This window comes from Procambarus clarkii, chromosome 67 (assembly GCF_040958095.1).
Source record: "Procambarus clarkii isolate CNS0578487 chromosome 67, FALCON_Pclarkii_2.0, whole genome shotgun sequence".
Classification (NCBI taxonomy): Eukaryota; Metazoa; Arthropoda; class Malacostraca; order Decapoda; family Cambaridae; genus Procambarus; species Procambarus clarkii.
In genome coordinates this window covers 7,821,573-7,891,572 of record NC_091216.1, presented here as the reverse complement: position 1 = coordinate 7,891,572, position 70,000 = coordinate 7,821,573, and the positions used below count along the sequence as shown (strand labels likewise).

The 70,000-nt window shown below is 42.1% G+C and overlaps 1 non-coding gene across 1 annotated transcript; it reads left to right on the top strand.

Moving 5' to 3' along the window:
* Positions 1 to 25,226: 25,226 nt before the first annotated feature.
* On the top strand, positions 25,227 to 25,298 carry TRNAT-UGU (transfer RNA threonine (anticodon UGU)). Its single transcript has one exon. It is a non-coding gene; the product is annotated as a tRNA-Thr (tRNA).
* Positions 25,299 to 70,000: the final 44,702 nt, after the last annotated feature.

Here is a 70,000-nt window from a genome sequence, read left to right as displayed (position 1 = left end):
CACATCATTATTGGAAGGTTTGCGATAACTTATTGACATTAGGGATACCTTATGTAGTTAATGACATTTCTCGATAATTATCACAAAAAATAAGTACTTGGTCACCTTTCCTAGACTACCAACTGCCGTCTTTTTTTTTTTTTTTTTTTTAAATTCACTGCATTATGCAACATGATTTAGCACATTTGCGAGTCATTTTTTTCCTTTCCCTGTTTCCTCATAATTATGCCATAAAAAAAAGAGTAGCGGTGGCTAGACTTGCCAAACCAAACAAAAAAAAGAAACCAGCACATATGTAGCGATCTTTGACACTTATTTTGGGGTGGGAAAGGACGAGCAATATATAGCCTAGGATCTAGCCTCTATTCGCCAGTGTCGCTCCAGTACGCAATGGAACCTTCCCGTACTAAAACGTTTTACTCCAGGGACAGTCTTAAATGTGCCCAAATGCGTTTAGACACCTTTATAAATTGGCCTGTCGAGTGGCTAAACCCCCAAGACCTGGTGAATGAGGGATTCTATTATCTGAGAGTTGCGGATCATTGTTCCTGCGCCTTTTGTTTTAAAGTTGTGCATGCTTGGATTGAGGGCGATACGCCCCGTAATAGGCATGCGAAAGTGTCGCCATATTGTTCCTTCATAAGAGGCGAAAAGGACAATAACGTTCCTTTGGAAATCACCAAACTGGCATTCGAATATGGGCTGGATTTCTTTTCACCCCTATTCGAACCAAAGAATATAGCAACATCTGATCGTGAGTATATTGTATAAATATAATTTACTAGTTTATCTGTGAATAATTAGTATTGGCGATGTGGAGGGAGGACAAAAATAAGTATAAACGCAGGAAGTCTTTTCAAATAATTTTTCTTTATTTTTTTTGTTTTTGAAAGAATTGACTTAGAACCTGTGTCTTAAGCATATATGTGATGGAGCATCTTTGTTTTTTTTAGACACCCCACCCCGCGAGGAAGAAACTAAAATGACTGGAGATGATTTGCAGGTTCTGGGGGTAATTCCATACGCTAAACCTAGATATCCAGGCTTGGGAACATACAAACAGCGTTTGGAAACATTCGACCTCAGCTGGACTGGTTGTGTCAAGCAAACATCTCACGAATTGGCAGAATAAGGATTTTTCTTCTGTGGTAAACAAATATTGTTGGAGTTTTGTTATTTTTAGTGTGTGTATCCTCCTGGCCAGGGAGGATTTACTGGGCGCAAATCCTTAACTGTAGCCTCTGTTTAACTCAACAGTAAAATGGGTACTTGGTTGTAAAAACGATTCTTCGAGGTGGGGATCGTATTCCAGGGACCTGCCCGAAATGCTAGGCCGTACAAGAATGTAACAACTCTTGTATATATCTAAAAAAAAAAGTGTGTTTACTCCCCTAATTGTGCTTGCAGGGGTAGAGCTCTGGCTCTTTGGTCCCGGGAAGTGTGTGTGTGTGTGTTTGTGTGTGTGTGTGTGTGTGTGTGTGTACTCACCTAGTTGTGCTTGCGGGGGATGAGCTCTGGCTCTTTGGTCCCGCCTCTCACCGGCAATCAACACGTGTACAGGTTCCTGAGCCTATTGGACTCTATCATATCTACACTTGAAACTGTGTATGGAGTCAGCCTCCACCACATTGCTTCCTAATGCATTCCATTTGTCAACCACTCTGACACTAAAAAAGTTCTTTCTAATATCTCTGTGGCTCATTTGGGCACTCAGTTTCCACCTGTGTCCCCTAGTGCGTGTGCCCCTTGTGTTAAATAGCCTATCTTTATCAACCCTGTCGATTCCCTTGAGAATCTTGAATGTGGTGATCATGTCCCCCCTAACTCTTCTGTCTTCCAACGAAGTGAGGTTCAATTCCCGTAGTCTCTCCTCGACGCTCATACCTCTCAGCTCGGGTACTAGTCTGGTGGCAAACCTTTGGACTTTTTCCAGTTTAGTCTTATGCTTGACTAGATATGGACTCCATGCTGGAGCTGCATACTCCAGGATTGGTCTGACATATGTGGTATATAATGTTCTGAAAGATTCCTTACACAAGTTTCTAAAGGCCGTTCTTATGTTAGCCAACCTGGCATATGCTGCTGATGTTATCCTCTTGATATGAGCTTCAGGGGACAGGTCTGGCGTGATATCAACCCCCAGGTCTTTCTCTCTCTCTGACTCTTGAAGTATTTCATCTCCCAAGTGATACCATGTATCTGGTCTCCTGCTTCCTACCCCTATCTTCACCTATATCTTCACCTATATCTTCCTACACCTATATGTGTGTGTGTGTGTGTGTGTGTGTGTGTGTGTGTGTGTGTGTGTGTGTGTGTTTTGTATTACAACATTGCTGGATGTGAGCTATAATAATAATAATGAATGGGAATATTTTTTTTCTTAAATTTACAGGCCTAAGTGACCACATGCGCTGCTTTTTCTGTGGGAATGGTTTTCGTAATTGGGAACCCGCTGACGACCCTTGGACACTGCACGCGCAATGGTATCCTGAGTGCACCTTTGTCAACATTAAAAAGGATGCACAGTTCATTAAGAATGCTAGAGAATCTTCACAGCGTCGAACTATAAAACCCATAGATGAACATCTTTTAACTGGTCTGATGGAAGGTTTGGGTTTTTTCTCAGCATTAATTGAACATTTTGGATTTCCTGATGTCTGTGTGAGACCTGCCTCAAGGCTATATCTCAAAAGCACCAAAGATTTATTACCGTTTCTTACGGAGGCCAGATGTATAGAATTAATGTTATGGTATATGCAAGAGAGCACTAAAGCCGAAATGGGTTTAAAGGGAATTCATCATGAGGATGTGGAAGGTAGGGTAGAGCCTGCGAATCTGGAATGGCAATCCGCGCCCTCTGACATGGAAACAGTCGCCTCAGCTAATGAAATGGATGTCGACGTTGTTGGATCAATGAGCGGGTTCACGACCACTAATCTTGGTTTGCGGGCTTTGCTTTCTCCTGTTGAAACAGAGGCGGAAGAGACGACTATAGTCGCTAATGAAATGGATGTTGAAACTGGCGAAGAGGCCACAGACTTTGATGCGGCATCCCATGTTGAAACTGTGATGAACACATCTACGCCAACGTCTTGGGCTGTTGATATTTTGTGTAAGGTGTGCTTTAACAATGCGTTGAGTGTCGTACTGCTGCCCTGCAGACATATGGTAACATGCAGTAATTGTCTTGTATTTATGAGAAACTGCCCCATTTGCAGATGCACCATTTCACATGTCCTTCAACCGATTATTTCCTAAGAAGACAAAAAAAAAAGGCATAGAGACTAATTTATTTATGTGAATAAATATTGTACAAATGTCGAGTTGTTTTTTTAATAAATTTGTATAAATAAGCTCACATTTTCATGAACAGGACTTTTTTTTGGGGGGGGGGGGGGATTAGATTGCAATTGCTTATTTACTGCCCTAAAATCGTTGGTCCAGGGGGTTACGGCGAGATACTGCCTCATTTAGAGAAATTTGCTATGTGCAATAGCTCGGACGTTGGGGAACTGAACCGGGTCCTGCAGGAAGATTGCTCAACATTCCGCTCGAATATGGACAAAAATAGAATCTCTCTCTTTCTGAGGTAAAGAACCTTTTGAGAACTAGCACTCAAAGGTTATAAAAAAGATTAACATCTTTATAATTAGAGGGGCTGCTAAGATACTGCATCATTTAGTGAAATTTGTAATGTCCATTAGCTCGGACGTTGGGGAACTGAACCAGGGCCCGCAGGAAGGTTGCTCTGCTCCTGTGCAAATGAGGAAACATGTGGGAGAAAGAGAGGAAGCAAAATTTACTCCCTTGGAAAACCTTTAAAAAAATTGTGGCCAGAGTTTTGAAAATATTGGCAACTTTTTAATAAAGAATGAAACTCTTAAACAATAATATATATCCTGAAAAGTAAATCTTCCTCTATGAGATATATATTTATAGTTAGTTTATAAGTTTGGATTTTATCGTAATGATGATGCTTTCCAAACATGGCTCATTAAAATAATTTTTTGTTTATGAAATCGAGTAAGTATTTATGCAATATTTATTATAAAACAATCATAATATGCAGTGGCATATTATTTTTATAGAGAGGCTTTATAAGGTAAATATAATAGCAATGCGAAACTCTTTCTATCTGACGTATTATTTTAAATAAATACAGTTGGGCGAAAAACATGTTTATTGCCTGCGTGAGTGACTGGGGTGGGCTCTTCCAAGGCTTTGGGATTTGTTGGAGGGCAGTGCAGAGTTCTGGGGGGCCGTGAGATGGGGATATTAGATTGACTTAAAACTTAATGCTAGTTATTTAGTCAAGAATTGAATGGAATGGAACTATCAAGAGAAAGTGCCAAGCCATTACGACCATGTAGCACTGGGGAGGAGTCAGGATAAGGATTTGGGAATAGGATGGGAGGAAGGAATGGTGGCCCAACCACTTGGATGGTCGGGGGATTGAACGCCGACCTGCATGAAGTAAGGCCGTCGCTCTATCGTCCAGCCCAAATGGTTGCACTATTTATTCAAGAGTTGTTGTTTTTATATATATTGAAGCAGATATTTTTCTCCCTGATTCTATGTATGGTTAACGACCCAGTGCAGGTTTGTAAGGCTTTGGCAATTAAAGCACCGTAAGATTTTGAGTGTTCAAGTCTAAGGGGGGACTAAGCATTTTGTGTGAATGTGCAAAGCCCGTGTTTATTTGTGTAAGTTAAAACTTGAGTTTTTGTTTGTGTATAAGAGTTTAACAAGTGTGTTTGTTTAAGTATGTGTGAATTAGTAGCCATGGTGAGGACAGGAGGCCAGTAGCTTGTCAGAGGTCTCTCTCTCTCTATTTTTGCCCTGATGTGTTTAAGTAAGATTGTGCAACTGTTTTAAGTTTAGGGGGGACTAAGTATTTTGCGCGAATGTGAAAGCCCTGGGTTTATTTGTGTACGTTGAACCCCAAAAAAATGAGTTTGTTTTTGCGAGCGAGTTTGTTTAAGCATGTGCTATCATTAAAAACTTCCAAAGTAAATGACAGTAATGCCAAAATGAATTCATCTTTTCACTTTTTTGAAAGGTGGAGGTCTAACATTTTCTAAAACCCTTTGCGCTTGATATACCACCACTGACATAAAAAAGGTAACTGATGGATTCGACCTTTAAATTTTTAAGCATGATTGCAAAAAGTATTGCATAGCAACAGAAGTCACGATACATGAGTTATTGGGGCCCCCCACCACAATAGCTATGAGCTACTATGGTGTTAAAAAAATGCAATTTAATAAGGAATATGAACAGATTCCTAATATATATTAAATTGCTTAAACCACTCAACTACTTACCTTCATAGTATATTTACGAGTCATTTTAATGCTTAGAGTGTCAAACCCAACACAATATGGCTGAGGCCCCACTATTTAGTATTCTTTTTGTATTCTATGAAATATCGCAGCCAATGCAAATCTTTTTATTGTTTATTACAAAAGATAGACATACATTTGATGTTATTTTTCATATTAAAATCTATTTTGAGGCCCGACAAATATATCTATAAAATCTATAAACAGGTTAGAACCATACAAATGCAAGCATGCCTTTTTCACCAGTAATCAACTGAATGCCACAGAAAATGGAATCTTTACTTTGGCTACAGAAAACGGAGCAAAGCTAAGGGGGGATTACTGGAATAAACAGTTTCCAACCTGACTCTTCTCGCACATAAACATGTCTTTCTTGACCTCATTTCAAATTATATAGAGTACTGAAAGCTCATTTTCCATAGCAAATATACTAAGGAACTCATTTTACGACTAGAACGCAAACTAGGACCCCTCATTCAAATTAAAAACACGAGAATTATTGACTGGACATTTACACACTATCAAGCACACAGGACTCTTTAAAGATATCTTAACTTCTTTAAAACCCTAATATGACCCATCTCACATGCAGATCCTGTTCTATGATTCGCCCTTCATGTCAATGTACCCCACTGTATCATGCAAATTCAAGATAAGGCTTACTACGCCTAAATATTCAACTTGGTCGTTGTAAGGAATCTTGACCTCCCCTTGTATATGCTTGACCCCACTGGGGTAATCATAGGTAGGGGGGTCCCTATTGCCGACGTCATGTCACGTGACACCCCCGCAACAAATAAGGAAAATTTCACCTGATTGGCCCATGACCCGTGACGGAAAGATAATTTTTCTACTCGGCTCCTGATTGGTCAAAAAATCGCGCCCCGTTCTCACCGCTCACCTCTGACCATTACAGAAAATGGAGCTGTGCCAAGGGCTCCCTGTACTATTCAGTCATAGCCTCATTAAAGTACTCCAAAAACTTCTATATTCGCTTTCAACTGTGTTTCTTGGTTTGAATCTATTGAAAATTCACCCTCTGATCCATTCATAAGTAGGGACCCCCAAATTGATACCGTAGTACTCTGGTTACACCCCCGGCCCAAATCGTGATTTTTGCTCATGCTATTAAATACTCCAAAAACGTTTATATGCCTTTCACCAGTGTATTTTTTGGTTTTCATCTATTGAACATTCATCCTCTGTACCTTTAAAAAGTAGGGACCCCCTTCTTGATGCCTTAGACTCATCTTAAAAGCAAGCGACAAAAAGTGAAAAAGAACAGGTTAGGATAGGGCACCAGTTCCTCGGGTACACCCTGGGTGGTGGGCCCTTGGGACCCCAGGGGGCAACGGACAACCACCCCACTCCGCCACCCAGCCAGGTGCGCGCCGAGAGCGTCCTGACCTGACCACTTGAAAAGTTTTTTTATGATCTGGCCCGACGGGGTCGAGTCGGCATGGAAGTGCCCAACCATTTCTGAAAAATTTATTCCCCATGTGTCTCCTTTTACACTACTGGTGCCCAATCTAGATGAATTAATTAATGTTCATTTGAAGGTAGACGAACTTCCTTATGTTAAGTCTTTAATTCAACTGTTCAAAGACCATCCTGATATTTTCTGGGACTCTAGGGGAAATTTATTAAGCCCCGTACAGAATTTAAATATTTTGGATATAATTACAAAATTGGGGTATTTTAAGGCACTCTCCAGAAAAATTGAGTTGTCAGACATACGAATGTTATTAAAATTCGTCCGAATGGAGCCGACCTTCGTATGAAATTATCGTGCAAAGCATCAGCTGGAAAGGGGCGCTGTTGTGTACAGACCAGTCTGGGAGGCCTATTAAACGCCTATAAAAGGTATATATCAAATTAATTACTGAAGAATTATCATGGAGGAAACATCGCATTTGGCTGCTACGGAAGAAAAGACCTGATTATTATTATTGAAGAAACTCGTGACTACAGAAAGTTATCACTCTTATGTGAGTCATAAGTGTAGTGTAATTTCGGCTCTGTGGAAAGCCTATGACCGATACATGATGAATTCTCCAACAGAACGATTTTTTAATTCCTTTAACGAGGGCCATAAGTGTAGTGTAATTTCGGCTCTGTGGAAAGCCTATGACCGATACATGATGAATTCTCCAACAGAACGATTTTTTAATTCCTTTAACGAGGGCAGTCAAAAATATGCTTCTTATTCTTAAGAAGAAATTCTGGCTGAAATACGAAGAGTGGAACAATTAACCTTCAGGTGCCGTGATTTGATCACATCGTTTGAAGTGTCCCGAGGCTTATATGAAAGTTTTTCTACGCCTGTGGAGGAGGGGCCTTGAACTTAACCCCATTATCCCCCCCCCCACACACACACCATCCCCTCTTATCTCCAACTGCCACCGCCGTATACTTAAGCCCCGGCTCACGCCGTGGTATTAACACTCGAACCAGCGTGGACAGTTCTCTATATCCCCCATATATCATGTCAGTCTCTTCCGAACTGCAGTTGATTGAGGAGGACGTCCTCGACGTCGAACTCCTGCGCCGTCAAGACATCCTCGCGTACGAACTCCCAGCCACTATAGTTCGTCCGTGTGGACTCGCCTCATCACTCTGCCGTGCCTACGTTTACGCTGCAATTGAACGGACGCCTTTTTCCTATGTGAACAGGGCCGTCATATCGTCTCGTGACTCCCCCAGTGACGTTGTGATGAGACCAGCCTCACCGGTAACGAGTCATATGGACTCAGACCAGAATGAGGGTCGGTTCCCTGGTACTGCTGCGCTCATCTCGACGTTCGGTGCAGGGCCCCCGATTGAAAGTAATCTCATTGCCAGGGAACAAATGGCTCGCAGTAGTGATAGACATTACACACAGGGTCTCGCCCTAGACACTGCCCAGTATCGAAAATACTGGCTCAATGCCAGCCTAACTACTCTGGGGAGGCTGGTGGTGAATTCTGAGGACTATAATCGAATCGTCCTCCCTTACGGCATTGGTGCATCTCGTGACTCAATAGATGACTGGATGTCTACTTTCGGGGAAATGATGGTGAATTTGCAAAGGGAGCTCAATGGTCGCAACTGCGACCTCATCATCGTGCGTGCTGCAATCGCTGGGGGAAGTGGACTGGCTGTGCCTATTCCCAGCAAAGATCCTTCAAGTCCAGACAACTCTACAACCTTTTCCTTCGACGATGGAACCATCACAGGAGAAGATACATAACTGACTTCACCATTGGAAAAAGTCATACAAGGACCTTCCTCTGCCAAAAACACTAACGGGAAGCGCAAAATTCAGGAGGAGTCTTCACAGGATCCTGACCTCTTCATCTTAACTTCCTCAATTAAGAAGCGCAAAAAGTTATGTGTACTAATATAAACTATGTGTTAATAAAGACTCCGCAATACCTTAAAGTATTTATATTATGTCTCTATACACTCACTCATACACACACACACACACACACAAGAGTATATATAACAATGACATGTTATCATTGAAGTTAGTTTCATCTCCAATACAATGGCAGATGAGTACTCTATACATCTTATCAGTCTAGAAAATACTGACATTTATCACAACACAGCCCTCTGCATTTCAGAATAACATCCCACCGCTACACTTAAATGTAGTTACCATATATGAAATGGCGCTTTTCAATATGTTAGTACCGAGGAAAATTAACGCACTTATAAAAGATGATGTACACTCATCAGTTGACTTTTATGGTACTTTTACAATTGATGAATCTGAAATTGAACATATAATATACACGTTTACGCCCAAGCAAGATATTTTTTCTCGAGATGTAAGTTATATGGTATATGAACTTAACCGTCAAATGAAAACAGATATGTAGTTAGGTTTTAATGATGATATTAATCAATATTTTTCAGATCGGGATACTATCCTCTCTTATGACTCAACATTGGATAGAGTACTGTTATCCTCTATAATTAAAAATCGCGAAGGGTGAATTTTATCGTCGCTTAGAGTTCACTTTAAAGACCGAATGGCAAGAGTGCTTGGTTCTGATTCTGGCAAAAAATATACTCTTTATCAATCTCGCCTAGTAAATATTAAGATTGTATCAAACAAATTGCTTTGTATCCACAAGACACAGATGGGGGTTACGATTATTTTCTAGTGTTCTGTGATGTCATCGAACAACAAATCTTTGACAGTCAGTCTGTCAATATATTAGATGCTTTCAGCTTTCAAGATTCTTATACCAAAGGAGCTCAGCCTCTTATGTATAAATCTTTCAATACCAACATTTTAGATAAAATCAGGATTAAGATCACTGACCAATTTGGTCGGTTGGTTAGTTTTGAGGGTGGGCGCTCAGTCACAGCCATTTTACACATACATTCCAAATTATAATAAATAGACTCGCACCTGTCATAGGTTAGTTATTATATAGGCAACCTCCGCCATGAGAATAACTTTTCATCCACCGACATAGAAAGAATTTCTGGACTTATTTGGAGTCCACCCCGGGAAACGTGGAGATTTGGATGACATACGTGTATTCTAAGCACTTTACCATCATAGAGGTGGGGGATTTCTAAGTGCACTAGCTGGGATGACGCGCAGGGCAATACCATTTCTAATGCGCAGTATTGCCCCGAGCACAATTGGTTTTGGAAAAATATGTACTGGATGATTTGTCAAGTGGGAGACTAGATGCAAAGACCTCTTTTTAAGACTCACGGTGTAGATGTCCTTAAGGGGGTTGCCAAGAAGATAGTAACGGGAGGTAGGGTTAACAGTAGAAAGAGAGTCATTAAGCTACAGCATTCTAGGAAATCTTCCAATAAAAATTCCAATTACAGAGGTGCAAAACCAAAGTCGCGTATCGGCTATAAGAATGACATATTCTCTATAAGTTAGCCAGTCGTCATCTGACAGTGAGACGATCATGGAGGGTGTAGATAGTAGTGGAGCGAGAGTTCCTATAGAAAATTATACTTCCAGTATTATAGACCAAATTCCTAGATGTCACAGAGTGAGGCACGTGGAAAGCTCTATTTATTCGAGTCAACAAATTGACATCCTACCTGTTAACCTTCCTCTAAATCAGCGTTTAAAGGACAATTACTTGGAATTTCGCATCCCAAGTGCTCAATGGGCATTCATAGACTTATCGAATATTGTTTTAGATTTAGAGTATCTTTAACTAAAGAGGATGGGTCCAATAAACTAGCAGCTGAAGATAATGTGGAATTTATTAATGGGTTGTCAAGTACAGTATTTAAAAGCGTGCAAGTCTTTTTAGGTGAACAAGTGATTGAATCTAATTCTAATTTCAATTACTGAGTTTTTATAAAAGTAATTACATGCATGTCAACCTCTTAGATGGCCACGCTGGGTCGAATTGGTGCCTTTCGCAGTGATTGGAAGGGAAGTGGCATCATTAAAAAATTACTGACACCTATTTAACCAATGTGAGTGAGAAGGAGAAAGATTTTATTAATGACTGTAAAACTAATGGGCTATCAATGTGTTTCTCCTTAGCCCTGGATATTTCTACCCTGGATCAGTATGTCTTAGATAATATTGATTTACATCTAAGATTCGAACTTTCCCCCATAAACTTGGATTCTAAATTCGAGCGCTGCAGATTCCACTAAATTTAGAGTCCATTTGGATTATGCGAAATTATGGGTGACCCGTGTTTTTCCTTACCCAACTGCCTATCTTGCTTTGAATAACTCTTTGGCAGCTTCAGCAGAAAGTGCAACATATACTTACAACAAAACACTATCTAAAAACTATGTCCCAGCAGCGAATCAGACGAGTCTCTTGATTGATCAACCCTGGTCTCACGTCATACCAGATAAATTACGTATGGTTGTAGTCCCAATGCGCGCCTATGCCGGTGAATATGCTGAAAACGGTTTGTATTTCGAAAATGGTAAGGTAAGTAATATAACCATTTATGTAAATAATATCGCTGTATATCGTATTTCGAGTAAATTTCAACATCATTATTCACGACTTTATTATGAAACAATGGGGGCGATAGGACTGGAGAATGATTCCATTCATCAATACAGACCTTTTAATAGAGGAAGATCCGTATTTGTATTTAACCTAACTGCGGTAGATACAAGAGATGCTCTACCCGTAGAGAGAATCTTACACATGGAACTTCTTTTCGATGTGGGTGTTGCATATAACAAACTGATTCTACTCTTTGCAGAAACGACCAGGATTTTGTTCATCGACCACCAAAGAACTGTTTTTTGTGATGTGCGTGCTTAAAACAACAAAATAATGAATTGTCAAGAAATTAATTTAAATTTACAACATAAACTTGGAGAACAAGTGTAATATCTTGGATGTTATAGTGCCGAAGAGATTATGCAGATATATATTTTAAAACAAAGACCAATGAAACCTATTATCTTTAAACCGAAACCTATTATCTTGCCCGAAACGCTATGCGTACTAGTGGCTTAAGGTATTGTATGTACTAGCTCTATCTATAAATCCAACATTATGTTTCTAAAAGAACTACGTATGCACTCTCCTGAATAAAATTAACTTTACTTTCCTTTATAGCTAATATTTTACCTAGTGACAGCAAAATATATATGGGCCATTGGGTGTGTATGTACTTAGACATACACACTCGTCATTTATTCTTTTTTGACAGTATTGCTCTATCGCCAGATTTTTATAGTCCTTATTATATAAAATTTATTGAAAAACATAATGTTATTGAAGTGCATACATCATTGTATAGAACCAAGAGTGATTTTAGTCTCATTTGTAGATTATATTGCATCATATTTGTATATAAATTTAGCCACCTGGGATTAAATTCAACCCTGCTATTTGAAAAAAAAATCTATCATATGCAAGACATTATTTACCAGTGAAGAAACCTTGTGTGAGAACTTTTTACAGAGGCCTAGCTATTGGGTCTTATCAATGGTGACAACGATACTTGTGTGAGACATAACCACACGTTGATGCATAATTATCATTTATATGAAATAAAAAAAATTGCCTAGCATATAATAAGTACAATGGAGATGTAGAGAGTGTAAAGAGGGTGGGGGAATGGGGGTTACTTGCTCCTCCCATAATAATAAAGGGGGGGATGTGCGGGGTCTATGGCCTATAAAATCCCGAGACGAAACAAGAGCCTTCACCATACAGAATACTGCTGTTTGAGAACATAGGCAACCCACAACAGCTACGAGATGCCGGTCCAAAGGAGATCACCCTTGAGGCCCCTGGTGAGTACCTTTTTTTTAAATTGTTTGTATGAGTTATGGTCATCAACTAATTTTATAAAGGAGAGTATTGCGTTACCATCTTATATTTATAAAGTAAAATTCTCTCTTTTCAGCTAATTTTACTGGGTCTGTTCACATTTGTAGAGCTGTGATTCTACAGGGTAGATCTATGCTGGAGAAAACAAATCCACAAGGGCTGTGACGAGGATTCGAACCAGCGTCTGGGAGCATCCCAGACACTGCCTTAATCGACTGAGCTACGACAGGGTAAAAGGGTTGAAACCGAAGTTCTACTGAACTTACTGGATCCCATAGCCTCTCCGAGGCACAAACCAGGCTTTTTCACAAACCCCCCCCCTCCTGCACCCGAGCTATGTCAATAGGCCGTTCTCCCTCTTCGTCACAGCCCTTGTGGATTTGTTCATTTGATGCATCACATTAGTGTGATCTCTGTGTGTGACTATGCTGGAAAGTTTGCTGCTAAGTGGCGCAGCCAGAGTCACCTGTTGTGACCACCAGAGGTCCAACCCCGAAAAGACAGAGGTGAGTTTATACATATATATACAGTACAAAAATAATGTATACTCTGTGATGGTAATCTTTTTCAAGAGAGATTGAGCCTGCTCTTCCCTACATAAAGTTACCCATATATATACAACAATAAGATGCTACCTTCAAGATACGTATACCAGTAGCACAAAACGTTTTGACCAGGGGGTAAAACGTACCCTAAACTCGCTCCACTCCACACTCCCTCCTGCCGGCTCGCCACCATCGTCAACCTCCAAACTACCACTCCAAGCCAGCGCTCTTCCCGATTGGTGGATCGATGACTGTCCTTGACGCCAGCGCCATCTACACCCCCATATAAATAGACGTGCATGAGCTGTGGACTTTAGAATATCCTAGTGCTCTAAGAGTTGACATCTCTCTCTGGCTCTGTATACTAAGGGAGGTCTCAGCCAAAGCCAATATTCTCAGCACCATTTACTATTTTGTATAACGTAACCACTATTTTATTTTGTATTGTGTTCTTGCATTTATCTCTGTTGTTTTTATTGCACTGTACATTGCCATGGGACTTATCTTTCTTTTTATTTGTGTTTAAAGTAAATTAAAGTTTCATCTTTTATACGATTTGTTTTACGTGTTCCTCCCTCTCACTTACCACAGGAAACAAGCCAAGCAGTCAACATTTTTTTCTCTTTTTTTTTCTCTAAATGTGATTAGGCATTAACATCAGCCAAAGTGAGGACTGCATTAACATCTACACTTTCCCATCACATTTTATGGGGGCCTGTCTGGGATCGTCACTCAGGTAATGCTTCTAGATTAACATTTCAATTTGTGGTAAGTGAACTTGGCTTCGCACACTTTACTTTGTCACTAATTTTCATAACTTTAATTTTTTGGTGCTGTGTATTTGCTTCCATCGCAGGCTCTCAGCATGCCTCTGGCAATGATCTTTAATGAGTCACTAAGGTTGGGAGAATTACCCAGTTGCTGGAAGGAGGCAAATGTCGTACCGATTTTCAAGAAAGGTGATAGGGAGGAGGCACTTAACTACAGATCCGTATCACTGACAAGCATCCCCTGCAAAATACTTGAAAGAATAATTAGGCTAAGACTTGTTGAGCACCTGGAGAGCATTGGGTTTGTAAACAAGCACCAACATGGGTTCTGGACAGGGAAATCATGCATAACAAACCTTTTAGAATTCTATGACAAAGTTACAAGGATAAGGCAGGACAGAGAAGGCTGGGCAGACTGCATATTTCTTAACTGCCAAAAGGCCTTTGATACAGTACCGCACATGAGACTGCTTTACAAACTTGAGAGGCAGGCAGGAGTAAGAGGAAAGGTCCTAGCATGGGTGAGGAACTACCTAACAGGAAGGAGCCAGAGGGTAATGGTAAGGGCCGAGAAGTCGGACTGGCGAACAGTAACGAGTGGAGTACCTCAAGGATCGGTGCTGGGCCCAATCCTCTTTCCAATTTACGTAAATGATATGTTTACAGGAGTGGAATCATACATGTCAATGTTTGCGGATGACGCAATTTTAATGAGAAGAGTTGTGACAGATGAGGATTGTAGGATCCTCCAAGAGGACTTAAACCGGTTGCAGAGATGGTCAGGGAAATGGCTACTGGAATTCAACACCAGTAAATGTAAAATTATGGAAACGGGATCAGGTGATAGACAACCAAAAGGACAGTACACAATGAAGGGGAACAGCCTACCTGTAAAGATTCGAGAAAGAGACCTGGGAGTGGATGTGACACCTAATCTAACTCCTGAGGCACATATAAATAGGATAATGACAGCAGCGTACTCTACACTGGCGAAAATTAGAACTTCATTCAGAAACCTAAGTGAGGAGGCTTTTAGGGTGCTGTACACTGCCTACATGAGACCAGTCTTAGAGTATGCCGCGCTATCATGGAGCCCCACCTGAAGAAACACATAAGGAAACTAGAGAAGGTTCAAAGGTTTGCGACGAGGCTTGTCCCAGAGTTACGAGGGATGGGATATGAAGAACGTCTGAGGGAACTGAACCTTATGACGCTAGAGAAAAGAAGGGAGAGGGGAGATATTATAGGAACATATAAAATACTCAGGGGAATTGACAAAGTGGAAATTGATGAAATGTTCACACATAATAATAACAGAACGAGGGGACATGGGTGGAAACTGGAAACTCAGATGAGTCACAGAGATGTTAGGAAGTTTTCTTTTAGCATGAGAGTAGTGAAAAAATGGAATGCACTTGGGGAACAGGTTGTGGAAGGAAACTCTATTCATAATTTTAAAATTAGGTATGATAGGGAAATAGGACAGGAGTCATTGCTGTAAACAACCGATGGCTGGAAAGGCGGGATCCAAGAGCCAATGCTCGATCCTGCAAGCACAAATAGGTGAGTATACGTTTAAATATGTTTGACTATTGAGAGATGGGTCCAAAGAGCTGAAGCCCTACCCACACACAGACATAAATGTAAACCAAATACAAATACTAAATACACACATGTTCAAAACATGTTTTAAACACACACATGCACAAAATATTTTTTTCCCAGCTGAGAGGTAGGGGCCCAAGAACTTAAACTCAACCCCTCAAACACTGAGGTAAGTACAACTAGGTGAGCTCACACACACACACACACACACATAAACATTCATCCTCTGAGAGGCAGGGCCCAGGAACTGAAGCACAACCTCAATGTAAGCACAGTTAGGGTTACACCCCTTGAACACCGAGGTGAGTACAACTTGGTGGACTTACACTCACACGCACACACACACAAAAAAACATTCATCCCCTACGAGGGGCAGGGTCCATGAACTGAAGCTCAACCTCACATAAGCACACCAACTAGGTGAGCTCGCACACACGTGCACATGCGTGAATGCACACACAAAAAAGTATTCATCCGATGAGAGGCGCGGGGCCAAGATCTGCAGCTCAACCCCACGTAAACACAATTAGGGTTATACACCTCAAACACTGATGCCTAACACTGATAATCACATTTAATCAGCGATTAAGCATTGGTAATCACACTTAATGTATGCACAAGCTTTTTCCTAGATAACATATCGGATGAGAACCACTATTTCATCAGATCTTAGTGCGATAACAGGTGTCTCGCCCTGTCCTTAAGGGAACTACTGTAGTAGCATGGTTTAGTGATGTAGTGTCGTGGTATAGTGACATGGTGTAGCAGCGTATTGTAGTAGCGAAATGTAGTAGTGTTGTGCAGTGGCATGGTGTAGTAGCGTGGTGCAGTGGTGCGGTGTAGTGGCGTTGTGTAAGGAGTGGTGTAATGCATGGTGTAGTGGTGTGTTGTAAGGCATGGTGTAGTGGTGTGGTATAGTTACATGGTGTAGTGACATGGTGTAGTGGTGTGTAGTAGTGGCATGGTTTAGTGCGTGGTGAAGTAGCCTACTGTAGTACTGTGGTGTAGTGGCATGGTGTAGTAATGTGGTTTAGTGGCATGGTGTTGTAGCATGGTGTATTAGCATGGTATAGTAGTGCTGTGTAGTAGCGTGGTGTAGTGACATTGTGTAGTGGCGTGGTGTAAGGAGTGGTGTAGTCATGTCATGTAGTAGCATAGTGTAAGGCGTAGTGTAATAGCATGGTTTAGTGGAGTGGTGTAGTTACGTGGTGTAGTGGCATGGTGTAGTTACGTGGTGTAGTGACGTGGTGTAAGGCATGATGTAGTAGCGTGTAGTGGGCATGGTGTGGTTGCATGTACTGGCGTGAAGTTGTAACCGGAGCCAACCTTTAACCTCTCTAACTTGCTTAAATGATTGTCGGTATTAAGTAATCCTACAGACTAGTGTTCTGCAGTGTAACCTTCAGTTCAACTCCTCGAGACCTAAAACGTTCGATCATTTAGATATCACGCCTCAAAGATACTGTACCTTTCGAATTTACACTGCAACCTCTAAGACTCTGCCACCACCTGCTACTCCTACTCACTGGGTAATTCTCCCAATTGAAGGTGAAGCAGGATACCGTCAATTACGCATAATATAAACAATGGATCCCCAGTTATCCGAAAAGGAGGGATAAGATTTACATTAAGTTTGGATCAAATCAAAGTACAAAAGGATTATTTGCGATATTAAATAAATGCTTGCTGGCTTGCAAAGGGTGCCTTGTCCAAGGCAAGGGGGTCTTGCGACCAACAACAGAATGTATAAGAAGCGTTGGGGGGGGGGGGGGAATTCTATGGAACACCATAAATCTAGACAAGTATTATTAAACAAGATTATCAAATGAAAATAAATGAAACACACCCTATCTGAACACTTCCTAAACTGAAATACATTCTACTGAAATATTTTCTAACTAGAGGCACTGAATTAATGGATCTAAAATGAACTGTAGCAAACCCTAAAGCACTTTACCATTATCTTAAGACCAGCCTGATGTTCGCCTAGCCTTCTGGAGGTTGCCCAACCAGCTGTCCACTCCACACTGTCCTGCTCTCTAACCTGCAGACTGTGACGCTAACTAGGAATACTCTGCCAGCCTCTCTGGCTGCCAGAATTAGTATGCAAGGTTAATTGAACAAGCTAATCTTATTTATTGGCCACCCAGAAAATTGAATTCGTATTGAAATTGCCGGTAACTCTGTAAGTTCTTGGGTTCCGCTATTTCCAATTACAATATTGAATAGCACCCTGATTTTATAATTTATGAATTAACAATGAGGGAGATTGTGGTCTTTCCCGGCCGCGTGACCTCCTCAACACCGGATGGGTCCGAGAAGTCAGCAGAGGTCATGTCAAACTAGTCCTCTATTCTAAATAACGTCTCCTTGATAGCATACGAGACTTGATCTTTACTCTAATTTCATGTTAACCAACATAAGCACTTAAACCAGCTTGGATATTACTACAATTACTGTATTTATTGAATTATTCATCAATGATGAATTAAGAGAAGGGAAACGTAGCCATTTTGTCTTATATACCCACTAATCCTTTAATCTCTGGAGAGTGACCTTTTGCTTCTTACCCAGGTAAAAAGTTCCCCTTGACTGCAACTAACTTGTGTTCCCTGTAACCAATATGATCTAAGATCTATAACTTCTAAAACCAGCTTAGCATGTTACATAGTGAATTGGTGTAGTAGCATTGTGTAGTAGCTTGGTGTAGTGGCATGGTGTAGTGGCATGGTGTAATGGCTTGGTGTCATGCATGTAGTGGTGTGATTTAGTGGAGTTGTGTAGTAGCATTGCATAGTGGCATGGTGTAGAAGCGTAGTATAGTAGCGTTGTGTAGTAGCATGGTGTAATGGCATGGTGTAGTAGCATGGTGTAGTGGCATGGTGTAAGGAATGGTGTAGTGACATGGTGCAGTGGCATGGTGTAGTGGCATGGTGTAGTTATGCAATGTAGTTATGTGGTGTAATTATGTGGTGTAGTGGCATGGTGTAGTAGCGTGGTGTGGTTTAAGGCGTGATGTAGTGGCATGGTGTAGTGTAAAGCAGAGTGTAGTGGCATGGTGTAAGGCATAATGTAGTGGCGTAGTGTAAGCTGTGATGTAGTGGCGTGGTGAAGTGGTGTAGTTTAGTTACGTGGTGTAGTGGTGAAGGTGTAGTGGCGTGGTGTAGTGTAAAGTGGAGTGTAATGGCGGGGTGTAAAGTTTGTTGCAGTGACATGGTGTAAGATTGTTTCATACAACATTCATAATATATATCTGTAATGTACATGAATTTTATATCGAACATGAAACAATTATTTTTGTAACATATAAAGGAGAAACTAATGTTAGAAAAGGTAGCATTTACCAAATTACATAAGAAACGTAAGGGCACCTGACAGCTGAGTGGGGGTGCCTGACAGCTGGGTGGACAGCGCTTCGGATTCGTAGTCCTGAGGTTCCGGGCTTGCTCCACAGTGGAGGTGGAGACAAATGGGCAAAATGTTTCTTTCACCCTGATGCCCCTGTTACCTGGGAGTTAGACAGCTGCTATGGGCTGCTTCCTGTGTGTGTATAACAAAATGCATGCCTGGTCGAGAACTGGGCTGCGGGAACGCTAAGCCCCGAAATCATCTCAAGATAACCTCAAGATAGGAAATACTTTTGACAATCTTAGGTTAAAGATTGCTCATGTGCCTGTTGACCCATACTTGAAAATTTTCTTTCTCACAACCCTTTGGAAATGTTAGTGGAGGTTGCAACAACGTTTTGTGTTTGTTGGGGTGGCACTGTATCAAAAGCTTTGCTAACGTCAAGGTACACAACATTACAAACCTTACCACTATCAACTGCCTCAACTATACTGGAGTAAAACGATAGCAATTTTTTAAACATGAATGTGCCATTTGTAAGATCATGTTGTGAATCATTTATTAATTTTTGTTTTTCAAGATGAAGACGAATGGTATTTGCAATTATCGATTCAAGTGACTTTCACACAATAGACGTTAGGCTAATTGGCCAATAATTTGATGCAAGTGATCTATCTCCTTTCTTAAAAACTGGTACCACATTAGCAACCTTCCACGACTCTGGCACTTTGCCTGACTCTAATGATTTACTTAATATGGTAGACAATGGCTCAAAAAAGCTCCTCTTTGCATTCTTTAAGCACCCTGACAAACAATTTGTCTGGGCCTGGGGATTTGCTTGGATTGACTTTCACTATTTGTTTAATAACATCATCCTTGGAAACTGCTAAACTAGTCAACCTGTCCTCGTCCCTCAGCCACATAGACTTGTTCAGCTGAAGGCATAGTGTTAAGTTCCTCTTTAGTAAATCTATATAAATAAAAATGGAAATGTTCGTTTGTTCAAAATCGCTAAATTCTGAAAGTTCTTTACCGATTTCAATTAAATTTTCACACAACGTTCCATTCGCATCCGAGCAGGTTTTTATATACATACTATATAGATGTCACGTTTATGACAGTAAAAAAACATGCTTTTTTCTGAAAACCTGTGGTTTTTCATGTGAGGGAAATCTTCATAATCTCTTAACCGATTGTTTTGAAATTTTGACACAAGGTTGCATTCGAATGGGCACGTATTTTTTAATATTTACTATATACATGCCTAACCTGTGACAGATTTTTTTTTAAGGGGGGGGGGGGGGAAGAGCACCATCTGTTGGACGTAAGAGCAACACACGCTGTAATCTCCAAAAGTTCTTCACCGTTTGCTTTGAAATTTTGACACAACCTTGCATTCAAGTAGATGCATCTTTTTATATACCTACTATATTGATGGCGCACCTGTGTCAGGTAAAAGCATGCATTTTTGAGAAACAGCGCTATCTGTTGCACATAATAGCAACATACACAGTATACTAAATATGTCACAAACTCCATTTCAATGTTTCCGATTGTATTGATAAATTTTATTTTCATAGATTTCGATTAATTTTATTTTTTATTGAATTATTTTGTGTGACATTGTGTTGGAATTGAGCTGTGTTGTTTACCATACCGTTTATTTCGTATGTATAAGTATAGAAGCTAGACTTGTGACAGGTAAAACTATGCTTTTCTTGAAAACCAGCACCATCTGTTGCATGTAAGAGCAACACACACATGCATTACTAAATATGTTACAATTCCATTTTACTGTTTTTGATTGCATTGATAAATTTAATTTTCATAGATTTTGATTTATTGTCATTTTGATTAAATTATTTTGTGTGAATTGCATTGGAATTGAGCTGTGTTGTTTACCATACTGATCATTTTGTGAGTATAGATTATTTTTTTTATTTTTTCACATTTCCATTTAAATTTTTAACGGTTTTTCTTATATTTCAGTTATGGAAACTTCAGATCACTTGATATTCCCAATTTTCTGATGGGAACATCAGATCATTTTGGAATGCATTGGATGAGGGAGTGGCGAATGGTGGGGTTGACGACGGGACGGAAGTGAGAGATGGTGTGGAGGAGGAACGGACAAGGGAGGGGGGGGTAATGGCGGGGAAGGACGAGGTGACAGGGGAATTAGGGATGGTGGGGACGAGGGGATGGGGGAATGGAGAATGGTGGGGAAGACAGGGGAGTGGGGCATGGTGGGAAGGAAGTGGGGATGGTGGAGTGGGGAATGGTAGAAAGGAAGAGAGGATGGTGGAGTGGGGAATGGTGGTGAGGGGGAAATGGTGGGGTGGACTGTGGGACATGGAAGGGTGCTGAGCCCCGCAACGCATAGCCAGGTACTGCTAGTACAGAGATAAAATACATTTTAAAATTACTACTCATCTCTTCGTCATTATCCGTAATCTGACCTGTCTCAGCTTTTAATGGACCTATCCTTTCCCTAATCTTTGTTCGATATAACTGAGAAAAAAAACTTTAGGATTTGCCTTTGCTTGCCCTGCTATGCGAGCTTAATGCTTTCTCTTTGCCTCCTTATATCTTTTTAACATTTCTAACCAGTTGAACGAATTCTTGTTCTAAATTGACTTCCCTATTCTTAATCCTTTTGTACCACTCTCTCTTTCTACTTATAAGGTTCTTCAGATCTTTTGTTATCCATTTTTCATTAGTATTCGATCTATTCAATTTGTGTGGTATTCTATGTTCCTGAGCTTTGCTTAGAATATTTTTAAATGTTATATTTTGTATCCACATCGAAATCCCCTTTTACATCACCCATCGCTGGCTTCATGTCTCAATCCAAGACTGACCCACCCCCTGTGCCCAAGACTTTCCAATCTATTTGACCCAAAAAAATTCTTAGGCTATTAAAATCAGCTTTTCGTAAATCTGGCACTTAACAGAATTTTCTCCTATAGATCTATTCCATTCTATGCTAAATCTGATTTCTTTGTGATCACTGTTTCCCAGCCCCAAGATAGATGCTCCCCATCCTGAGCACACATGTCATTTCTTCCATAGAAGTGTTCTAATTTATATATGAATGATATTGCATTTGGTTTACATTATTTGTACAATCGGAAATTGACTCCAAGTGCCCTCGACAACCATTCATTTCCAACTCCATTTCTTGGAAGAATGCCACATATGATCGGGATTCCTCCCTTGCTGCTAATTTATATGGCTGTCTTAAACCTCTGTATCAATTCCTCACTCCTAACTCGTCCTACATCATTTCCATATCGTCCAATTTCCAACATCGTCACACATCATTTATGCTTAATATGAGTTTGTTGGTTGACATCCATGAGTGGACGTTTTAAAATTCGTTATTTACGATATTATTGAGTGTGTGGGGTTGGGGTCCAAATAGATGAAGGTAGTATCATCAGCAAATAGTATAGGTTTAAGACTGTTAGAGACATTTGGCTAATCATTGATGTATATAAAAAATTAGGGGATATCCTAGAAGTCTGCCCTGTGGCACTCCTAGGGTTAATGGTAGAGTGGGGAAGGTTATATAGTTGATGGCTAGATATTGGTGTCTGTCACTGAAATAGGATCGAATATAGTTCAGGGCAAGGCCTAGGATTCTATAATGGTGAAGTTTAAGATATATTTATGGTTAAGAGTGTCAAAGGCCTTTCTCAGGTCAATAAAGAGCCCTATTGAGAACTAATTTTTGGCAAGATCTGTGTAGATTATATCAAGCAAACTAATAATGGCATCGTTGGTACTCTTTTGGGAATGGAAGCCAAACTGACAGGGACTTAGTATGTTGAGTTGTACAGGGTAGGAATAGAGCTGTTTGTAAATAATAAATCAAATATTTTGGATAATATTGGTAGCTTTGATATGGTCAATAATTGTTTATATCAGATGTCTCGTCTTCTTTATGAACTAGAGTCACTCTTGCTGTTATAAGGATATCAGGAAAATTATGACACTCTAGAGATTTGTTGAATAGAAGAGCTATGGGTGGTGCAAAAGCAGGGGCAGCACTCTTATAGGTAGATAGTATTTCAGTAATGTTCCCAGCTTTGGTTTTAAGTGATGGAATAATGGATAAAATATCTGTCGGCTGACTGGTAAAAGTATTAGATAGTTAGGATAGCTGCCTGTCACAGGAAAGCTGCCGGTGAGATATGAAGCAACATGTGTTTGGGTCTCTGGGATTTTTCTGGCAAGGTTAGCACCAATTAATGAAAAAAAAAAACTATTTTTTTTAGATTTATACAAGAGTTGTTACATTCTTGAACAGCCACTAGTACGCGTAGCGTTTTGGGCAGGTCCCTGGAATACGATCCACGCCTCGAAGAATCGTTTTTACAACCAAGTAACCATTTTACTGTTGAGTTAAACAGAGGCTACAGTTAAGGATTTGCGCCCAGTAAATCCTCCCCAGCTAGGATACGAACCCATGACAAAGCGCTCGCGGAACGCCAGGTGAGTGTCTCACCACTACACCACAGAGACTATTGAATTCAGTTGCCATCTCTAAGTCTGTTGTAAGTGTGTAACCATCTTTGGAGAGTTCTGTCTGCTTGTTATGTGATTATTGTTTAGATCATTGGATGTTAGAGATGGCTTTCCCATGTACTTTTCATATTTTCTATTGCCTCTTTGAATTTACTCTCATAAAAGAAAAGTTTGGCTCTTCTTATTATACTGGTAAGCATTGATGAGCATCATTTAACTACTTCTTTTGTAACTAATCCAATCCTGTGTTTGTTTTCAAATTCGTGTTTCTTGTTGATTGCTTTAAGTGTGCTACTTGTGAGCCATTGGTTGTTTAATCTTCTGGCAGTTACTTGCCTGGTGAGGAGAGGACAATGAGTGTTGTAGAGGCTTAGAATTTTGGAGAGAAAGATGTTGCCTAGCAAATTTATATCCTGTGATTTTTTGTTGAGTTCAGAATCCCCGTTTATATTGTGTATTTGCATTTGTGATATTGCCAATAGCTGATTTTCTGTGTAGTTTAAAGGAAAGTTTCTTCGTATCTTGTGTTGATATTCCGCATTTGCTATGAGGGAGGTAGGATAGTGGTCTGTTGTTCTGTCAGTGGTTATACCAGATGCAAGGGGAGCTGTTATGTTAGTCCATATGTAATCCAAGGTTGTAGCGGATGTTTGAGTGATTCGGGTGGGATTGGTGATTGTGGGGATTAGCATACAGGAGTTCATACTGTTTAGGAAGTAGTCAATTTTGGAGCTATTTTGTTGACAAAGGTCAGTGTTGAAGTCATCTAGAATGATGTAATTTGTTTTTATTTTGTCATTTATGATTATATTCCTTAGGCTATCTGAGAATGCAGTTGTATTAGTGTTGGGAAATCTATAAAAAGCTCCAGGAATTAGAAAGTATTTAAGGAATTTGATCGAGAATTGAGCAAAGGTATATTTACAGTTGTCGTCTCTATCACTATTGACACTATTGCTAATGAAGTTATTTTGATAATAGACAGATGTGCCACCTCCTTTTTTATTTGGCATGCAGTTATGAATAGCTTTGTAACCGGCGAAGTTGTAAAGTTGGGTACGGTCTTTACTGAGCCCTGTTTCTGTTAAAATAATGAACGATTGTTTAGTATCTAGTGCTTCAAGTAGAGCACTGATGGCATAACAATGTTTACTAAGTGATCTGACATTTTCATTGAATACTGATAGGCAAGTGTTATTTTAGAGTTTGTTTTTTCCCAGGTGTACTGTGAAATACCTGCAGTGTGATGATCAATGTGCAGGCTCATAGAGAGTAATCACACTAACATGATTGCTTCAGTGAGAAAATCTGTAGGAGCCGTGATGAGGATCCGAACCTATGCACTGGACATTCCCAGGCACAAACTCTAGACGACTAGACCAAGACATGAACTATGTCGTGGCGTAGTCGTCTAGAGTGTGTGCCTGGGAACACCTAGCACATAGGTTCGAATCCTCATTATGGTTCCAACGGATTTTCTTAATATTCAGGTTATTGTTGATATGTGACAGCAGATTTAGTTTGGGGTCAATATCAGTTTGCATGTAATAAGAGTGGAGTTTAGATACAATAAAATAATTACAGAACAGTAAAATCCTAAATCTACTGTAACTATACTTACTGTAATTTTTACAATTACAATAAAATTAAGATTTATAAAATAAAGCAATATAAAAGTTGTGACTGTAAATAAAATGAAAGTACTGGTAATGGCAAATAATAACTGACAAATGATGAAAGGAACAATTTAAAACGAGAGAGCTATAGTTCACTATGGTCTATACACGAGACAGCCTCCTTAGCTCAGGGGCAGAGCACTGGTCTTGTAAACCAGGGGTCGTGAGTTCGATTCTCACAGGGGGCAGATAGACTTTCTGAGTCCATCTTTTTTTTTATGACGACCGCCGGAGTCCTGACGGCCACCAGGTCGAAGCCATATTAATTCAATCTTTCATTTTTGTGGGACGCCGTAGTACAGTTAATAGAGCGACCGCCTCGTGTTCTAGGATCCGAAGATCGAGTCCCACCCGAGGAATCTCTGTCACTGTCTCTGGCATAAACAGTGTTCTGGCCACAGTGGTCATCATGGCCTGCCACTATGAGGTGTTCACCGTTAGCGATGCCCAGCACCAGCGCGTGAGGCATGCACTTTTTACAAAAAAGGGGGGTCTGACAGCTAAGTGAACAACGCTTCGGATTCGTAGGTTACGGGTTCGATCCCTGCTGGAGGCGGAAACAAATGGTCAAAATTTTTCACGCTGATGCCCCTGTTACCTAGCAGTAAATAGGTACCTTGGAGTTGGACAGCTGCTACGGGCTGCTTCCTGGGGGTGTGTAAGAAAAAGTAGGCCTGGTCGAGGACCGGGCCGCGGGGACTCTAAGCCCCGAAATCATCTCAAGATAACCTAACCTGAGACTGTGAGTGTTCAGTGTTAGAGGAGACCCCAGAGATAGTGTTCAGTGTTAGAGAGGACTCCAGAGACAGTGTTCAGTGTTAGAGTGGACCCCAGATAGTGTTCAGTGTTAGAGAGGACCCCCAAAGACAGTGTTCAGTGTTAGAGGGGACACCGGAGATGATGTTCAGTGTTAGAGGGGACCCCAGAGATAGTGTTCAGTGTTAAAGAGGACCCCAGAGATAGCGTTCAGTGTTAGAGGGGACCCCAGAGATAGTGTTCAGTGTTAGAGGGGACCCCAGAGATAGTGTTCAGGGTTAGAGGAGACCCCAGAGATAGTGTTCAGTGTTATAGGGGACCCCAGCGATAGTATTCAGTGATAAAGAGGACCCCAGAGATAGTATTCCGTGTTAGAGGAGACCCCAGAGACAGTGTTTAGTGTTAGAGGGACCCCCAGAGACAGTGTTCAGTGTTAGAGGGGACCCCAGAGATAGTATTCCGTGTTAGAGGGACCCCCAGAGACAGTGTTCAGTGTTAGAGGGGACCTCAGAGACAGTGTTCAGTGTTAGAGGGGACCCCAGGCAGTGTTCCGTGTTAGAGGGGACCCCAGAGATAGTGTTCCGTGTTAGAGGGGACCCCAGAGATAGTGTTCAGTGTTAGAGGGGACCCCAGAGATAGTGTTCAGGGTTAGAGGAGACCCCAGAGACAGTGTTCAGTGTTAGAGGGACCCCCAGAGACAGTGTTCAGTGTTAGAGGGACCCCCAGAGACAGTGTTCAGTGTTAGAGGGGACCCCAGAGAGAGTGTTCAGTGCTAGAGGGGACCCCAGAGATAGTGTTCAGTGTTAGAGGGGACCCCAGAGATAGTGTTCAGTGATAAAGGGGACCCCAGTGACAGTGTTCAGTGTTAGAGGGGACCCCAGAGAGAGTGTTCAGTGTTAGAGGGGACCCCAGAGAGAGTGTTCACTCAGGAAATGGTTACTCTGCTGGTCTCCCACAGTCTGTAAGGAAAGAGCTGATGTGGGCCTCGGTTGTTATTTAATAGGTTTCCCAGTGTCAGTCTTCCACGATAGTATTTTACCACTTCTGAGAAAGCAAGGTTTATTTGACCTACTGGATTTGTTATGGACTTAGCGCAGTTTTAAAGTTAAGATTCTGTCTGTTCCTGGTCAAACATTCAATCACATAAACGAAGGTTTTCCGAACACTGCAGCTCTGATAGGGTCTGATTTGTGCAAAGAGCTATTTAGTTTCACACGAACTCTTCTGTTATCTGCTTTTATGTCTATTGCTTAAATTTCATAATTTAGCTATTCACGTAGTTCCCGGATCACGATGGAAACACAGTCATCTCCATTGGTTTCTTGTGGGAAATTGCGTGAGGAGATAATGACGGAATCAAGGATCTTTTGTTGATGAGATTCGTCTTGAGAGACAGTGTGATGCTGCAAGGTATTGACTTGGTTGTCAAGCTTTTGCAACACTTCTTCGGGGTTTTCAATAGTTACAGTGGGTTTCAGCTGTGTAACTGTGTGAGTTTCTTTCCTGTTCATGGACGCAAACTCTGGAAGACAGCTTATGATTTTTCTTAAGCCTGGCTTTAATTTCGGTTTGCAGGCTCGTTATTAGAGTCGACTGCTCATCGATTACCCTCATTTGGCCTTCAAGTATCTGGCACAACATGCTGAACCATGGGTTGTCAGTGAAGCGTTTGAAGTCAGGACAAGGACCTGCAGTTCATGTAAGGTGTTCGATGTGTTAGTAAGTTGTGACGTTACCTGAGTCGAACACGTCATGCCACCCAGCTGGAATGGTGTGTTATTGTTTAGGGTCTCTTCCCCCCTCCACGGTCCCCGAGGGAGGACACAGCTGCACTACCCCCAGCGACCCCCGAGGGAGAGACAGCTGCACTTCTGCCCAGTGGTCCCCGAGGGAGAGACAGCTGCACTACTCTCCAGCGGCCCCTGAGGTAGAGGCAGCTGCACTACTCCCCAGTTGTCCCCGAGGGGGAGACAGCTGAACTTCTCCCAAGTGGTCCCCGAGGGAGAGACAGCTGCACTACTCCCCAGTGGCCCCCGAGGGGGAGACAGCTGCACTACTCCCCAGCGGCCCCCGAGGGGAAGACAGCTGCACTACTCCCCAGCGGCCCCCGAGGGGTAGACAGCTGCACTACTCCCCAGCGGCCCCCCGAGGGGGAGACAGCTGCACTACTCCCCAGCAGCCCCCGAGAGGGAGACAGCTGCACTACTCCCCAGCGGCCCCCCGAGGGGGAGACAGCTGCACTACTCCCCAGCGGCCCCTGAGAGGGAGACAGCTGCACTACTCCCCAGCGGCCCCCGAGGGTGAGACAGCTGCACTTCTCTCCAGTGGCCTCCGAGGGGAAGACAGCTACACTTCTCTCCACTGGCCCCCGAGGGTGAGACATCTGTCAGAAAATCCGACACCATTTAATAATTACTTACAGGCAGATAATATTGCTGTATTGTATAAACAAGTTAACCCATAGAAAATGTAACTTATAGTGGAATTTCTGTCTATAGAAAACGGGATATCATTATCACATACTATTGTAAATTCACCACCTATTATGGTGGGAATTATTCTTAAATACATTAGTCTTTGGACTTTACCATCATAAAAACATCTCATATAAATTAACTTAATTATCAGAATTAAAATAGAGTAAATGTGACCCTTCTATCACTTACTGTCATCTGGATAATGTAGGCCAGTAGCGTCAGTTGTGAGGGAGTGGTCAGCCATTGTAATTGTTTAAGACCAGAGTCGTTGGAGCTAGTAACTGCTCCTATAAATTCTCTTGGACGAAGTGTGACGAAGATCAGAGTTGTGGTCTTCCATCATCAACACGCTGTCAGCAAATACAAGGGAGGTGTCTTTCCGAAACCCGTTTATCTTTCTTTTGTGGCCATTAATGTTAGGTAGATATTGGGGGCGCCGGTTAGATCACAAATGATCGACTCAAACAAGGTAATTAAGCCTAGGTCTTTATGGTTCCTTGTACAGTGTTTTCTCTGATATAGCTGTCATATATTAGGATTCTGGCTTTACAGCTAGCGCCCTTTTGACAGGTCAAGACGAGGAAGCATGCTTTGTGTACCAGTTACTGGGTGATGGAAGCTACCTCAAAGAGGATAATTTGGTGTCTACATCCTGGTTATACCTGGTGGACTAAGGCCTGCTGTACAAATAAGATAAGGAACCTCTTCAATGTGTAGTTAATACTGTAGCTAGATTGGCTGCATATATATAAATTTAATATAAACCCCCCTAATGTGTTGAGGATCGATTTGTGAGATTATTGTAGAAATACAGTCCACTTATCATCATACCAATTGCTATCGAAGTATATAAATTAACATAAATATAAATTCTATATAAATTCATATAAATTAAATAAATATAAATCTCACAGGTCGGTTCCCACATTATTTGGACCTTCGGAACTGGAATATTTGGTCCTTTGAACCCACATTTTTTGGTCATCTTAGTACCGGATGAACCAGTTAACCAGTGGATTCATTAAATATACTAGTGCAGTGTGATTTAAACAAAGCCAGCAGTCAAAGACGGCGGCGTTGCCTCGAGCGAGCTCAGGAGCCCTCAGTTCAGTTCAGCCTCATCAGCGGTTTCAGGGACACCCACAGATATTTGGTGGCGTGTTATTTAGTGAGATGACAGCGCTAATATTGAAGCCAGCCAAATTAGTGGCTGTGTCTTCGCGAGATTGTTCACGGATTTCGTGGTGATAAATTTCGAAAGAGATTATCCACGAATTTTGTGGACTTTATTTCGCGAGGTCACTAATAATATTTAATACTTCTTGATAATATTAGAAGTTTTATAGAGGCAATTAAGAGGCTATCAGCAATAATTGTGTATATTATTTCTCCATAATAGAGAATTATTTAATATATTGCACTAGTGTTCACAATATAATATTTACTAATTGCCAACCCACAACAGGGTAGGATATTACCATTGACTAGTTGAACTATTTATTGTTCATCCTAGTCCCATTATTACCATAGTCAGTTGTACTATATTGAACAACCTAGCACCATTAATGAATGGTACAGACCCTATTTTGGGTATAATTTTTATCAACTCGAGTTGAGTTGTGTATATATAATAATTTACTTATGATCATTACACCTTTGAGTGATTAATTAGTGTCTATACCATCCTAGGGTGATATAGAAGAGCTAACCTAAAGGTACTTCCATGACACTGGTTTATCACTCAAATCATTAGTGTGTATGATTGTATATATATATAATGGGTATTAATTTTAAGTGCTAACCTCTAGTAGAGGTAGGATTACAGCCTAGCGAGTGCAGAAATTTTACCCTAGGCTACCATCAGTGCTTGTTCAGTATTATGAGCGACCCAAGTACAAGCCCCACAAGACAAGGCTTCACCAACTAGCCAGTATGGATAATGCAGGGAGAATGAAAAGAACCCTTGCAGGTCTTAAAGGCCACTTAACAAGACAGATCAAGAAATGTGAAGATTTGTCACAACAATCTCCAGTTGATTATGCTGACCTGGAAAGCTATTATCAAGCAGCTGCAGGTAAATTTGAGCAAATCAAATGCCAAATCGCTCTCCTTGTAGGGACAGACTACTACCATCAATTCATCGGTAGCCCTACTAAATATCAGGGCATAAACAAGTTATATTCTGCAGGAGATAAATTACTCTCAGGCCCAGTATCAAGCCTGAGGAGACCTATGGCTGCAGATAAACAATACTAGTAGAAATCTAAATTTGTCGGCTGATTATATTTCTCCAGTAGCATTATACTAAGGAGATTACAGCTGACTATAACAACAGAGGTTGATGTTAGTATCATCATTTAAAGCTGAAGATGAGTTCATGAGGCCTCAGTGGCAAATCAGTGAACAGTAGCCTAAACAGCTGCAAGTCACTGCGACCAATGTCACTGAACCCACTGTAGTCTCAGAACCATACTTTACTTTAATGATGAGCTATTCAATCTTCTGAATCAATTAACTAAATTAAACCCCAATAAATCTGATGACTGATTTGATACATTTATTATTTAATCAAGATGTATTCCATGGGCCTCAGTGTTTATATATCAGTGACCAGTTACCTGAACAAACTTCAAGTTATATCTAATGTCACTGATCTCACTGCAGTCCCTGAATCATACTTGACTGTAGTACTTGATCACATTCAGTCGTCTGGGTTAAATAATATGTAATTAGGCTTGAATTTTTGCCTTTCAAGAGTTAACAGGGAAATGAAATCACATTAGACTTCTAACCCCTGCAACTCTAGTACGGGACATCCGTCCTGTATGAACAGACTCACAAATGTGTGATTACTAACTACTAACATCAAATTAATCTAATAATTCGAAGGAGGAGGAGTATCGGTGTTTGTCAGTTCTAAATAGGACTTCGACCCGTGAGCAGCCCAAGGGGAATTATGTCGGAAAATCTGACATCATTTAATAATTACATACAGGCAGATAATATTGCTGTATTGTATAAACAAGTTAACCCATAGAAAATGTAACTTGTGAAATTTCCGTCTATAGAAAACTGGATATCATTACCACATACTATTATAAATTCACCACCTATTATGGTGGGAATTATTCTTAAATACATTAGTTTTTGGACTTTACCATCATAAAAACATCTCATATAAATTAACTTAATTATCAGAATTAAAATAGAGTAAATGTGACCCTTCTATCACTTACTGTCATCTGGACAATGTAGGCCAGTAGCGTCAGTTGTGAGGGAGTGGTCAGCCATTGTTATTGTTTAAGACCAGAGTCGTTGGAGCTAGTAACTGCTCCTATAAATTCTCTTGGACGAAGTGTGACAAAGATCAGAGTAGTGGTCTTCCATCATCAACACGCTGTCAGCAAATACAAGGAAGCTGTCTTTCCGAAACCCGTTTATCTTTCATTTGTGGCCATTATTGTTAGGTGAGCCATTAATTGGGTGGGCCAGTTAGATCACATATGATCGACTCAAACAAGGTAATTAAGCCTAGGTCTTTATGGTTCCTTGTACAGTGTTTTCTCTGATATAGCTGTCATATATTAGGATTCTGGCTTTACAGCTAGCGCCCTTTTGACAGGTCAAGACGAGGAAGCATGCTTTGTGTACCAGTTACTGGGTGATGGAAGCTACCTCAAAGAGGATAATTTGGTGTCTACATCCTGGTTATACCTGGTGGACTAAGGCCTGCTGTACAAATAAGATAAGGAACCTCTTCAATGTGTAGTTAATACTGTAGCTAGATTGGCTGCATATATATAAATTTAATATAAACCCCCCTAATGTGTTGAGGATCGATTTGTGAGATTATTGTAGAAATACAGTCCACTTATCATCATACCAATTGCTATCGAAGTATATAAATTAACATAAATATAAATTCTATATAAATTCATATAAATTAAATAAATATAAATCTCACAGGTCGGTTCCCACATTATTTGGACCTTCGGAACTGGAATATTTGGTCCTTTGAACCCACATTTTTTGGTCATCTTAGTACCGGATGAACCAGTTAACCAGTGGATTCATTAAATATACTAGTGCAGTGTGATTTAAACAAAGCCAGCAGTCAAAGACGGCGGCGTTGCCTCGAGCGAGCTCAGGAGCCCTCAGTTCAGTTCAGCCTCATCAGCGGTTTCGGGGACACCCACAGATATTTGGTGGCGTGTTATTTAGTGAGATGACAGCGCTAATATTGAAGCCAGCCAAATTAGTGGCTGTGTCTTCGCGAGATTGTTCACGGATTTCGTGGTGATAAATTTCGAAAGAGATTATCCACGAATTTTGTGGACTTTATTTCGCGAGGTCACTAATAATATTTAATACTTCTTGATAATATTAGAAGTTTTATAGAGGCAATTAAGAGGCTATCAGCAATAATTGTGTATATTATTTCTCCATAATAGAGAATTATTTAATATATTGCACTAGTGTTCACAATATAATATTTACTAATTGCCAACCCACAACAGGGTAGGATATTACCATTGACTAGTTGAACTATTTATTGTTCATCCTAGTCCCATTATTACCATAGTCAGTTGTACTATATTGAACAACCTAGCACCATTAATGAATGGTACAGACCCTATTTTGGGTATAATTTTTATCAACTCGAGTTGAGTTGTGTATATATAATAATTTACTTATGATCATTACACCTTTGAGTGATTAATTAGTGTCTATACCATCCTAGGGTGATATAGAAGAGCTAACCTAAAGGTACTTCCATGACACTGGTTTATCACTCAAATCATTAGTGTGTATGATTGTATATATATATAATGGGTATTAATTTTAAGTGCTAACCTCTAGTAGAGGTAGGATTACAGCCTAGCGAGTACAGAAATTTTACCCTAGGCTACCATCAGTGCTTGTTCAGTATTATGAGCGACCCAAGTACAAGCCCCACAAGACAAGGCTTCACCAACTAGCCAGTATGGATAATGCAGGGAGAATGAAAAGAACCCTTGCAGGTCTTAAAGGCCACTTAACAAGACAGATCAAGAAATGTGAAGATTTGTCACAACAATCTCCAGTTGATTATGCTGACCTGGAAAGCTATTATCAAGCAGCTGCAGGTAAATTTGAGCAAATCAAATGCCAAATCGCTCTCCTTGTAGGGACAGACTACTACCATCAATTCATCGGTAGCCCTACTAAATATCAGGGCATAAACAAGTTATATTCTGCAGGAGATAAATTACTCTCAGGCCCAGTATCAAGCCTGAGGAGACCTATGGCTGCAGATAAACAATACTAGTAGAAATCTAAATTTGTCGGCTGATTATATTTCTCCAATAGCATTATACTAAGGAGATTACAGCTGACTATAACAACAGAGGTTGATGTTAGTATCATCATTTAAAGCTGAAGATGAGTTCATGAGGCCTCAGTGGCAAATCAGTGAACAGTAGCCTAAACAGCTGCAAGTCACTGCGACCAATGTCACTGAACCCACTGTAGTCTCAGAACCATACTTTACTTTAATGATGAGCTATTCAATCTTCTGAATCAATTAACTAAATTAAACCCCAATAAATCTGATGACTGATTTGATACATTTATTATTTAATCAAGATGTATTCCATGGGCCTCAGTGTTTATATATCAGTGACCAGTTACCTGAACAAACTTCAAGTTATATCTAATGTCACTGATCTCACTGCAGTCCCTGAATCATACTTGACTGTAGTACTTGATCACATTCAGTCGTCTGGGTTAAATAATATGTAATTAGGCTTGAATTTTTGCCTTTCAAGAGTTAACAGGGAAATGAAATCGCATTAGACTTCTAACCCCTGCAACTCTAGTACGGGACATCCGTCCTGTATGAACAGACTCACAAATGTGTGATTACTAACTACTAACATCAAATTAATCTAATAATTCGAAGGAGGAGGAGTATCGGTGTTTGTCAGTTCTAAATAGGACTTCGACCCGTGAGCAGCCCAAGGGGAATTATGTCGGAAAATCTGACATCATTTAATAATTACATACAGGCAGATAATATTGCTGTATTGTATAAACAAGTTAACCCATAGAAAATGTAACTTGTGAAATTTCCGTCTATAGAAAACTGGATATCATTACTACATACTATTATAAATTCACCACCTATTATGGTGGGAATTATTCTTAAAAACATTAGTTTTTGGACTTTACCATCATAAAAACATCTCATATAAATTAACTTAATTATCAGAATTAAAATAGAGTAAATGTGACCCTTCTATCACTTACTGTCATCTGGACAATGTAGGCCAGTAGCGTCAGTTGTGAGGGAGTGGTCAGCCATTGTTATTGTTTAAGACCAGAGTCGTTGGAGCTAGTAACTGCTCCTATAAATTCTCTTGGACGAAGTGTGACAAAGATCAGAGTAGTGGTCTTCCATCATCAACACGCTGTCAGCAAATACAAGGAAGCTGTCTTTCCGAAACCCATTTATCTTTCATTTGTGGCCATTATTGTTAGGTGAGCCATTAATTGGGTGGGCCAGTTAGATCACATATGATCGACTCAAACAAGGTAATTAAGCCTAGGTCTTTATGGTTCCTTGTACAGTGTTTTCTCTGATATAGCTGTCATATATTAGGATTCTGGCTTTACAGCTAGCGCCCTTTTGACAGGTCAAGACGAGGAAGCATGCTTTGTGTACCAGTTACTGGGTGATGGAAGCTACCTCAAAGAGGATAATTTGGTGTCTACATCCTGGTTATACCTGGTGGACTAAGGCCTGCTGTACAAATAAGATAAGGAACCTCTTCAATGTGTAGTTAATACTGTAGTTAGATTGGCTGCATATATATAAATTTAATATAAACCCCCCTAATGTGTAGAGGATCGATTTGTGAGATTATTGTAGAAATACAGTCCACTTATCATCATACCAATTGCTATCGAAGTATATAAATTAACGTAAATATAAATTCTATATAAATTCATGTAAATTAAATAAATATAAATCTCACAGGTTGGTTCCCACAACATCTGCACTACTCCCCAGCGGCCCCCGAGGTGGAGACAGCTGCACTACTCCCCAGCGGCCCCTGAGGGGGAGACAGCTGCACTACTCCCCAGTGGCCCCCGAAGGTGAGACAGCTGCACTACTCCCCAGTAGCCCCCAAGGGTGAGACAGCTGCACTACCCTCCAGTGGCCTCCGAGTGGGAGACATCTGCACTACTCCCCAGTGTCCCCCGATGGGGAGACAGCTGCACTAATCCCCAGCGGTCCCCGAGGGGGAGACAGCTGCACTACTCCCCAGCGTCCACCGAGGGTGAGACAGCTGCACTACTCCCCAGCTGCCCCTGAGGGGGAGACAGCTGCACTACTCCCCAGCGGTCCCCGAGGGGGAGACAGCTGCACTACTCCCCAGCGTCCACCGAGGGTGAGACAGCTGCACTTCTTTCCAGTGGTCCCCGAGGATGAGACAGCTGCACTACTCCCCAGTGGCCCCCGAGTGGGACACAGCTGCACTACTCCCCAGTGGCCCCCGAGTGGGATACAGCTGCACTACTCCCCAGTGGCCCCCGAGGGGGAGACAGCTGCACTAATCCCCAGTGGTCCCCGAGGGGGAGACAGCTGCACTACTCCCCAGCGGTCCCCGAGGGGGAGACAGCTGCACTACTCCCCAGCGTCCACCGAGGGTGAGACAGCTGCACTACTCCCCAGCGGCCCCTGAGGGGGAGACAGCTGCACTGATCCCCAGTGGCCCCCGAAGGTGAGACAGCTGCACTACTCCCCAGTGACCTCCAAGGGTGAGACAGCTGCACTACCCCCCAGTGGCCTCCGAGTGGGATACATCTGCACTACTCCCCAGTGGCCCCCGATGGAGAGACAGCTGCACTAATCCCCAGCGGTCCCCGAGGGGGAGACAGCTGCACTACTCCCCAGCGGCCCCCGAGGGGGAGACAGCTGCACTACTCCCCAGCGGCCCCCGAGGGGTAGACAGCTGCACTTCTCTCCACTGGCCCCCGAGGGTGAGACATCTGTCGGAAAATCCGACACCATTTAATAATTACTTACAGGCAGATAATATTGCTGTATTGTATAAACAAGTTAACCCATAGAAAATGTAACTTGTAGTGGAATTTCTGTCTATAGAAAACGGGATATCATTATCACATACTATTTTAAATTCACCACCTATTATGGTGGGAATTATTCTTAAATACATTAGTCTTTGGACTTTACCATCATAAAAACATCTCATATAAATTAACTTAATTATCAGAATTAAAATAGAGTAAATGTGACCCTTCTATCACTTACTGTCATCTGGACAATGTAGGCCAGTAGCGTCAGTTGTGAGGAAGTGGTCAGCCATTGTTATTGTTTAAGACCAGAGTCGTTGGAGCTAGTAACTGCTCCTATAAATTCTCTTGGACGAAGTGTGACAAAGATCAGAGTAGTGGTCTTCCATCATCAACACGCTGTCAGCAAATACAAGGAAGGTGTCTTTCCGAAACCCGTTTATCTTTCATTTGTGGCCATTATTGTTAGGTGAGCCATTAATTGGGTGGGCCAGTTAGATCACATATGATCGACTCAAACAAGGTAATTAAGCCTAGGTCTTTATGGTTCCTTGTACAGTGTTTTCTCTGATATAGCTGTCATATATTAGGATTCTGGCTTTACAGCTAGCGCCCTTTTGACAGGTCAAGACGAGGAAGCATGCTTTGTGTACCAGTTACTGGGTGATGGAAGCTACCTCAAAGAGGATAATTTGGTGTCTACATCCTGGTTATACCTGGTGGACTAAGGCCTGCTGTACAAATAAGATAAGGAACCTCTTCAATGTGTAGTTAATACTGAAGTTAGATTGGCTGCATATATATAAATTTAATATAAACCCCCCTAATGTGTAGAGGATCGATTTGTGAGATTATTGTAGAAATACAGTCCACTTATCATCATACCAATTGCTATCGAAGTATATAAATTAACGTAAATATAAATTCTATATAAATTCATATAAATTAAATAAATATAAATCTCACAGGTTGGTTCCCACAACATCTGCACTACTCCCCAGCGGCCCCCGAGGTGGAGACAGCTGCACTACTCCCCAGCGGCCCCTGAGGGGGAGACAGCTGCACTACTCCCCAGTGGCCCCCGAAGGTGAGACAGCTGCACTACTCCCCAGTGGCCTCCGAGTGGGAGACATCTGCACTACTCCCCAGTGTCCCCCGATGGGGAGACAGCTGCACTAATCCCCAGCGGTCCCCGAGGGGGAGACAGCTGCACTACTCCCCAGCGTCCACCGAGGGTGAGACAGCTGCACTACTCCCCAGCTGCCCCTGAGGGGGAGACAGCTGCACTACTCCCCAGCGGTCCCCGAGGGGGAGACAGCTGCACTACTCCCCAGCGTCCACCGAGGGTGAGACAGCTGCACTTCTTTCCAGTGGTCCCCGAGGATGAGACAGCTGCACTACTCCCCAGTGGCCCCCGAGTGGGAGACAGCTGCACTACTCCCCAGTGGCCCCCGAGTGGGATACAGCTGCACTACTCCCCAGTGGCCCCCGAGGGGGAGACAGCTGCACTAATCCCCAGTGGTCCCCGAGGGGGAGACAGCTGCACTACTCCCCAGCGGTCCCCGAGGGGGAGACAGCTGCACTACTCCCCAGCGTCCACCGAGGGTGAGACAGCTGCACTTCTTTCCAGTGGTCCCCGAGGATGAGACAGCTGCACTACTCCCCAGTGGCCCCCGAGTGGGAGACAGCTGCACTACTCCCCAGTGGCCCCCGAGTGGGATACAGCTGCACTACTCCCCAGTGGCCACCGAGGGGGAGACAGCTGCACTAATCCCCAGTGGTCCCCGAGGGGGAGACAGCTGCACTACTCCCCAGCGGTCCCCGAGGGGGAGACAGCTGCACTACTCCCCAGCGTCCACCGAGGGTGAGACAGCTGCACTACTCCCCAGCGGCCCCTGAGGGGGAGACAGCTGCACTGATCCCCAGTGGCCCCCGAAGGTGAGACAGCTGCACTACTCCCCAGTGGCCTCCAAGGGTGAGACAGCTGCACTACCCCCCAGTGGCCTCCGAGTGGGATACATCTGCACTACTCCCCAGTGGCCCCCGATGGAGAGACAGCTGCACTAATCCCCAGCAGTCCCCGAGGGGGAGACAGCTGCACTACTCCCCAGCGGCCCCCGAGGGGGAGACAGCTGCACTACTCCCCAGCGGCCCCCGAGGGGTAGACAGCTGCACTTCTCTCCACTGGCCCCCGAGGGTGAGACATCTGTCGGAAAATCCGACACCATTTAATAATTACTTACAGGCAGATAATATTGCTGTATTGTATAAACAAGTTAACCCATAGAAAATGTAACTTGTAGTGGAATTTCTGTCTATAGAAAACGGGATATCATTATCACATACTATTTTAAATTCACCACCTATTATGGTGGGAATTATTCTTAAATACATTAGTCTTTGGACTTTACCATCATAAAAACATCTCATATAAATTAACTTAATTATCAGAATTAAAATAGAGTAAATGTGACCCTTCTATCACTTACTGTCATTTGGACAATGTAGGCCAGTAGCGTCAGTTGTGAGGAAGTGGTCAGCCATTATTATTGTTTAAGACCAGAGTCGTTGGAGCTAGTAACTGCTCCTATAAATTCTCTTTGACGAAGTGTGACGAAGGTCAGAGTAGTGGTCTTCCATCATCAACACGCTGTCAGCAAATACAAGGGAGGTGTCTTTCCGAAACCCGTTTATCATTCTTTTGTGGCCATTAATGTTAGGTAGATATTGGGTGGGCCGGTTAGATCACAAATGATCGACTCAAACAAGGTAATTAAGCCTATGTCTTTATGGTTCCTTGTACAGTGTTTTCTCTGATATAGCTGTCATATATTAGGATTCTGGCTTTACAGCTAGCGCCCTTTTGACAGGTAAAGACGAGGAAGCATGCTTTGTGTACCAGTTACTGGGTGATGGAAGCCACCTCAAAGAGGATAATTTGGTGTCTACATCCTGTTTATACCTGGTGGACTAAGGCCTGCTGTACAAATAAGATAAGGAACCTCTTCAATGTGTAGTTAATACTGTAGCTAGATTGGCTGCATATATATAAATTTAATATAAACCCCCCTAATGTGTTGAGGATCTATTTGTGAGATTATTGTAGAAATACAGTCCACTTATCATCATACCAATTGCTATCGAAGTATATAAATTAACATAAATATAAATTTTATATAAATTCATATAAATTTAATAAATATAAATCTCACAGGTCGGTTCCCACATTATTTGGACCTTCGGAACCGGAATATTTGGTCCTTTGAACCCACATTTTTTGGTCATCTTAGTACCGGATGAATCAGTTAACCAGTGGATTCATTAAATATACTAGTGCAGTGTGATTTAAACAAAGCCAGCAGTCAAAGACGGCGGCGTTGCCTCGAGCGAGCTCAGGAGCCCTCATTCAGTTCAGCCTCATCAGCGGTTTCAGGGACACCCACAGATATTTGGTGGCGTGTTATTTCGTGAGATGACAGCGCTAATATTGAAGCCAGCCAAATTAGTGGCTGTGTCTTCGCGAGATTGTTCACGGATTTCGTGGTGATAAATTTCGCGAGAGATTATCCACGAATTTTGTGGACTTTATTTCGCGAGGTCACTAATAATATTTAATACTTCTTGATAATATTAGAAGTTTTATAGAGGCAATTAAGAGGCTATCAGCAATAATTGTGTATATTATTTCTCCATAATAGAGAATTATTTAATATATTGCACTAGTGTTCACAATATAATATTTACTAATTGCCAACCCACAACAGGGTAGGATATTACCATTGACTAGTTGAACTATTTATTGTTCACCCTAGTCCCATTATTACCATAGTCAGTTGTACTATATTGAACAACCTAGCACCATTAATGAATGGTACAGACCCTATTTTGGGTATAATTTTTATCAACTCGAGTTGAGTTGTGTATATATAATAATTTACTTATGATCATTACACCTTTGAGTGGTTAATTAGTGTCTATACCATCCTAGGGTGATATAGAAGAGCTAACCTAAAGGTACTTCCATGACACTGGTTTATCACTCAAATCATTAGTGTGTATGATTGTATATATATATAATGTGTATTAATTTTAAGTGCTAACCTCTAGTAGAGGTAGGATTACAGCCTAGCGAGTGCAGAAATTTTACCCTAGGCTACCATCAGTGCTTGTTCAGTATTATGAGCGACCCAAGTACAAGCCCCACAAGGCTTCACCAACTAGCCAGTATGGATAATGCAGGGAGAATGAAAAGAACCCTTGCAGGTCTTAAAGGCCACTTAACAAGACAGATCAAGAAATGTGAAGATTTGTCACAACAATCTCCAGTTGATTATGCTGACCTGGAAAGCTATTATCAAGCAGCTGCAGGTAAATTTGAGCAAATCAAATGCCAAATGGCTCTCCTTGTGGGGACAGACTACTACCATCAATTCATCGGTAGCCCTACTAAATATCAGGGCATAAACAAGTTATATTCTGCAGGAGATAAATTACTCTCAGGCCCAGTATCAAGCCTGAGGAGACCTATGGCTGCAGATAAACAATACTAGTAGAAATCTAAATTTGTCGGCTGATTATATTTCTCCAGTAGCATTATACTAAGGAGATTACAGCTGACTATAACAACAGAGGTTGATGTTAGTATCATCATTTAAAGCTGAAGATGAGTTCATGAGGCCTCAGTGGCAAATCAGTGAACAGTAGCCTAAACAGCTACAAGTCACTGCGACCAATGTCACTGAACCCACTGTAGTCTCAGAACCATACTTTACTTTAATGATGAGCTATTCAATCTTCTGAATCAATTAACTAAATTAAACCCCAATAAATCTGATGACTGATTTGATACATTTATTATTTAATCAAGATGTATTCCATGGGCCTCAGTGTTTATATATCAGTGACCAGTTACCTGAACAAACTTCAAGTTATATCTAATGTCACTGATCTCACTGCAGTCCCTGAATCATACTTGACTGTAGTACTTGATCACATTCAGTCGTCTGGGTTAAATAATATGTAATTAGGCTTGAATTTTAGCCTTTCAAGAGTTAACAGGGAAATGAAATCGCATTAGACTTCTAACCCCTGCAACTCTAGTACGGGACATCCGTCCTGTATGAACAGACTCACAAATGTGTGATTACTAACTACTAACATCAAATTAATCTAATAATTCGAAGGAGGAGGAGTATCGGTGTTTGTCTGTTCTAAATAGGACTTCGACCCATGAACAGGCCCCGGGGAATTATGTCGGAAAATCTGACATCATTTAATAATTACATACAGGCAGATAATATTGCTGTATTGTATAAACAAGTTAACCCATAGAAAATGTAACTTGTGAAATTTCCGTCAATAGAAAACTGGATATCATTACCACATACTATTATAAATTCACCACCTATTATGGTGGGAATTATTCTTAAATACATTAGTTTTTGGACTTTACCATCATAAAAACATCTCATATAAATTAACTTAATTATCAGAATTAAAATAGAGTAAATGTGACCCTTCTATCACTTACTGTCATCTGGACAATGTAGGCCAGTAGTGTCAGTTGTGAGGGAGTGGTCAGCCATTGTTATTGTTTAAGACCAGAGTCGTTGGAGCTAGTAACTGCTCCTATAAATTCTCTTGGACGAAGTGTGACGAAGATCAGAGTAGTGGTCTTCCATCATCAACACCCTGTCAGCAAATACAAGGGAGGTGTCTTTCCGAAACCCGTTTATCTTTCATTTGTGGCCATTAATGTTAGGTAGATATTGGGTGAGCCCGTTAGATCACAAATGATCGACTCAAACAAGGTAATTAAGCCTAGGTCTTTATGGTTCCATGTACAGTGTTTTCTCTGATATAGCTGTCATATATTAGGATTCTGGCTTTACAGCTAGCGCCGTTTTGACAGGTCAAGACGAGGAAGCATGCTTTGTGTACCAGTTACTGGGTGATGGAAGCTACCTCAAAGAGGATAATTTGGTGTCTACATCCTGGTTATACCTGGTGGACTAAGGCCTGCTGTACAAATAAGATAAGGAACCTCTTCAATGTGTAGTTAATACTGTAGTTAGATTGGCTGCATATATATAAATTTAATATAAACCCCCCTAATGTGTAGAGGATCGATTTGTGAGATTATTGTATAAATACAGTCCACTTATCAGCATACCAATTGCTATCGAAGTATATAAATTAACGTAAATATAAATTCTATATAAATTCATATAAATTAAATAAATATAAATCTCACAGGTCGGTTCCCACAACATCTGCACTACTCCCCAGCGGCCCCCGAGGTGGAGACAGCTGCACTACTCCCCAGCGGCCCCTGAGGGGGAGACAGCTGCACTTCTCCCCAGTGGCCCCCGAAGGTGAGACAGCTGCACTACTCCCCAGTAGCCCCCAAGGGTGAGACATCTGCACTACTCCCCAGTGTCCCCCGATGGGGAGACAGCTGCACTAATCCCCAGCGGTCCCCGAGGGGGAGACAGCTGCACTACTCCCCAGCGTCCACCGAGGGTGAGACAGCTGCACTACTCCCCAGCTGCCCCTGAGGGGGAGACAGCTGCACTACTCCCCAGCGGTCCCTGAGGGGGAGACAGCTGCACTACTCCCCAGCGTCCACCGAGGGTGAGACAGCTGCACTTCTTTCCAGTGGTCCCCGAGGATGAGACAGCTGCACTACTCCCCAGTGGTCCCCGAGGATGAGACAGCTGCACTACTCCCCAGTGGCCCCCGAGTGGGAGACAGCTGCACTACTCCCCAGTGGCCCCCGAGTGGGATACAGCTGCACTACTCCCCAGTGGCCCCCGAGGGGGAGACAGCTGCACTAATCCCCAGCGGTCTCCGAGGGGGAGACAGCTGCACTTCTCCCCAGCGGTCCCCGAGGGGGAGACAGCTGCACTACTCCCCAGCGTCCACCGAGGGTGAGACAGCTGCACTACTCCCCAGCGGCCCCTGAGGGAGAGACAGCTGCACTACTCCCCAGTAGTCCCCGAGGGATAGTCAACTGCAGTTCTCTCCAGTGGCCCCCGAGGGGGAGACAGCTGCACTACTCCCAGTGGTTCCCGATGGGGAGACAGCTGACCTTCTCTCCAGTGGCCCACGAGGGTGAAACAGCTGCACAACTCCCCAGTGGTCCCCGAGGATGAGACAGCTGCACTACTCCCCAGTGTCCCCCGAGGGGGAGACAGCTGCACTTCTCTTTTGTGGCCCCCAAGGGTGAGACAGCTGCACTATCCCCCAGTGGCGCATGAAGGTGAGACAGCTGCACTACTCCCCAGTAGTCCCCGAGGGAGAGACAGCTGCACTTCTCTCCAGTGGTCCCCGAGGATGAGACAGCTGCACTACTCCCCAGTGGTCCCCGAGGATGAGACAGCTGCACTACTCCCAAGTGGCCCCCGAGGGGGAGACAACTGCACTAATCCCCAGCGGTCCCCGAGGGGGAGACAGCTGCACTACTCCCCAGCGGTCCCCGAGGGGGAGACAGCTGCACTACTCCCTAGCGTCCACCGAGGGTTAGACAGCTGCACTACTCCCCAGTGATCCCCGTGCGTGAGACAGCTGCACTACTCCCCAGTGGTCCCCGTGGGTGAGACAGCTGCACTACTCCCCAGTGGTCCCCGAAGGGGAGACAGCTGCACTATTCCCCAGTGGCCCCCGAGGGGGAGACAGCTGCACTACTTCCCAGCGGTCCCCGAGGGGGGCTGCTGGAAGAATTAGTAAATCCATTATTTACTAATTTATTTACTAATTTTGTAAAAAATTTAATAATAATTTACATTATTTACAAATTTAGCATTAGTAAAGTCCCGCTAGGAATTTACTTCCACACGTGTCACCTATTTTTAATAATACAGAGAGTACGTTTGATGCTCTTTTCTAGATTTCTGGGAGACTGCCTATACTGAGTGTTTTGTTGAAAACACCAGTTAATTGGTAACAAACTGTCTCTAGAGCCTTCATCAGCACCATAGTTACATTAAATCTGGTCCTATTGACTATGTTGCATCTAGTTCCTTCTATTATTTTTTCACCGCTTATACAGTGACTACTATATTATTATGTGTTTTATTTCGTCCCGCAACTCGGTTCCCACTTTGGTTACGTTGTGATAATCTTCTGAAATCTTTCTCACACAGCTCCTCGTTTTTCGTGAGAATTCCACTTTCCTTTTCAAACTAATCACATCGTCTCTTTCTTTCTTTTTTTTCAGGGATATTCCTGCGCGGGCCCCAAGCCTCTGGCTGGCCTACAAAGTGTTGCTTTTTTCTGTTTTACTTGGGTGGAGTATGAGTATTTATGACTCCTATGGTCGCTTCAGTAAGATTTTGCCATATGTGTTTAACAACTTCTGCTCTGTTGAATCTAAGTTGAAATCTTAATGGGTTTGTAACTGTGCACTGTGTCAGCTAATGTTCCAGTGGTCTGTCGGGCATTTCTCCACAGTGCTGACATTTCCTCTCATCTTCCGGAACCTGTAAGCCTATTTCCCATGCACATGGGTATCCAAGCCTGATACTATGTAAGTGTACTTATGTTGCTCTACTGTTCCCTTTCATCAAACTAAGGGGTTCGTAGTTGGTTGAATTCTTGTACCAACCCGCAGATCCTGATGTTGCAACTGCTGTGTTGTGGTCACTGTACATCTTTTGCATTGCTCTGTTTCTAATTACTTTCTGTGAGTATGTAAATGTCTACATTTCTTCTCTTAGTTGCAAGTTTTGCAGCTTCGTCTGCAATGTCATTTCCTATTATTCCCATATGACTTGGCACCCAGTTGATAAGTATCCATCGGCCTTGTTATCAGAGTGTTTGCATTATTGATATGGCATTTGTGATCAAATGTATGTTATCGCATACGTGTTCTAGTTGCAAGGTTTCACTGGCGGTTCTCGAATCTTTATGTATGAAAACATGTTGTCGGTGTCCAGCAAGAGCATGTTCCAAAGCCTTTTGAATAGCTAGCATCTCTGTTTGTAAAATCGAACACCCATTTGAGAGTCTCCAACTCTTTACAGTGTTTCCTGCTTTAACTGCAGCTCCAGTTTCTTGTCCCTGCTGGTCTACTGATCCATCTGTGAAGTAAGTGAAGCTGTCGGATGCCATGTTTGCTTCTATATGCATCTGTGCAATGTTACGTAGCAGGTGAGGATTTGTCTGGTTCTTTTTTCCTTCAATTACCATAATCTTAAAGTTTGTTGGTGGAGATTCCAAAGGGGATTGCATAACAAAGTCTGCATGTATTTCGTCGACACCCTTCTCAGTGTCTGTGTTCGTTATATCGAATATATTGATGGTGTTTATCGCACAATAGGTCCACCTGTTGCTATTGGAGGCTCTTCTGTCCAGCGTTAGTGCTCCAGTGATTATATCTTTAAGTGAACTGATTCTAGGTCCAGTCAATATCTTGGTCACTCCTCCTGTTTTTTCTTCTTACATATAGTAGTTTTCAAATTACTTTTCAGCTTCCAATTTGACTCGGATGTTTTCATTTATGGCTCTTTTTAGTGCATCTCTATTCTCCTGTGTTCCTAGTTCTCTGTAAATTGTCTATGTTTTGTTTGGTCCCGCTGTTATGTTTCTCTGCACTCCTTATTGAACCATAGGGTGACTTTGATTTTGTCGTCCACCTCCTCCTTCTTAAGTGGGGTTGTACATCAGCAGATTTTTGAGCAATAACTTCCAATATCTCATTTGTTGTCCTCACTTCATTATCTCTTACTTCATGTCACTCAGAAAGTCCCTCACCTTACTGTTGTCCCTACGTCTGCAATCTTTCATCTTCCTCAGTGTGTTCCTCGGTCTATCCATCTCCTATAGCTCCATTATATACTCAAGCACTATACCTCCATGGTCGCTAGCTCCTAGGATAATCTCATTCTCTATTTTTTTCCACATCTTCCTCATTTTGGGTCTAGTGTTGCTGAAGGTGCTCTCCAGCGACACTACTTGTTGTGTTGCTGGAGTGAATACAATAATTATGCTTTCTAGCAACTCTTGTTGGTTCTGTAATATGCTGTTACAAGAAGTGTTTCTGTGCTGTGTGTATCAGTTTGGCTCACAATGTCTCCTCACCACAGTTGGGGTTCTTTTTTATCCAGTATATATCGTCGTGATTGAAAATCTCAAGTATTAACATCTTAGCTCTTGCTATGACCGCTATGACCTTTGACCTCTGGGTATGGTTCCTCTGCTGATGTAGTCGTAAAACAGATATAAATGCAGTTTTCCCAACAACAATTGTCTAGGGATAAAAACAAAGTCAACCGCTTAATATGCAAATTGATGTACTTAAGTAAGGGTAACAAAGGAACATACAAACATATACAGGAAATACAGGCAGCCTGAAATATTATTGCACCAGAATGAAGTAACACAATAAAATTATATATAAGCACTTAATATAAATCTACCAGACACATAGATATAATAATAAAGCAAAAACAAGCTCCACAAACTTATCTACTAAATCACAGATCCTATCCAGCCGGCTACACCCACGTGACTGACTCGGCTAAAACATGCTCGGCTTGGCGTGTGTCTACACATTACCAATTAAGGAACACATGAAATCCCTAGATATTCTGCGGTCTGAGAATAATACTTATGAGCATATTTGTAATCCACAAATATCCATTTAACACTAATAAGGTGTAATTAAAAGAAATGTCACATACAATAACTTGAATAATTGCAGAGGTGAATCAGTGACGCTATGTTGGGTACACTGCACGTTTCATTGGAACATCCATATATGGTCATCCGCCTTATGAGACGCCACGGTCTCTCTCCCACATGAATTAACATGCAATAGCACTAGCAAAATATCTCATACAAGCAAGCTACAGTTACCTCAAACATATATATATATATTAGAAAACAAATGGATATAATGTTAATTGTCAAATAACTGAAGAAAGAATAATGAACATACATGTTTATCATGATAAATTTTGGAATCAAGTATTATGGATTCATAACAGCTTTCACCCTCCTTTGCTACTGTGGCGGCTTTGTCTGTATCTTTTGGCCAGTTTCGTTGTATGCAGCTTGTTTTTTTCTAAGGCATTCTGTTTTTTAGTGGGGACTGTAAATCTTCAAGTACCCATCTATTTTTCTTTCTAGTAAGTATTTGCTGATTGGTTCCTTCTGATGAATTTGCTTCCTAAAAGCACCACTGTACTTGAAGCAGTTGGGTTACACCACCTCCACCCCTGTTAACCCTATATTTCCTATTTAATTTATATCTCTGAGGGAAGATTACATTTCTTAATACATATTTTAGTTTTGCTCCGTTATTGTAAACATGTGGGGTTTCTCTTATGTCACCCCATTCCAGTTACTCTTCTCCTTTATTAGTAACGTTATCTGCATTTGTGTACTTGAATTTATCATTGCTCATCTCTACTGAGCTGGTTTGATTTCTGCCAAGGGGAAGCGGTTGCATTTGTACCAGGGTCAACTTTTATTTGGGATGGAATGTTATTTGATCTAGTCCCTCCTACCTCTTACTATATATGGTTTGACTATTCTTTTGTTATACTAAGTCCTCTGATGCCTGCCCTTCCTTTCTTGAGCACTGTCTGTGAAGCTTTCTGGGTTTATTGAGATACTTAATCTTTCTGCTTCTTTGATTTTGTTCACTTCCCCTCTATCCTCCTTGGACTTTTCTTGGTTAATAAGTACCTCGTATTAAATCCTTCTTTCCCTCAATTTTCACTTTTCAGCCAGTATATATACTGTGACGATAATCTCTTTCAAGAGAGATTGAGCCTGCTCTTCTCTACATCATGTTACGTTTATTATACAACAATAAGATGCTACCTTCAAGATACGTCTACCAGTAGCACAAAACGTTTTGACCAGGAGGCAAACGTACCCAAGACTCATCCCCTACTCCACACTCCCTCCACGCCGGCTCGTCATCAACCAGCCAACTACCCGTCCCAGCCTGCCTGCTCCTGATTGGTGACTCGCCGACTGCACACCTGCACTTTTGCACCTCAGCGCCCTCTACCTGAGTCGATGTCTGGGCTTGAACCAGCCATTGAAGTCAGAATATCCTTGTGCTCTCAAGCAGTGAACAACTAACTGATATACGCTGTGTATCAGCTGGATGTTTCTCAGATAGCGCCATATTCTCAGCACCTGATTATTTTTCACTGTGTATTTATATTCTTGTAAAGTAACTTCATCCCTATTCTTCATTTATATTATATGTCTTTGAGTTGTTTGTTTGCATTGTACATAGCCAAGGGATTGTCTTTGTTTATAATTTGTTTTCTATATTAATTAAAGTTTCATTGCTCATACTATGTGTTTTGCGTGTCTTCCCTTACTTTACCACAGACAAACAGCCAAGCAGTCTATCTTTTTTTTGTAAGTGTGACTAGGCATTGACACCTGCCATTGGAGGACTGCCGAACATCTACACTCCAACACTTTCCCGTCACAATACCAATTAAGTAAAATTTTAAATGATCAGTTTAATAGGACGATTCTGTTCAATTTGGAGGAAACAAAGCCTCCAGCAATGTTAAATTTTCCTGGTTGGCTTAATAACTTGTATTATGAGGAGATTTCTTGTAATGTCTTTCTGGTAGTCTTCCCTTCTCTTGCCATATGCCACCTTATGGCTCTTGTAGATTACAAAATACTACTGATGTCTCTCTTCAGTTCCGGCATCGTATATTACACAAATGCTGGCTTTTTATATTAATTATTCTTTTTGTTTTAATGGGTGTGCTTTTCCACTGATCTTTTAACTACTTTAGCAAATTCTTTGTCTTGTATTGTTTCTTATTTATCAGTAATAATATCTATGTTTATATTCTCTCTTCCCTTGTTCTTCTATCTTTTTCCTGCTGCCTTCTCTTCGACTTCCACTGAATTTATTCTCTTTTGAAGCTCATCTAAATTTTCTTCTCTTATGTCTTTTATTCCTCCATTGCCTCTGTTTCCTTGAAAGTAGCAACTAGTAGTTAATCGCTGTTGTCAAAGTTTGTGAGAAAATTTCCACATCACCCATAAATTGTTAATGCAACAGGTAGAAATAAATTGCCGCTGGTTGTGTTAATTCCATTACAAATAAACACATTAGTTAGTCCTAAAAGAGACTGAAAAGGACGACTTTACTCTCGAAAATTGGGTTAATTTTCCCAGCGCTGTCATCATCTCATCACAAAATATATTTAGCTAATGTTACACTAAAATCATCAATCTCAGGATGAACACCAAAATCAAATTAATCTACTAAATTAAGTATATAGTCAATAAAGATTTGGCATCAAACTCATTTTTCCTTCCAAATTTCAATGAAATCGAGATGAGTATGATGCCGAAACAGGAGGAGGACAGCCCATCCTCCGAATAGACAGTACGTTTTAATACTAAATGTAATAAGTACAATCCTGACTATCGGCATAGTACATAAATTCACTTAATTGCCAGCAAAGCACCAAAATGTTGTGAGTATTAGAGTTTACCTGAAAAGTTGTATAGAAAACCACGGCCTAACCTAACCTTGGGAGTATAGGAGGAAAAGCATGTAAATAACATTTATTGCTTCTTAATTACAATTAGTACTTGACCTATAGCTATATTGATATTACAATTTTATAAATCTAATAAAACCAAACTAAAGTCTTTCAATAAATTATAAAGTAACTGAGGATATTTTCAAATTTGTTATAAAATCTCTATTGTTTAATAAAACGAAAAAGGAATTCTATATAATTAAAACTTGTGGATAAGGATTTAAACACGAAAACTTCAACCTTAAAATCTTGAACGTATTAACAAAAAATGAGCAGAATATATGGGGAGGTAAATGTAACAGCACAATTAAGTGTATTATGCAGAGAGTCAGGAATGTACTTATTAAATTTAGTATTAAAACGTACTGTCTATTCGGAGGAAGGGTTGGAGGAGGAGGAGGAGGATGGCAGACATGGTTGTTGTTGATGGAACTTGAGCTATGACACAGCGGACCTTCCACAAGATAGAAAACTACTCTAGCAAGTCCCAGAACGCAGCGTGTATTACATTTGTTACCAAGACTTGACAGAACTAAGGCAAGTTCAGAGTTCGTCTTTTTTGTAATAGTACATAATATTTGGTCATTAATTTGTATCTAGGATTAAAACTTTATGAATCAGGAAAACACTATCCGAAAGGGTAGTAGTAGGCAACCTTCAGTCTCGGAAGACATTGGAGTTGCGCCCTGACAGGGCGCAAAGCCTGGGTAGGTAGATATGGAGGAGAAGCTGTTACCCATGCAGCAGGTCCCCCCCTCTCCACGTTGCTGAAATTATCCAATAGAAACCCACATTTTTTGGTCATCTTAGTACCGGATGAACCAGTTAACCAGTGGATTCATTAAATATACTAGTGCAGTGTGATTTAAACAAAGCCAGCAGTCAAAGACGGCGGCGTTGCCTCGAGCGAGCTCAGGAGCCCTCAGTTCAGTTCAGCCTCATCAGCGGTTTCAGGGACACCCACAGATATTTGGTGGCGTGTTATTTCGTGAGATGACAGCGCTAATATTGAAGCCAGCCAAATTAGTGGCTGTGTCTTCGCGAGATTGTTCACGGATTTCGTGGTGATAAATTTCGAAAGAGATTATCCACGAATTTTGTGGACTTTATTTCGCGAGGTCACTAATAATATTTAATACTTCTTGATAATATTAGAAGTTTTATAGAGGCAATTAAGAGGCTATCAGCAATAATTGTGTATATTATTTCTCCATAATAGAGAATTATTTAATATATTGCACTAGTGTTCACAATATAATATTTACTAATTGCCAACCCACAACAGGGTAGGATATTACCATTGACTAGTTGAACTATTTATTGTTCATCCTAGTCCCATTATTACCATAGTCAGTTGTACTATATTGAACAACCTAGCACCATTAATGAATGGTACAGACCCTATTTTGGGTATAACTTTTATCAACTCGAGTTGAGTTGTGTATATATAATAATTTACTTATGATCATTACACCTTTGAGTGATTAATTAGTGTCTATACCATCCTAGGGTGATATAGAAGAGCTAACCTAAAGGTACTTCCATGACACTGGTTTATCACTCAAATCATTAGTGTGTATGATTGTATATATATATAATGTGTATTAATTTTAAGTGCTAACCTCTAGTAGAGGTAGGATTACAGCCTAGCGAGTGCAGAAATTTTACCCTAGGCTACCATCAGTGCTTGTTCAGTATTATGAGCGACCCAAGTACAAGCCCCACAAGACAAGGCTTCACCAACTAGCCAGTATGGATAATGCAGGGAGAATGAAAAGAACCCTTGCAGGTCTTATAGGCCACTTAACAAGACAGATCAAGAAATGTGAAGATTTGTCACAACAATCTCCAGTTGATTATGCTGACCTGGAAAGCTATTATCAAGCAGCTGCAGGTAAATTTGAGCAAATCAAATGCCAAATAGCTCTCCTTGTGGGGACAGACTACTACCATCAATTCATCGGTAGCCCTACTAAATATCAGGGCATAAACAAGTTATATTCTGCTGGAGATAAATTACTCTCAGGCCCAGTATCAAGCCTGAGGAGACCTATGGCTGCAGATAAACAATACTAGTAGAAATCTAAATTTGTCGGCTGATTATATTTCTCCAGTAGCATTATACTAAGGAGATTACAGCTGACTATAACAACAGAGGTTGATGTTAGTATCATCATTTAAAGCTGAAGATGAGTTCATGAGGCCTCAGTGGCAAATCAGTGAACAGTAGCCTAAACAGCTACAAGTCACTGCGACCAATGTCACTGAACCCACTGTAGTCTCAGAACCATACTTTACTTTAATGATGAGCTATTCAATCTTCTGAATCAATTAACTAAATTAAACCCCAATAAATCTGATGACTGATTTGATACATTTATTATTTAATCAAGATGTATTCCATGGGCCTCAGTGTTTATATATCAGTGACCAGTTACCTGAACAAACTTCAAGTTATATCTAATGTCACTGATCTCACTGCAGTCCCTGAATCATACTTGACTGTAGTACTTGATCACATTCAGTCGTCTGGGTTAAATAATATGTAATTAGGCTTGAATTTTAGCCTTTCAAGAGTTAACAGGGAAATGAAATCGCATTAGACTTCTAACCCCTGCAACTCTAGTACGGGACATCCGTCCTGTATGAACAGACTCATAAATGTGTGATTACTAACTACTAACATCAAATTAATCTAATAATTCGAAGGAGGAGTATTGGTGTTTGTTCTAAAAAGGACTTCGACCCGTGAGCAGCTCCCGGGGAATTATGTCGGAAAATCTGACATCATTTAATAATTACATACAGGCAGATAATATTGCTGTATTGTATAAACAAGTTAACCCATAGAAAATGTAACTTGTGAAATTTCCGTCTATAGAAAACGGGATATCATTACCACATACTATTATAAATTCACCACCTATTATGGTGGGAATTATTCTTAAATACATTAGTTTTTGGACTTTACCATCATAAAAACATCTCATATAAATTAACTTAATTATCAGAATTAAAATAGAGTAAATGTGACCCTTCTATCACTTACTGTCATCTGGACAATGTAGGCCAGTAGCGTCAGTTGTGAGGGAGTGGTCAGCCATTGTTATTGTTTAAGACCAGAGTCGTTGGAGCTAGTAACTGCTCCTATAAATTCTCTTGGACGAAGTGTGACGAAGATCAGAGTAGTGGTCTTCCATCATCAACACGCTGTCAGCAAATACAAGGGAGGTGTCTTTCCGAAACCCGTTTATCTTTCATTTGTGGCCATTAATGTTAGGTAGATATTGGGTGAGCCAGTTAGATCACAAATGATCGACTCAAACAAGGTAATTAAGCCTAGGTCTTTATGGTTCCTTGTACAGTGTTTTCTCTGATATAGCTGTCATATATTAGGATTCTGGCTTTACAGCTAGCGCCCTTTTGACAGGTCAAGACGAGGAAGCATGCTTTGTGTACCAGTTACTGGGTGATGGAAGCTACCTCAAAGAGGATAATTTGGTGTCTACATCCTGGTTATACCTGGTGGACTAAGGCCTGCTGTACAAATAAGATAAGGAACCTCTTCAATGTGTAGTTAATACTGTAGTTAGATTGGCTGCATATATATAAATTTAATATAAACCCCCTAATGTGTAGAGGATCGATTTGTGAGATTATTGTAGAAATACAGTCCACTTATCATCATACCAATTGCTATCGAAGTATATAAATTAACGTAAATATAAATTCTATATAAATTCATATAAATTAAATAAATATAAATATCACAGGTTGGTTCCCACAACATCTGCACTACTCCCCAGCGGCCCCCGAGGTGGAGACAGCTGCACTACTCCCCAGTGGCCCCCGAAGGTGAGACAGCTGCACTACTCCCCAGCGGCCCCTGAGGGGGAGACAGCTGCACTACTCCCCAGTGGCCCCCAAGGGTGAGACAGCTGCACTACCCTCCAGTGGCCTCCGAGTGGGAGACATCTGCACTACTCCCCAGTGTCCCCCGATGGGGAGACAGCTGCACTACCCCCCAGCGGCCCCCGAGGTGGAGACAGCTGCACTACTCCCCAGCGGCCCCTGAGGGGGAGACAGCTGCACTACTCCCCAGTGGCCCCCGAAGGTGAGACAGCTGCACTACTCCCCAGTGGCCCCCAAGGGTGAGACAGCTGCACTACCCTCCAGTGGCCTCCGAGTGGGAGACATCTGCACTACTCCCCAGTGTCCCCCGATGGGGAGACAGCTGCACTACTCCCCAGCGTCCACCGAGGGTGAGACAGGTGCACTACTCCCCAGCTGCCCCTGAGGGGGAGACAGCTGCACTACTCCCCAGCGGTCCCCGAGGGGGAGACACCTGCACTACTCCCCAGCGTCCACCGAGGGTGAGACAGCTGCACTACTCCCCAGTGGTCCCCGAGGATGAGACAGCTGCACTACTCCCCAGTGGCCCCCGAGTGGGAGACAGCTGCACTACTCCCCAGTGGCCCCCGAGTGGGATACAGCTGCACTACTCCCCAGTGGCCCCCGAGGGGGAGACAGCTGTACTAATCCCCAGCGGTCCCCGAGGGGGAGACAGCTGCACTACTCCCCAGTGGCCCCCGAAGGTGAGACAGCTGCACTACTCCCCAGTGGCCTCCAAGGGTGAGACAGCTGCACTACCCCCCAGTGGCCTCCGAGTGGGAGACATCTGCACTACTCCCCAGTGGCCCCCGATGGAGAGACAGCTGCACTACTCCCCAGTAGCCCCCGAGGGGGAGACAGCTGCACTACTCCCCAGCGGCCCCCGAGGGGTAGACAGCTGCACTACTCCCCAGCGGCCCCCCGAGGGGGAGACAGCTGCACTACTCCCCAGCGGCCCCCGAGAGGGAGACAGTTGCACTACTCCCCAGCGGCCCCCGAGGGTGAGACAGCTGCACTTCTCTCCAGCGGCCCCAGAGGGGTAGACAGCTGCACTACTCCCCAGCGTCCACCGAGGGTGAGACAGCTGCACTACTCCTCAGTGGCCCCCAAGGGTGAGACAGCTGCACTACTCCCCAGTAGTCCCCGAGGGATAGTCAACTGCACTTCTCTCCAGTGGCCCCCGAGGGGGAGACAGCTGCACTACTCCCCAGTGGTCCCTGAAGACAGCTGCACTACTCCCAGTGGTTCCCGATGGGGAGACAGCTGACCTTCTCTCCAGTGGCCCCCGAGGATGAGACAGCTGCACTATTCCCCAGTGTCCCTCGAGGGGGAGACAGCTGCACTACTCGCCAGTAGTCCCCGAAGGGGAGACAGCTGCACTACTCGCCAGTAATCCCTGAAGGGGAGACAGCTGCACTACTCCCCAGTGGTCCCCGAAGGGGAGACATCTGCACTATTCCCCAGTGGTCCCCGAGGATGAGACAGCTGCACTACTCCCCAGTGGCCCCCGAGTGGGAGACAGCTGCACTACTCCCAAGTGGCCCCCGAGTGGGAGACAGCTGCAATACTCCCCAGTGGCCCCTGAGTGGGAGACAGCTGCACAACTCCCCAGTGGCCCCCGAGGGGGAGACAGCTGCACTAATCCCCAGCGGTCCCCGAGGGGGAGACAGCTGCACTACTCCCCAGCGGTCCCCGAGGGGGAGACAGCTGCACTACTCCCTATATAGTGTCCACCGAGGGTTAGACAGCTGCACTACTCCCCAGTGATCCCCGTGCGTGAGACAGCTGCACTACTCCCCAGTGGTCCCGGTGGGTGAGACAGCTGCACTACTCCCCAGTGGTCCCCGAAGGGGAGACAGCTGCACTATTCCCCAGTGGTCCCCGAGGGGGAGACAGCTGCACTTCTATCATGTGGCCCCCGAGGGGGAGACAGCTGCACTACTCCCCAGTGGTGTCCGAAGGGGAGACAGCTGCACTACTCCCCAGTGGTCCCCGAGGGGGGAGACAGCTGCACTACTCCCCAGTGGTGTCCGAAGGGGAGACAGCTGCACTACTCCCCAGTGGTCCCCGAGGGGGGAGACAGCTGCACTTTTCTCTTATGGCCCCCGAGGGGGAGACAGCTGCACTACTTCCCAGCGGTCCCCGAGGGGGGGCTGCTGGAAGAATTACTAAATCTATTATTTACTAATTTATTTACTAATTTTGTAAAAAATTTAATAATAATTTACATTATTTACAAATTTAGCATTAGTAAAGTCCCGCTAGGAATTTACTTCCACACGTGTCACCTAATTTTAATAATACAGAGAGTACGTTTGATGCTCTTTTCTAGATTTCTGGGAGACTGCCTACACTGAGTGTTTTGTTGAAAACACCAGTTAATTGGTAACAAACTATCTCTAGAGCCTTCATCAGCACCATAGTTACATTAAATCTGGTCCTATTGACTATGTTGCATCTAGTTCCTTCTATTATTTTTTCACCGCTTATACAGTGACTACTATATTATTATGTGTTTTATTTCGTCTCGCAACTCGGTTCCCACTTTGGTTACGTTGTGATAATCTTCTGAAATCTTTCTCACACAGCTCCTCGTTTTTCGTGAGAATTCCACTTTCCTTTTCAAACTAATCACATCGTCTCTTTCTTTTTTTTTTTGCAGGGATATTCCTGCGCGGGCCCCAAGCCTCTGGCTGGCCAACAAAGTGTTGCTTGTTTCTGTTTTACTTGGGTGGAGTATGAGTATTTATGACTCCTATGGTCGCTTCAGTAAGATTTTGCCATATGTGTTTAACAACTTCTGCTCTGTTGAATCTAAGTTGAAATCTTAATGGGTTTGTAACTGTGCACTGTGTCAGCTAATGTTCCAGTGGTCTGTCGGGCATTTCTCCACAGTGCTGACATTTCCTCTCATCTTCCGGAACCTGTAAGCCTATTTCCCATGCACATGGGTATCCAAGCCTGATACTATGTAAGTGTACTTATGTTGCTCTACTGCTCCCTTTCATCAAACTAAGGGGTTCGTAGTTGGTTGAATTCTTGTACCAACCCGCAGATCCTGATGTTGCAACTGCTGTGTTGTGGTCACTGTACATCTTTTGCATTGCTCTGTTTCTAATTACTTTCTAATTACTTTCTGTGAGTATGTAAATGTCTACATTTCTTCTCTTAGTTGCAAGTTTAGCAGCTTCGTCTGCAATGTCATTTCCTATTATTCCCATAAGACTTGGCATCCAGTTGATAAGTATCCATCGGCCTTGTTATCAGAGTGTTTGCATTACTGATATGGCATTTGTGATCAAATGTATGTTATCGCATACGTGTTCTAGTTGCAAGGTTTCACTGGCGGTTCTCGAATCTGTATGTATGAAAACATGTTGTCGGTGTCCAGCAAGAGCATGTTCCAAAGCCTTTTGAATGGCTAGCATCTCTGTTTGTAAAGTCGAACACCCATTTGAGAGTCTCCAACTCTTTACAGAGTTTCCTGCTTTAACTGCAGCTCGAGTTTCTTGTCCCTGCTGGTCTACTGATCCATCTGTGAAGTAAGTGAAGCTGTCGGATGCCAAGTTTGCTTCTATATGCATCTGTGCAATGTTACGAAGCAGGTGAGGATTTGTCTGGTTCTTTTTTCCTTCAATTACCATAATCTTAAAGTTTGTTGGTGGAGATTCCGAAAGGGATTGCATAACAAAATCTGCATGTATTTCGTCGACACCCTTCTCAGTGTCTGTGTTCGTTATATCGAATATATTGATGGTGTTTATCGCACAATAGGTCCACCTGTTGCTATTGGAGGCTCTTCTGTCCAGCGTTAGTGCTCCAGTGATTATATCTTTAAGTGAACTGATTCTAGGTCCAGTCAATATCTTTGTCACTCCTCCTGTTTTTTCTTCTTACATATAGTAGTTTTCAAATTACTTTTCAGCTTCCAATTTGACTCGGATGTTTTCATTTATGGCTCTTTTTAGTGCATCTCTATTCTCCTGTGTTCCTAGTTCTCTGTAAATTGTCCATGTTTTGTTTGGTCCCGCTGTTATGTTTCTCTGCACTCCTTATTGAACCATAGGGTGACTTTGATTTTGTCGTCCACCTCCTCCTTCTTAAGTGGGGTTGTACATCAGCAGATTTTTGAGCAATAACTTCCAATATCTCATTTGTTGTCCTCTCTTCATTATCTCTTACTTCATGTCACTCAGAAAGTCCCTCACCTTACTGTTGTCCCTACGTCTGCAATCTTTTATCTTCCTCAGTGTGTTCCTCGGTCTATCCATCTCCTATAGCTCCATTATATACTCAAGCACTATACCTCCATGGTCGCTAGCTCCTAGGATAATCTCATTCTCTATTTTTTCCACATCTTCCTCATTTTGAGTCTAGTGTTGCTGAAGGAGCTCTCCAGCGACACTACTTGTTGTGTTGCTGGAGTGAATACAATAATTATGCTTTCTAGCAACTCTTGTTGGTTCTGTAATATGCTGTTACAAGAAGTGTTCCTGTGCTGTGTGTATCAGTTTGGCTCACAATGTCTCCTCACCACAGTTGGGGTTCTTTTTTATCCAGTATATATCGTCGTGATTGAAAATCTCAAGTATTAACATCTTAGCTCTTGCTATGACCGCTATGACCTTTGACCTCTGGGTATGGTTCCTCTGCTGATGTAGTCGTAAAACAGATATAAATGCGGTTTTCCCAACAACAATTGTCTAGGGATAAAAACAAAGTCAACCGCTTAATATGCAAATTGATGTACTTAAGTAAGGGTAACAGACGAACATACAAACATATACAGGAAATACAGGCAGCCTGAAATATTATTGCACCAGAATGAAGTAACACAATAAAATTATATATAAGCACTTAATATAAATCTACCAGACACATAGATATAATAATAAAGCAAAAACAAGCTCCACAAACTTATCTACTAAATCACAGATCCTATCCAGCCGGCTACACCCACGTGACTGACTCGGCTAAAACATGCTCGGCTTGGCGTGTGTCTACACATTACCAATTAAGGAACACATGAAATCCCTAGATATTCTGCGGTCTGAGAATAATACTTATGAGCATATTTGTAATCCACAAATATCCATTTAACACTAATAAGGTGTAATTAAAAGAAATGTCACATACAATAACTTGAATAATTGCAGAGGTGAATCAGTGACGCTATGTTGGGTACACTGCACGTTTCATTGGAACATCCATATATGGTCATCCCCCTTATGAGACGCCACGGTCTCTCTCCCACATGAATTAACATGCAATAGCACTAGCAAAATATCTCATACAAGCAAGCTACAGTTACCTCAAACATATATATATATATTAGAAAACAAATGGATATAATGTTAATTGTCAAATAACTGAAGAAAGAATAATGAACATACATGTTTATCATGATAAATTTTGGAATCAAGTATTATGGATTCATAACAGCTTTCACCCTCCTTTGCTACTGTGGCGGCTTTGTCTGTATCTTTTGGCCAGTTTCGTTGTATGCAGCTTGTTTTTTCTAAGGCATTCTGTTTTTTTAGTGGGGACTGTAAATCTTCAAGTACCCATCTATTTTTCTTTCTAGTAAGTATTTGCTGATTGGTTCCTTCTGGTGAATTTGCTTCCTGAAAGCACCACTGTACTTGAAGCAGTTGGGTTACACCACCTCCACCCCTGTTAACCCTATATTTCCTATTTAATTTATATCTCTGAGGGAAGATTACATTTCTTAATACATATTTTAGTTTTGCTCCGTTATTGTAAACATGTGGGGTTTCTCTTATGTCACCCCATTCCAGTTACTCTTCTCCTTTATTAGTAACGTTATCTGCATTTGTGTACTTGAATTTATCATTGCTCATCTCTACTGAGCTGGTTTGATTTCTGCCAAGGGGAAGCGGTTGCATTTGTACCAGGGTCAACTTTTATTTGGGATGGAATGTTATTTGATCTAGTCCCTCCTACCTCTTACTATATATGGTTTGACTATTCTTTTGTTATACTAAGTCCTCTGATGCCTGCCCTTCCTTTCTTGAGCACTGTCTGTGAAGCTTTCTGGGTTTATTGAGATACTTAATCTTTCTGCTTCTTTGATTTTGTTCACTTCCCCTCTATCCTCCTTGGACTTTTCTTGGTTAATAAGTACCTCGTATTAAATCCTTCTTTCCCTCAATTTTCACTTTTCAGCCAGTATATATACTGTGACGATAATCTCTTTCAAGAGAGATTGAGCCTGCTCTTCTCTACATCATGTTACGTTTATTATACAACAATAAGATGCTACCTTCAAGATACGTCTACCAGTAGCACAAAACGTTTTGACCAGGAGGCAAACGTACCCAAGACTCATCCCCTACTCCACACTCCCTCCACGCCGGCTCGTCATCAACCAGCCAACTACCCGTCCCAGCCTGCCTGCTCCTGATTGGTGACTCGCCGACTGCACACCTGCACTTTTGCACCTCAGCGCCCTCTACCTGAGTCGATGTCTGGGCTTGAACCAGCCATTGAAGTCAGAATATCCTTGTGCTCTCAAGCAGTGAACAACTAACTGATATACGCTGTGTATCAGCTGGATGTTTCTAAGATAGCGCCATATTCTCAGCACCTGATTATTTTTCACTGTGTATTTATATTCTTGTAAAGTAACTTCATCCCTATTCTTCATTTATATTATATGTCTTTGAGTTGTTTGTTTGCATTGTACATAGCCAATGGATTGTCTTTGTTTATAATTTGTTTTCTATATTAATTAAAGTTTCATTGCTCATACTATGTGTTTTGCGTGTCTTCCCTTACTTTACCACAGACAAACAGGCAAGCAGTCTATCTTTTTTTTGTAAGTGTGACTAGGCATTGACACCTGCCATTGGAGGACTGCCGAACATCTACACTCCAACACTTTCCCGTCACAATACCAATTAAGTAAAATTTTAAATGATCAGTTTAATAGGACGATTCTGTTCAATTTGGAGCAAACAAAGCCTCCAGCAATGTTAAATTTTCCTGGTTGGCTTTATAACTTGTATTATGAGGAGATTTCTTGTAATGTCTTTCTGGTAGTCTTCCCTTCTCTTGCCATATGCCACCTTATGGCTCTTGTAGATTAGAAAATACTACTGATGTCTCTCTTCAGTTCCGGCATCGTATATTACACAAATGCTGACTTTTTATATTAATTATTCTTTTTGTTTTAATGGGTGTGCTTTTCCACTGATCTTTTAACTACTTTAGCAAATTCTTTGTCTTGTATTGTTTCTTATTTATCAGTAATAATATCTATGTTTATATTATCTCTTCCCTTGTTCTTCTATCTTTTTCCTGCTGCCTTCTCTTCGACTTCCACTGAATTTATTCTCTTTTGAAGCTCATCTAAATTTTCTTCTCTTATGTCTTTTATTCCTCCATTGCCTCTGTTTCCTTGAAAGTAGCAACTTGTAGTTAATCGCTGTTGTCAAAGTTTGTGAGAAAATTTCCACATCACCCATAAATTGTTAATGCAACAGGTAGAAATAAATTGCCGCTGGTTGTGTTAATTCCATTACAAATAAACACATTAGTTAGTCCTAAAAGAGACTGAAAAGGACGACTTTACTCTCGAAAATTGGGTTAATTTTCCCAGCGCTGTCATCATCTCATCACAAAATATATTTAGCTAATGTTACACTAAAATCATCAATCTCAGGATGAACACCAAAATCAAATTAATCTACTAAATTAAGTATATAGTCAATAAAGATTTGGCATCAAACTCATTTTTCCTTCCAAATTTCAATGAAATCGAGATGAGTATGATGCCGAAACAGGAGGAGGACAGCCCATCCTCCGAATAGACAGTACGTTTTAATACTAAATGTAATAAGTACAATCCTGACTATCGGCATAGTACATAAATTCACTTAATTGCCAGCATAGCACCAAAATGTTGTGAGTATTAGAGTTTACCTGAAAAGTTGTATAGAAAACCACGGCCTAACCTAACCTTGGGAGTATAGGAGGAAAAGCATGTAAATAACATTTATTGTTTCTTAATTACAATTAGTACTTGACCTATAGCTATATTGATATTACAATTTTATAAATCTAATAAAACCAAACTAAAGTCTTTCAATAAATTATAAAGTAACTGAGGATATTTTCAAATTTGTTATAAAATCTCTATTGTTTAATAAAACGAAAAAGGAATTCTATATAATTAAAACTTGTGGATAAGGATTTAAACACGAAAACTTCAACCTTAAAATCTTGAACGTATTAACAAAAAATGAGCAGAATATATGGGGAGGTAAATGTAACAGCACAATTAAGTGTATTATGCAGAGAGTCAGGAATGTACTTATTAAATTTAGTATTAAAACGTACTGTCTATTCGGAGGAAGGGTTGGAGGAGGATGGCAGACATGGTTGTTGTTGATGGAACTTGAGCTATGACACAGCGGACCTTCCACAAGATAGAAAACTACTCTAGCAAGTCCCAGAACGCAGCGTGTATTACATTTGTTACCAAGACTTGACAGAACTAAGGCAAGTTCAGAGTTCGTCTTTTTTGTAATAGTACATAATATTTGGTCATTAATTTGTATCTAGGATTAAAACTTTATGAATCAGGAAAACACTATCCGAAAGGGTAGTAGTAGGCAACCTTCAGTCTCGGAAGACATTGGAGTTGCGCCCTGACAGGGCGCAAAGCCTGGGTAGGTAGATATGGAGGAGAAGCTGTTACCCATGCAGCAGGTCCCCCCCTCTCCACGTTGCTGAAATTATCCAATAGAAAGGCAAATGTCAATACACATGGTTCCAGCAATGTCACAGGAGCTGCCAGAACGTGGTCGACGTCAACAACGAACTGCCTTAGGGGCTCCAACTTTGGATTTTTCCTCAAGGTTGACTCCTGAAGCCTTTCCCAAAAAAGGGGTATGGCCGCAAGGCAGCGAAGGTTTAAAATCAGGGTTTTCCTTCCCCTAGATGGGCTGCCTTCCCAGGCTATCGAGTCCCATCTACCCGAAGCAGCTGGTTTTAAGGCGCCAGAGGCACGCCCTCGCCCCTTTTCCTGTCGGTAAAAGCAGTTCCGCCGGACTTAAAGACTAAGCCACCCGTGCAGGCCAGGAGTTGGACTTGGTTGTCAGAGGCTATTGGAGCGCAAGCCGTATAGAAGCATTTTATTGGTCATGGGAGCTCGTTCCCCATTACCACCCCCCTGGCTATGACAACCCCTTGGAACCAAAGGGGTTGTCCCTAGTTGTCCCTTAATGAATAAACATTACCCAAAAGGGTAATGTTTATTCATTATTAATTACCTAAATTTCATGTGTAACAGCTGTGCTTTACATGTTATCGTCAGTTTTTACGGCGTAACTTGTTGACAGGTAAACTGTGACCGCACGAGACATCAGTTGAGCTGGTAAATCCCAGAACCACACGGACACTATTAACACCTGTCCAGTACGGAGTACAAGTGTCCAGGCCATTAACATCTGTCCACTACGGATTACACGTGTCTGGGTCATTAACACCTGTCCAGTACAGAGTACACGTGTCTGGGTCATTAACACCTGTCCAGTACAGAGTACACGTGTCCGGGTCATTAACACCTGTCCAGTACAGAGTACACGTGTCCGGGTCATTAACACCTGTCCAGTACAGAGTACTCGTGTGTCAGGGAATTCTGATGTTGGATGACCAGCCAACACTACCGAACCTTCTGAGATTGTTTTAAATTATAACTACTACATTTGTAGCAGGACTACTAACTATTTAGTTAAAGTTTAGTACGTAAATTTATATCAACCGTTTCAATACAGTGTGATGAACTGAATTATGAATCCTCAAATTGTGTGATAGGAAGTTTACTAGTGATAATAAATGTTAAAAATACAGTCCACTTACAAATAATAGATAAGTAATAAATACATTTAAATACAATCTCTTGAATTAATAATCAAGTCAATCACCGGTAGATTTCCCCCACAAAGTTGTCTTCTAGATCCTCTATGACTTTCTCAGGTCCATCTGTCTCCTCTCACTCCCCTGTACATAAATTTCCTGCAAATGTCTTCCTAGTGAAGCTACCTCTACATGAAGCCCTCCATTCACCTCTTCCTTTTGAGTTCTCTCTTCTTCCACATCCCATTTGTTATTATTGGTTCTCTCCGTCATTCCACTGGTGCCACCGGAAGTGAAGCAGTTGGTGTCACAGTGAGAGATAGCTCCAGTTCTGTGTGGAGAGCTCAAGTAAATAATTGGGCTCTCCACGTTTGAAGCAGAATTGTTTACCATGAAACCTTGCACTCAAACAGGTTCGTGTCCAACGTCGACATGTTAATTGATAGCGACTCTTTGTCATCCTTGATTGCATTCAATTCCCCAAGAGAGATAATTGGGATGCGCTTGTGTTTGAAGTTAGGCGCAGATAAAATAAAATATTTGAAGATGTAAGCACAATTTGTCTCCTATGGATTACGTCCAATATCGGCCTCGAAATGTATAGCACAGCTGATAAGTTAGCCAAACTATGTGCTCTTAAAGGTGGAGTTGAGTACCATCTTGAATTGCTTTAGCAGCCTGAGGGCAGTATTATACCGAGAACTGCAACAAAATCTAGCAGACCTGAGACAAGGTAAAATTCACACAAGTTCTCCCGTCTTTCATTATACTATAATGCATGAACAGCCTCATATTTGTGGGTCATTCAAAATGATGTGCTACCAGAAATCTTAGAGAATAACCGAAAGTTTATTGGCTCAGATCTAATCTAGGGGGCTTAAGAGTGTGAAAGCCATTACTGAAGGCCAGAGTGTAGCCATAGCGACGGTAAAACCCTGGTTGGGCTCCGGTTCGGGGCCTCCAGAACCTCCCAGAGAACTCAGTAGAGTTCTTGGTTAGTCGACTTTTGTACCATCGTGGCTGAGTTGGTTAAGGCAGCGTTTGGGAATCACCAGTGCCCTAGTTCAAGCCACTCCATTGCCCAAAAATTATTTTAATTGATATATCATACCATTGTGATTTCTGTTTGAAAGATGTCTCTCTCTCTCTCTCTCTCTCTCTCTCTCTCTCTCTCTCTCTCTCTCTCTCTCTCTCTCTCTCTCTCTCTCTCTCTCTCTCCTCTCTCTCTCTCTCTCTCTCTCTCTCTCTCTCTCTCTCTCTCTCTCTCTCTCTCTCTCTCTCTCTCTCTCTCTCTCTCTCTCTCTCTCTCTCTCTCTCTCTCTTCCTCTCTCTCTCTCTCTCTCTCTCTCTCTCTCTCTCTCTCTCTCTCTCTCTCTCTCTCTCTCTCTCTCTCTCTCTCTCTCTCTCTCTCTCTCTCTCTCTCTCTCTCTCTCTCTCTCTCTCTATTTATATATATATACCTTGAGGTTACCTTGAGGTGCTTCCGGGGCTTAGCGTCCCCGCGGCCCGGTCGTCGACCAGGCCTCCTGGTTGCTGGACTGATCAACCAGGCTGTTGGACGCGGCTGCTCGCAGCCTGACGTATGTGTCACAGCCTGGTTGATCAGGTATATATATATATATATATATATATATATATATATATATATATATATATATATATATATATAAATATATATATATATATATATATATATATATATATATATATAAATATATATATATATATATATATATATATATATATATATATATATATATATATATATATATATATACATATATATATATATATATATATATATATATATATATATATATATATATATATATATTGGTGTATACTGGCAGCAGGATTGAGGGTGCTCTCTCTCTCGTGGACGAGAGAGAGAGAGCACCCCCAAATTAGACATACCTGAGCCACACTTGAAGAGTCTTCTCGAAGCATGTACAAAGGAAGCCCCTTTCATCAGTCCACAAGGAGACATGTATCTACAAATAGACGGAGTAGCAATGGGCTCCCCCTTAGGAGTTTATTTGCTAATTTTTATATGGAAACCATCGAAGACAGAGTCTTCAGTAGCAGACAAAAACCAACTGTATATTGCCGTTATGTAGATAACATATTCGTAATAGTAAAAGACTCAGATGAACTAATTGATCTAAAAAAACATCTAGAGAGAGAGTCAGTACGCCGATTTACACATGAAAATAGTGAAAATAACAGTCTGCCATTCTTGGATGTACTAATAACAAAAACAGGAACTTCTTTAAGCACCAACGTATATACAAAGCCCACCAACATAGCTGAACGGTAGACGTGAGTGCCCCGAAAGATACACAGCCAGTGTTCTCAATGTTTATATTCGTCGAGCGCTTACCCATTGCTTCGAATGGAACAACGTGAGTAGAGAGTTTGAAAGAGTAACTCAGGTATTGGTGAACAACGGATATAGCAACGCAGAAATAAATGCTGCTATAAGAAGACACTTGGACCGATGGTATAATCCTGAACCTAGAACAGAAACCACAATATCTCCAATAAAATTATATTACAAATCAACCATGCACAGTGAACATATAAAAGGGGAAAGAATAATGAAAGAAATAATCCGTAAAGGAGTAAAAAGCATTACTCCTTACCAAAACATAAACCTGATCATATTCTACAAAACGAAGAAGACTTCCAAACTCCTTATCAAAAACAGCCCGAAGCCGACGGAGAACCCTCTACAGCAATCAAGCGTTGAATACATGTACACTTGCCCCAACGAAGGATGTAACCTTCTGTTACGGACCCGAGTCCAGCGTCGGAGCACGGAGCAGTGACGACAACGCCATCTGTGAGTCCGCTCCCAAAACCCACTCCAAATGGTCGACGCCATTTAGTGGTGACAGGATATGCCAGCAACAGGTGCTGGATTCCTGTCCTAGTCGACTCGCGACGTGGCCGCTGCTGACCTCTGGTGAGGTAGTGCTTAGACAGTGAACGCCATCTATGGAGTGAAGAGGTGGACGTTTCTGTCTAAGCTTGTGAGTGAAGCGTCCCAGTATTAATGACGTATCTGATTGCAGAGTCGACCTGGGTTTGCTGTGTTGGACGATGGACCGGTCTACCCAAGGCAGCCAAGGTCTCCTCATCAGTCTGCTTTGAAGTAAGCTGTGAGCCATCCCTGGACGAACTCTGTCGAGAGTAATAGCCTGCCTGAGGAGTGGCAGTGTTGGAAATTGCCTTATCCGGGGTTGGCTGGTGGAGGAGACCACCCACTAGGGTGCTGTATGAGAAGAGTGACCAGCGAGTCACACGAGGCTCCTGGCTAGGGCACACAACCCTAAGTATCGGTCGTGGAGTGGCCTACACAGCAGAGCTGATCGGTACCTGCCAGCTACTGGCTGGATTGTGGTTGAAGGCCTCCACGACGAAGCACCCAGTGGGACTGTGATTTGGCTGGCCTGTGGCCAGGGTAGATTCGTCATAGTCATAGTGGATTCATCGTGGGCAACAGAACAAGGAACCAGGGCTACCCAGAGTGAGCATCGTTGAGCATCCAGTGTCTTCGGAGGAAGACGCAACTGTACATACGTGTAGTAATAATCCACGCGTGCGACTGTTATTTATTTATTTATGGTGGTGGTAAATATATCAGAAAAACGGGAACATTTATATCCCTCCCCCTTTAATTTCACTTGCGTTACGGAACACACCCTTTGAAAGCCTCTACTAACTTGGGGCCGGATACCCAAACTCTAATACCATCAGAGAAAAACCCGGTTGCGTCCCATTAGGGCCGTAACATAATTGGCATCCCCAGTGGGATCCGACCCCTTGTCAAGTATGTTTGACAGGGGTGGTGATGTAGTGCGGTGTGATTAAGTGCAATATTGGCGAATGCGGTGCTCGGTGTGATTTAGTGCAATATTGTAGAGTGCGGTGCTCGGTGTGATTACGTGCAATATTGGCAAGTGAGGTGCTGAGTGCTCAAGTGAAGCGGTGTATTAAGTGCTCGTGCACCACTTAAGTGACAATGGCGGAAAAAGTGACCCTTGAAGATCTGGACGATGTTCAGGACTTTCTGAACAAGGAGGACTGTCTTGCCAGATTGAAATATCTGGGAAAACAAGAACTGGTGCTAGTGAGTGCCTATCTGGAGATAAAGATACGTGCAAGTGATTCCCGTGTTGAGATCTTGTCAAAGGTCCACAAACATTTGAAGGCCGGGGAGAAACAGGAAAGCGAGGCACAGAGTACAAAGGAAAGTGAGGAGGTAGCTTCCACTGAAAAGGAAGATAAAGGTAGTGACATTGAAAGTGATGCAGGTGAACTGAATATAAGCTTTCTAACTGTCAAAATGCGTGCCTTAGAAATAAATCGTGAGATAGAATGGAAGAAATTAGAAATAGAACGAGAATTGAAAGATAAAGAAATGGAAATGAAGCATTTAGAATTACAAGAAAAGGAAAAAGAAAGACAAGAAAGGAAAGAAGAGCGAGAAAGAGAAGAAGGAAGAGAAAGAGAACGAGAAGAGCGAGAAAAAGAAGGAGAAAGAGAGAGAGAAGAACGAGAAAGAGAAGAGCGAGAGAGAGAAGAAAAAAGAGAAAGAGAAGAGCGAGAAAGAGAAGAAAAGGAGAAGGAAAGACAACACGAGTTAGAAGTATTGCGGTTAGGCGGGCAGAGGAAAACGACGGAAACAAGTGGTTTCGATTCGGTAAAGAACATCAAAATGGTCCCGAAGTTCAACGAAAGGGAAGTTTCGAAGTTCTTCGCTGCTTTCAAGAAGGTTGCAGCCTCGTTGGAATGGCCAAAGGAGAATTGGGCCATCATGATACAGTCCGTCTTGACTGGGAAGGCCCAAATCGCCTACTCCACGTTGTCCCTTGATGACTCCTGTGATTACGACAAGGTGAAGAAGGTAGTGCTCATGGCTTACCAGTTGGTGCCTGAGGCTTACAGGCAGAAGTTCAGGAACCTGAAAAAGACCTCGGAGCACACGTTCACCGAGTTCCCGACCATCAAGGAACGGCTTTTCCAGGAGTGGTGTGCCTCTCGGAAGGTGAAGACAAAAGAAGAACTGGAACAGCTCGTTTTGTTGGAGGATTTTAAAGACTGTCTATCAGGGGATCTGAAGACATTCTTAGAAAAACAACAGGTAGAGACCTTAAGTGCCGCAGCCACTATGGCTGAAGAATACATCTTGACGCATAGGTCTTCCACTAGGTATGTCCCTAGGAGTTACCCACGTCTGTTTGGCAAACCTCGTCAAGAAGAGGAGAGACCCGTCCCACAAAGCGCTATGAAGACGCCCACAAGTAGCCCCCGAAGGACTAGTCCTAGCAGTCCGAAACACCGTAGTCCGAGGAGGAATGTAGTGTGTTGGACTTGTGGGCAGAGAGGACACGTCGCTGCTATGTGCCGAGGCAGAAGAGGTAGCGGTCCACGTAGGGAGGTGATTTTTGATGGGCTGTGTGACACCATCAGTAGGAACCCAGTCTCTGATGACTAGTCAGGAAGGACCAGGATTGTTTGCCCCTCACACTTCAGGCGGGTATGTAACGAGTGATCATACTGGTAGATCAGTAGTAGTGCCTCAGAGATAGTGGAGCAGCCCAGTCCCTGATCGTGAGAAACTCGTTACCCGAGGGAGTGTGTGTAGACGGGAGACAAAAGGTTGTCCTGGTTGGGTTTCCTATGACGCGGTACGTTGCCCCCTTAGTGCCGGTACATCTAGACTCGCCTTACTTCAGCGGCACATGTGAGTTGGGGTCTGAGGTAACAGCAGGCATTGGTAATATCTAGGTACAGGCAGACGTACAACTACTTAACCTGTTTAATTCTTCCTCTACCCAACAGATCGAGAGCATTCTAATAGGTTCTCCTGATTCTTCTCCCGACAAGAAACATGAGGTTATGGTGACAAGAGCGACTGAGCAAGAGGAGAGGCCTCGTTTACAAGCACCCACGGATACCCAAGAGTCTAGAGTGAAGGCACATCAGTACTTGCAGTATGGCAAGGTACAACGTTCACTGAACTGGCCAGAGATTTCCCAGACGTCAGAGGTATGTGAGGTATGTGCGAAGGTTCTAGTGCCCTCTTTGGTCCAAACCAGGCTAATGGATATAGCCGGCTATGGACATTACAATCTCATGAAACTTATCCCTAAGTTAGCCAAATGTTTCTTGGCGGTATTTTGTATAATTCTTATGTGTGTTCTAAGTAAGGACCAGTGGACGACCCGACAGATGATGGCTCCCATGAACATCGTGGAG